The following is a 60,304-nucleotide window of genomic DNA, read 5'->3' as shown; positions in this document are numbered from 1 at the left end:
ATATTATCATTGTACACAATGATAAGATAGAATTTGTGTCTACGCAAAAATTATGACAAGAACCTCTGGGCAAATTGAAATACAAACATACATCATATGTGATGCTGCAATTATTTATCAATCAATTATAAACAATGTTCAGGTGTGCCATGACCGACAATAAATTACCGAGACGGGATACGAAGGATATCATCTGAGATGAAGAATATTTGTACATGGAAGCGCCGGTTTTGAAGAAAAAATATTTTTCAAATGGCGGGAAACCGCAGTACAACAGAGGAAGTTGCTCGAAATTATTCGTAAGCCGCTAATATAAAGAATGACTAGTATAAGTACATAGAAAGGATAAAAAGTCTTGGGTGTGACGGTCAATTGCCAAAGCAATGAAACTATTGGGACGTTTCGGTCGAAGCATAGCCAGCCATCCTCAGGTCTGTAAAACGAGAAAATATGCATATTTTATAACATGTGCTTGATATAATAATACGGCAGACTAAAAAATAAAATTATTAGAGTTCCGAGGTGTAAATTTTTAACCCATTGCACGTTGTCAGAACTTCTCAGATTATGGAGGTTAGGAAACTCCACTTGATGTTTTGACTCTAATAAACTACTAAATGACTCTAGATGATATATATTATACATGTATATATATAAAATATGATTTTCAGAATTTATCAGCAACGTTATTGGATGCTAACGATTAATAACTTACGATTGTTGACTTCTTCATAAGTACATATTGAAAAATGTCCTCACCCCTCAGCCTTTGAATTCGCTCTTTAGATCGGAGGCTCCACTAGGTACGCACAGCAGCACGTAGCAGAGCTTTCCTAAGCAGCGTAACTAATTCCTAACGGCGCCACAGCCAATATTGGGGCCTATGGGTCTCGAGTGAACCCATAATGTTTTAGAGGAAGGATGTGTAACTTGTCCCAATCACATGCAAATCTCAGCAGGTTGCTTTGAAAGCCTCAACACGTCTCTAACAAGTATAGCCAACTTCCAGCTGCTCTTCAATCGACGCGGAAGTCAGTAAAACCATTTCCTTTTGTCCCCAACATTAAAAGACGTCTAGTTAAATGAAAAATGGTTAATCATATTGTACGTGATTTGTATCAACATAGTTTAACACGCATCCCCCGTTTTTTAACGCCACATTTGAAAGAGCCAATGGCTATAAGGATTCTCACTTTGCAATGCCTCATCTGGTGGAACAAAATCAAACTAATGCAATCAGGCTGACAGCTGACCGTTGACCACGTTTTTTTGCATGTGGATGGTAGAACAGCTGTATTATTGATTACGTTTCATTCATGTATGTGACATGAGTAATTTGAAACCCAAGAATTACAATTTGCCTCCATTAAAATTAAAAACTTAGTTTATGTGATGATAAAATTGCGCCGGCAACCAGGCTATGATGTCTTCAGGACATTTTCCAATACATGGTAACAAACGTGAAAATACATGATACGCAACTTCTTTTGGTACAAAATTCAAATTTTGAATCCTTTTCCAAGTTTTTAAACGCTAATTTGCATAACTTGCTTACAAATGACACCCATCCAAATTTTTTAGCAACGTTACTTGCAGCACCTGAAAATGACTGAAAAAAATCGGTGTTTTGATCTGATTGGTGCAACAATGTGAAAAATTGAAATAACCGAATTTTCTCTCCTTTATCGACACGTGGACTTTCGGCGTAATGTCATTTCTGTTTTGCCATCTGTCTACAAAAAAAAAAAATCAAGTAGGCTGCGTATTAATTTTGAAAAGCCAGTACACCATTTCATAACGTTAAAACACTGCTGAATTAATGAAAAACGGGCTCTCCTCCCAATTCGGAAGATGCTTTAGACATAACTACTTTTTGGTTATACTTTTAAAATTTTGTTTTCTCATTAGTTATATTCACTTAAAATGGAGCGAGGCTTAAGTCCCAAATTTGAAAAGTCCCAAAAACGCTTAATTCCGAATTATTTGGTGACGACACTTAAAATAAAGAAATCAAACTTTTACAAAGCAACAAAAGCTTCGAATGGTCGGAAATCTGACGGCTCAAACTTCCGAAATGCAAGATTCTGAAAATTCAAGTTACGATACAACATAGTTCCGAAATGTACAGTTCCCGTAGAACAAAATTCCGAAAACTAAAGTTTGGATAGAGTGAAATTCCGAAAGTTAAAATATACTCACACAGCGTAGCTTAATCAAAAATTGGGTGTAAAAAATCAGAAAAACCAAAAATCAGAATTATGAGGATTCGGAAAATAAAAATATCGAAAATCCAGAACAAAGAAAGATGAAAGTGGCGAAATTTCACCACGCCAGAAATTCACAGAACTGAAAACCTTCGATTATTCGAAATTTCGATGTTTCAAATTTTTTAATCTTCACATTTTCGCACTTTTGGAACTTTGACTTGCTGAAGTTATGCCCTTTCGGAAATTTTCACTTCCACAACTTTGATCGTTGGGTTTCAGACCATCCGATACTTTGATGTTTCATCAAAGTTTGGTTTCTTTAATTTGAGAAAAATTCGGAATTCGGTGTTTTCGGAACTTTTCAAATTTGGAATTTCAACCCCGGCTACTTAGAGCAAGCCACAGTATACGTCTAACCGAGCAAATTTCGAAACACGCGTAAGCCGCATTTGAAATATTGCTACATCAGAAGCCAAGCTAATTGGAAGGGCAAAAAGGTCCAGTAAACAAATTCTAGTTGATCTTAATTATTATATTGGAATTAATTACCTAGACTTGGCTAAATAATAAATAATACCTGCCGCATGCGAATAATACCCAATAGTTGAACTGCCATTGGGATATTCACATCGGTAACGAAGCATTCCAAAATATCCTGTGGTATCGGGTCAATCTTATTGCCAATGAGAGACTTGTTAGTTTATCTGTTGACATGTCGAGATCTCACTTTCAATGAATCTTACTGAAGTTTGTAGTATTTAATGTTCTTTGCGACACCATCGTTAAGTATGAAACAGCCTGGGAATATTGATAAGAACTAGTAAAAAACGACTCGCGTCTTTTTTGAATTATTTCGACAAAGTCTAACGGATCTCGACTGGACATGTTGTCAAAAGGAATTGTTTATCTTGGCCACCTGTCCGTCTCCGGATCATTAACTAACGGATTATGCAGTTCTCTTCTCAATAAATGTAGACAATAATAAAGACTATACACATATGTGAATTTGTTTATTGTTTTTCACTGTTTCGTATCAATAATCCTAGGCTACTTCAAATAGTGATGGTGATGAATAGTGATGGATAGTGATGGGATACAATCAACATTGAATACCTAATCAGAGTGAAAGTTAGATCTCGATATGTCAACCGAAAAACTGAAAAGTCTTTCACTAGGTGTCGACCTGACATTATATGATAATTTGGAATATCTCGTTATTATTGGCAATGCCCGGAGGACATAAATATTGGGTTTATGATTCAGCTAATGCCAGGTAATAAATGTTAATGAAATAATGAGGACTATTAAATTGAATTTGTTCACCTTTTCCTTTTTTTAAATAGCTTGATGCATGTTCTACCCATATTTTATACGCGGTATACGCATGTTTTAAAATTTTCTTGGTTACACTTGCATAGTAAATTGTTTTAAGAATATGGGGCATTCCATGTCAAATTGACCAGGGTGTAAGCTTCGATCGCCTGGATTTAGACCGCGATTTTTGGACTGTTGTTCCAACTTTAAGAAGCCGTCAAATTTTGTTCAAATTTTTTGAGTAAATTTTTTATATTGCATTTTACTAATTGAAACCTTTTAATTCCCCTAAGATTTTAAAAAGTAAACAATAGCAAGTAAGTGCAAATAAAGCAATTCATGTAGCTACGGTATAACAAACGTAGCAGAACACACTGTGGTTTAAAACTTATTCTTCTATCTAAAAATTAGATATCAGTTGTCTGAAAGAGTCATCCAATCATAATTTTTCTTGTTGTAAAGCTTATTTGAAGTTTCGGTTTTGCATCCACTTAGCACATCAAAATACTATGTCATTCATTGATCCGTATTTGCAAATAAATGTGTTCTATCAGTTTTGTATGGGTCGGTCATCAATTACATTCGTTGTCTATGAAAGGATTTCCAGAGAGATAAATCATCACCTTATCGTGGATGAGTAGAAGATCACCTGATTAGAATCTGCCTTAAATATCGTGAAGCTACACGTTTCTGATGGTGGTCGAGGTGTCTTTTTACCACGCATGGACATAACCATCTTCTTCAGTCAGGTAAATGATTCGAAATACTTAGTGCGTAGAGCAATGTACCTGAAACTATTTTGTATATCGAGTATAGAAACAGTTTAAGTGGAAGTGAAACCTATACATATAATGGAGGTTTTTCTCCAGAGTATGGTGTTATATTAGAAAGTGGATAAGAGTGATGACTGTTATATTTCAGTATGCATACTAGCGCTGTAACATATTGGTTTTACTATCGAAGGATTTAGAATCGTATCAATACCATCTACGTATCTTTCTAGGCATATTAGTCCATGAAAATTTACTTTGAGCTCTTAACCCTTTGAGTCATAGTGGTATGTATTTTTACCATCTATTTTATATCCATTTTTGTATTTTGAAAACTTTTCAACATATTTCTTTGCGATTTTTTGCCATTTCTGACAATATGTTAATAGCTTTTCAATAATCGAGAGTAATTGTTGCGGTATAATGTAAGATATTATTGTTAGAAATAAACTGATTTAGAAAAATCGTGAATATTGAAGAAATAATTCATTTCCGATAAAGTCTCTCTCTGTAAATACTCACTATATAAATACATGTTTTACATAAGTCAGAAGTTTTTGGGGTCACTAATTACGAATCGGAAGTCAGATTTTGAAAATTCAAGACGATGGGTCCAATATGGTGGAAAAAAATTACAAATTCAATCCAATCCGGAGAAAACACTCTGGCCAAGGTTTTTGAGTTTACTGATAACGAATCTAAAATCAAAGTTTGAAATTTCAGTACCGCGAATCCAATCAACGACCGTAACTCCTGCGTAGAATTTTCTGACCGGGTTCGATCAAATTTGAAATTGATGGCCGCCATATGAGATCTACCATACTGAATTTTTTAAATTCGATCTCAGATCAGCAGCCCCGAAAACCATTGTCTAAAGTTTTTTCACCAGATTTGATTAGATATGAAACTTTCGTCAGCCATATTGGATCCGGCATCTTGAATTCTTGTTATTTAATTACCGCTTCGTAATCAGTGACCCGAAAAACCATTGAATATCATCTTATGATAAAAGTTGACTTAGCAAAATAAGGTGCGACTCAAAAGGTCAAGTCAAAACACGAATTACAGCAGTTTCCTGCCGTGTTCGTCGCATTTTGCCTTATTAAAATATTCATATATATTTGACATTTAAATACCACGTCTTCATCTTTCAGCCATGCAGAATTCTGGCTTTTTGATCGCGGCTGTGGTCGCAGTTGTGGTGACTCTGACGTGGTCGACCCCTTTGAAGTTCGACGAGAACTTCCCGGTAGACACCTCGATCTTAATCTACAGACTGCCGTCCACGGTTATCCCAAACCACTATGATCTTGAACTAGTACCGCTCTTCACACCTGACCAGGAGTTCACTTTCACAGGCCAACTTAACATCAGCATCTCAGTGGTTGCTTTAACAAATGTGATTATTGTACACAGCGCAAACCTGAACATCAACCAGTCAGCGACTACGTTGTACAACGTTGCTAACGAGACTTTTGTTGCCATCGCTACTCAGACTTATGATGAGAATAGAGAATTTTGGATTCTCAGTTTTACAGAAAATCTTCCACTCGGAAATTATCGTCTTTACTTCAGTTTCGGCGGGGAATTGTTAACAGATATGCGTGGACTCTACCGCAGTTCCTACCAAATCGGAAACGAAACCAGGTCAATAGTTCAATAGCTCTCACGAGAAAATTGTGTGCACAGTGCAGATACAATTTATGCATCACGGCAATATAATAGCCAAAAAGCACCTCCAGAAAAATGTTTGTACAGGTTCACATACTGAGTTACATTTATTGAATATTTGGTAACATTAGGGTTAATGTCAATAAGCCCATGGTGTATCGTGTGCAAGTTATAAAGATAACTCTATCTCACACTATGATCTAGAAAAAATTAGGTCAAAAAAGACACACATTTACATTCCAGTGAATTCCGATATTCCGTGATGCTAATTGTATTTTGATTTCAATATAATAACTGATGTTCAGGTGCAGATGAGTGAAGTATTTATTTGGACGCCACAAAAGCTACTTAAATTAATCTCGTTCAACTTCTCTTATCTACGACTCTTTACTAACTTTCATTTCAGGTGGCTTGTGGCAACGCAATTCCAGGCTACGTCGGCTCGTCGTGCTTTTCCCTGTTTTGATGAACCTGGTTTGAAAGCAACCTTCAGTGTTCGCCTCGCGCATTTCACAAACCAAACTGCCCTTTCGAACATGCCCAATATATCTACTAGCGATGCCGAGTAAGTCGCAACACCCTTATATTTTGCACATTGATGCATCTCATGCTAAACGTTGTGGTTCGCGTCTTAGCGCAACAATTGGAGGTCGTGTTTGGACGCAATTCGAGACAACGTCAGTGATGTCGACCTATCTCTTAGCCTTTGTCATTTCGGATTTCGAGAAGCTGAGTAGCGAGGACGGATTTTTCGCCATCTGGTCACGGTCAGAGGCAGTTGATACCGGGTCTTGGGCCCTCGAAACTTCGCAAGCATGTTACCAGGTGTGTTTGAATATATTGGGTGAAGATCCCTGGCCTAAAATTGACCAAGTGGCCATTCCAGACTTTTCTGCGGGTGCAATGGAGAACTGGGGATTGATCACCTACAGGTATGCTGAGTTCAAAGGTGCAGATTGCTAACTAATAACCAATGCGAACCTTTTTCGAACGTCAAGAGACGAAATCTAGCTGATGTAGCCTCTGATTTTGGCGAATAATTTTCCAGAGAGAGGTTGCTTCTTTGGCAAGATGGCGAATCTAGCACAACGGCTCGCGAGACCATCAGTTCCATCATCAGTCACGAATTTGCTCACATCTGGTTCGGAAACCTGGTTTCTCCAAAATGGTGGGATCATCTCTGGTTCAACGAAGGTTTTGCTAGTTTCTTGGAATACCGAGTACCGTCACTAACTACTTGGATATGGCGTTATGCTGAAAGGGCAATCACTGATCAACAGCTACCAGCCTTGATTACTGATTCTTTGGAAACGACACGTCCGATGACCAACCCTGTAGGTAGTCCTGATTCGATCTGGAGTAGCTTCGACAATATCGCTTATGCCAAAAGTAAGTATTATCCGTTCATCTTCACAGCACTGATTTTACATGTTCTACTTGCTGTCTGCGTCGAGATTCTCGACTTGAAACATTGAGTTCTAAGTGAAGAGGATACGGAAATCGAGATACGTTGCATTTTTTAAAATATTTTATGTCGAGTCTGAATCGCTGTAAAATATAACTAGGTAAATGAATAATTCAATCATAAAATTATTTCTCACAAATTGGTAATACGGCGTGGTTTTCATCAAACCATTCAAGTGGTATCGTAAAGAGTAAATCCGGTTTTATAAAGTACTGAATAAACTTATAAATGAATTTTGCATATAAGAATATTTTACATGACAATAATATTATTTTCGCAGCTATATCTTTATCCGTGCAGTATGGTTTTTAAATGTATCCTGAACTGCATGTTACTTATTTATCCGTTGATTTCTCAAACACTGAATTTTAACGTGTAGGTGCTTGCGTGATACGTATGCTCAACCGCGTGATGAGGGAAGACCTCTTTGAACTTGCGCTGCGAAATTACCTCAACCAAACGTAAGTTAGTTAGTTGTTAACTAACATTTAAGATCAACGAGACTAGAAATCTAGCCGATGTTAAAATTAGGTATGTTTGACGAAGTTGTTGGATTGGTTAACTTGGCCTCACCGCTATACTCATCTGATTGTACAGTGCACTAAAAACAATGATGTTAGGCTCACATCAATATTTTTATTGCTAAAATTTTCTTCTGAGCGGAACAAGAAATCTTGTTGGTTAATGAAAACCATATTGGTGCCGAGGCTAATGAGTAATGGAAAGAGACCTACACAAATATTATTGAAAAAATATAACTAAATTAGCTATTATTCAAGATCGCGAAGGTATACCGTGTTCTGATGTGTCTTGTAGCGAGTGCATTGTAAGATCTCGGAAAAACTAGTTACTAGGCTAATAACATAATTATCTTATAAAGCAGATGTGTTTTTCCGTGTGACACCATAATTGATAGTGAAAATGGCTAATTCTCCCTTACAGAGCTTTTGGAATTTTTGAACCGAGTGAACTTTGGGAACAAATGCAAATCGTGGCTGACAGTAATAGCGCACTACAAAACCATATGCCAATCGCAACAATCATGGAATCATGGACAGAACAAGCCGGTTTTCCCCTAGTCACCGTTTTGAGAAACTATTCAACTACGGTAGTGGCGTTTAGCCAAGAACGATTCTTCATGAATCGCAACTCACCGACAGCTGACCCAGAAGCTCAAAGGTGGTGGATCCCTATCACGGTTGCTCTGGGAACCAACCCTACGCGATGTAACAGTGCCTTTATACAACCCGACTGGCTTCGCGCCCAAGATAAAGCTATTATGATGAACGGATTCGCGAACGATACCTGGGTAATAGCAAATTGTCAAGGGATAGGGTTTTACAGGACCAACTACGATACTCAAAACTGGCGGATGCTCATCGACTATCTGAAAAGCACGGACTACGATCAGATCAATGCCATAAATAGAGCCATATTGGTCGATGATTCACTTAACTTGGCGCGCGCTGGATACATCGACTACTCAATCGCTTTAGACCTGCTCAGTTACATCACCAATGATCTTGACTTCATTGTGTGGCGCGCTGCCATCACTGATATCAGATACCTTAATACGATCCTTGTGAGCAGTGAAAACTACGTTTCCTGGCAGGGATTTTTGCATAGCTTGATTTCAAACGTCACAGAAACCTTGGGCTGGGTTCCCAATACCGCAGACGATCATCCTACTAGGATCCATCGAGAGCAAGTTCTCAATTTGGCTTGTCAGATTGATTACCCGGGCGCTCGTTCCGCGGCTGAATCTCTCTTCGACTTGTGGATCACTAATCCGCAGTTGAATCCGTAAGTATAAACTTGAGGTGCGAAATGCTTCAAATGTTGGTCAAAAATGGGGTCTTTAATGCCAGTTTAATCATTGTAGGGTTGACCCAGACTTGAGATCAGTTGTGTATTGTTGGGGTGTCAAAACCGTCCCTGAGACAACTTGGGATATAATGTGGAATCGGTTCCTGACAGCTAGCCTCGCCACCGAAGAGAACTTGCTCCTGCGAGGACTGGCATGCACTGAAAATCCGGAAATAATTGAGAAGTACAATCAAAACCCGCACGATCCGCTAGTATGAAAGTATTCTTCAAACATTTTCTTTCACATTAGCCAATTGTTTGTTTTCTGCGTTTTATAGATACTTGCGGCTATCCATTACACCGAATTCAGGTATCCGATCACAAGATACATACACGGTCTTCTCAGCCATTCTGAACAGTGGCCAAAATAACGTTGACATACTTCTGAACTTCATCGAAAACTACACCGCAGACATCGCTGAATTGTTAGTAATTTAAAAAGTTTTTATCAACTACCAATTAGCATTAGAAGCGGTTTCTAAACCAATCATTTAATAAATGTCTTTCTTGTAGCTACGGAGGAATGGGTGATGTGAATAACATGCTCATTAGTATTGCGGGTCGTATCACCAACCAGCAACAGCTTGAAAAGGTACGTCAAGTCATAAATTTATCACCCATGCTGTCAAATGAAAACTTTCGATCTTGGTAAACAATCCATTTTACTTGAACGCCACTTCGGAGTCTGCATGTCTATTCATCGAAATTGGGAAAAGCAACTAGAATACTATTTCGAATAAATGCATGAACATAATTCGCAGGCGTTTACCGAGCTCTCTGTACTTCAATTATGGCAGCAGTTACCGATTAATTCACTATCGATATGCGTATAGATTCCCATTGTATTCACATCTTGGACAATTTTAGTTACAAGAAGTTACCAGCTCTGAAGCATTAGGTGCGAGCTCTGCAGTCATCCAGCGTACACTTCAAACTGCTAATGTAAATCTGGAATGGATTTCGAACTATGAACCACTCATCGAGGAATGGTTGTCTGAACAGGGCTTCATTTCTGATAGCACTGCTGTCCCTGTGGTTACCACACTGCCTCCAGACGTAGAAACGACAACCCTTGAAAGCGGTGCACCAGTTCTTACATCAAGTTTATTTCTTATCTCAAGTTTTGTCGCTATGGCGATGAGTAACTACGTGATTACGTGAAACACTGATCCAACTGGATAACTCATTCAATATAGTAAACTACATCCATCCTAGTCAATCATGTTACGAGATATGCATAAACACACATATCCTTCGGATGTACAAATGCGTGTTCGTAAGATTTCATATTGTGCATGGTATACCGCAAAGCACAGACTCGTCTTACTGCATTCTTCCATGACCACGAGCAGGTGCAAAGCAGGTATTTACAATTAGAATACCACATTGAATGCTGTTGGAGGTGCAATAAATGCAATATTATATGTTGACCCCATTTCTAATTGCTTTTTAACTACACAGAAGCCGTAAACTATATTCATTTTTTTGACCGCTCCACCCTGAGCTTCCTGAGAGCAGGAAGTTATGAAACGTCCATTGTAGAATGGATTTTCGCAATTATATCAGACTTATCACTTAGTTCTTCTAACCTGATCCCTACACCGATTGGAAATCTGTCGTTCCGTAATACAATGAATCGATTTGCAAAGAGAGCAGATTTTTGCATCCAGCATTGATGTATTTATTCATAGAAATTTTCAAGCTCTATTCGTGTGTAGACATAAGCATATGAAATTTGTTATGTGGTTCCAAATAATTATACTACCAGTTGCATCAGTTTTTTAAATGCATCAAGTACAAATCCTTTCATGCATACATCTTTCCTTACATGTGATTCACTTGAAATGTTGCATTGATGGGCTTTTACGGTCGCTGATCACGAATCTGAACTTTAAATTTGAAAATTCAAAATGGTGGACCCAATATGGCGGATGTAAATTCAATAAGTTGTTTCATTAGCATAAAAACTTTATGTTACGTGTGTTATGTCCTCTAGACCTCACATTCTTTTCTCGCAGTCTTGTAGTCGTTATACACTCTGCATCCTCTCCTTATCTTTGCCGAGTTAACAGTATGCTCCCTCTACTCCTAAACTGCGACTACCCAGTCCCTTCTATCCTTCCTTCTATGTACACATTCTCAAGTCATCTTCGATTCGGCCAACATCTAAATTCACCTCTCTTCCTTTTTTCCTCGTCCACATCTTCTCACTGTACTCTCCATATCTTTGACAATAAATAAATTATACACTAAAACATTAAACTCCTCAATGCAACTTCCTCTCATTTCCTGTGATCCTTCGTACGTGCATGTAGTCGACGGGTTACGAACTCGAAACATGATGTAATAACATCACAGCTGCGCGTGGATGCGGTCATCGATAGCCGCTCCTCGTGATAACTACCATCCACCCCGTAACACATGGTTTTTAAGATCACTGACTACGAGTTTAAACTAGAATTTCAAAAATTCAATACGGTGGATCTAATATGCCGGACAAATAAGAACAAGAAGAAAATTTTTTTTTGTCTATTAAGTTTGCGCGAAAATTGGCATTCAGATTTTCATGGTAAATTGGGAGGAAATGTTTTTTTTTCCGTGGGGAAATACGATTTTTTACCATTTTTTTAGAGATGCTATTTTTGCAATAAGTAAATGAATAAATTAAAAAAATTTTTTAGATTAAAAAATATTTCTGGAACCATGTGAAATCAAAAAACTGGGCAGTTGTTACCAAAATAGTAGTTTAATAAATAAAAAGCTGCAAAAAAAAAGGTGGGACGCTGAGAGTCCCAGCGTGAATTAAAAGATTAAAATATAATAACATAATAACGTATTGGGAACACATCATCTCTGACACTGGAAAATATCCGACAAAGATGTGACAATGTTTACTTGATGCAGTGAGTACACACATATATAATAGGAAGTGATTAGGTCGGGTATTGAAGCATCACCTTATGAAAAAAACCAGACCGTTCACAAATACATGATCAAAGGGTAGCTAAAAATGATTCCACTGCTCTAGTACTTTATGGAAATGTGTTTATAATTGGAAAGATACGTGCACCTACTGATCAATTCCTCAATAACGCAGTTTCCTGCCTCTGAAGCCAGACATGCCTATAAAGAGATGGTATTGCTTGATAAGATAATACTTGTTATGTGATAACGATTCATCATTGCTAGATTATTAGAGCCTTATATTTGGAAGCCATTATTAAGCGTGGTTCTACTTCAAGCGTGATTATCGTGCCAGCGATCGTCAGAGAAGGTGAGATATTCGAACTGAAGATCAGGTTTTGTTTCAGTGGAGACTAGTGAAAACACATGTGACAAACAAGTCGTAAGTGGGAATACAATCAAAATACGGCTTAACAACGCTGCAGACATGAAGGAGAATTTTATTTTTGTAATTTTTGCATCAGCCACTCTTTTCATTCCGTCTGCAATATTCAATTGTTCTCAATAAAATACTATTCATTTGATTCATATCTTTGAAGTCTCGCATTTGCTCGCCTTCGAACCGCGAGTGCGATCTTCGTCAGTTCTGCAAATTACGTCGTCGAGGTGGAATCCATATAAGAATCTTTTTTTTTTTTTTGTCTTGTTTTTGTGATTTGGCATCTGTAAGTACTGTTATTTATATTTCCGAAGCACTTTTTTTCAATACGTCTTACATCATCATGATTATGATTTTCTAGTTCCAATTCATAATTTATATTAATCAGTAAACGTGCATTCGATGCGATTCTTATGACAGGCAAATATCATCGCATATCGCATATCGCAAAGTTCAACATATTCATACTTCTTTTGTAGAAAGCGGTAAAAATTCTAAATTGATAAGCGGTGGGTGTGTACTCTTGAGGATCAACTGTCGACTGTACTCGACGAGATGTATGAACTTGAATACTTGTGTGCAATCAGTTTCTATTGAAATCATCGTATCAATCGTTTTCTCTAATTTTCTTGAGTGTGCGATTTCGTTGAAAATACGAGGTTGCGGTTCGTAATACTGACGTGGCGAGACTTTGACAGAAAAATCATTATCTTGCAACTTCAAAATAATTAAGATAGAGGTAACGATGAGTGCAAATGTAAGTATAATGTCAATATTGTATCACGGTGTATTGAATTTCAGGCAATCTCCTAAGATTGTTAAATTACGACTTTTCCGAAAAAATCATTGAAATGTTAATATTACGAACTTTAATCTCGTTTAAAATCACAATCATTCAGTGACTATAATACATATTATACATTTAATAGCCGGAAGCACTTGAGCAAAGATTCAAAAATTTTGGGACATCTTAAACCAGTTTGGACAGTTTCAAAAATTATGATTATATTAGATTGGCTCTAGTTTTTACGTTATTGTAGTATTGTAAGGAGTCGGATGGTTTCTAATATAGTCATGATTTAATTCAAAAATTCTTCATTCGCAAGCACCAAAATTGGTGGAAAAAAATCAGAGACAAAAATTCTATTGAGCTGCGTAGTATTTTTTTTAATAAGCCTTGAATATTAAAAAAAATCAAACGTTGCATCTAAATACTGCTTTTCTGAGTCATAATATGAAAATGTCGATAAAGTGAATAACTAAGGCCAAGTTCCAAGGGTCGATGACATAAAATTTTACTAAGGCCACTGAAATATGAAGGGCAACAAAACCTCTGTTGACCAGTCTAATGAATACGTAGAAGAGAATCAGTGACTCTATATTATAGATGTTCAATAAGTACATGCAAAATTAAAACGATAGTAAGCTCTTGACAATTGCATAATTTGCTAAACTACAGATGGAGTATTCATGGCACCTCCTCGTCGGTTTGGTAGTATTGGCGATTTCTGCTGTAACGTCAGAGTCTGTGAACCGACGCTCGAGTACGTCGCGAGTTGACAACGATGCAGACTACCGACTGCCAAACAACACAATCCCGCTTCACTATGACATTCGACTTGTACCCTTCCTTGAAAATGGAAATTTCACGTTTGGCGGCGAAGTTACGATAGATGTAATGGTTGTGGAGCAAACCTCTACGATTGTCCTGCACGCATACGATATTGACATAGATAATGACACCGTGGTGGTAACATCTGACAATGTGACATATGCGATCAGCAACAAAACCTTCAATACAGATCTGCATTTTTATACACTGAACTTCGCAACGAGTCTCGAACCAGGAAACTATTCTATCTATATTGAGTATGTCGGAATTTTATCGGCTAGTATGGAAGGCTTCTATCGCAGCTACTACACTACGAGTTCTGGGGAAACAAGGTCAGTGATTAAAAGATCTAGTTACCATAGAGTTAATCCTTTGATTCATGCTGGGGCGCTCAGCGTCCCACATTTTTTTTTGCAGCTTTTTATTTGAGAACAAGGAAGGACACCGTTTTAAGTATTTATGTTCCTGGAACAGCTGGTATCGTCATAATACTGGCTAAACACTTATACCCGTTTTTTATTTTCAGGTGGCTAGCAACTACTCAATTTGAGCCGGTTTATGCCCGTCAGGCATTTCCGTGCTTTGACGAACCGGCTTTAAAAGCACGCTTCACGATTAGCATCGCTCACTGGCCGAACCAAACTGCTATTTCAAACGCAGCAGTTGCGTCCACTTCAGGAGCCGAGTAAGTATAAAAAATTAACACTCTGTAGTAATGAGAATCTTTGCAAAAGGGCGTTTAAGATTGCTGCTAACTTTAAAAACATTTATACGTGATAAAATAAACACTTACATAAATCATTCAAATTCTGCTATCGTCTCCTAATCTCGGTTCAAATCATCTCAATTATCATTCGTCTTTCGTCTTTCGCTGTTCGTCTTTTGTTGACTATCCATCCTCGACTGCAGCCTTCGAAACAAAGCCCGCCCTTACATTTGTTGTGCCTAATAAGGATGGTATCCCAGGCCGATTTCTCCGATTTTATTTATTTTTTTGTAATATGTTATGGTAGACTAAAAGCTGTATTTTTTTAAATACGTATTTGTTTTTTTTCACCGCCTTTAAATACTCTATGGTGATGAAACCACCGTCCAGGGTAAGGCATGTCAAGGGGCAATTTGGCAGTTTCATCCACAAGAACATTACGAGAAATGAAAAATGTAAATATCTGAAAAAAAAATGTCAAATCGTCCCTTGACATGCCTTAACTTTGAGGGTAGTTTCATCACCTGAAAGTGTTTCATGGCAGGTAAAATAAAATGCGCCTCGTTTAATTTTTAGTCTGCTATACCATATTACAAAAGAAATCAAATTGGAGAGATCGACCTGGAATACCTACCTTGTTTGGAAGTCAAGTGCGCACTCTCTCTCTCAAAATGCAACGCTAAACACCCTTTTGCGCGACTGGGCTTCTCCGAAGTCTGTCCATTGTTTTAAACTATAAGTCATATGCTTTTGCCGTCGCTGAAATCTCCGTGACAAAATTGATTTTCAATCCGACGAAAAATGTACTTTCCATTTCCAGTTCTACCATAGAAAATCGAGTGTGGACATATTTCGAAACGACGCCATTAATGTCCACGTACCTTGTCGCCTTTGTAGTATCTGACTTCGAATACCAATCAAATGATGACGAGTCATTCAGGGTTTGGGCTCGCTCAGACGCTCTGAATACTACGACCTACGCCGTCACCGTTGGTCAGGAGATATTGGCTGATATGAATGATTTTACCGGAATCGACTACAACCTGTCATTCTCGAAGATGGATCAGATTGCAATACCAGACTTTTCCGCGGGAGCTATGGAAAATTGGGGTCTTGTTACTTACAGGTCAGTTGTATAACACGTTGCGGTTCTCTTTCTTGTTATCGCCATAAAGTGAAGACAGAAACAAATGCTTAACCCCACCGACATATATCACCAAATGTGATCGTTTTAATTTACTGTCAGCAATGAATCATCAATAAGTGAGCTCTCTTTTTCAAGTAGTAAATATTTTCTCTCAAGTTCGCCAGTGACAATCATTACCACGATATATCGATCATTTGGCACTCACAGTAAAATCAAGTATGATAAAGCATGTTGAGGATATTATTGAAGCTCTAATAGTGATGCGAATTCCTCAAATCGATTATTCGCGTAATATATCATTGCCGTAGAAGACCGGTTGGAAAAGCTGCAATGCTTTTACTGAAAATTTAAAGGGACTCGGAAGCGAAATAGCCCGAAAATGGGATAAAATTCAAAAGGCATCTGTCAAGAACTGAAACACCATACATACATTCTGATTTTTGCAAAATTTTTATTGGAGTTTTAGCTATAAAATTCAGTGGTTAAAGTCGGGAAAGTATAAATATTTAAGGGAGATATGCACGGATAAACAAGACCACGAGTCTCATACACCGCTCCCTTATTGTCATGATTCCGAGTGTACGATTTTCAAGCCCCATTATCATCAGGGAATGTTTCTCTACAAACTAAGCCTAAGGTTTTTGAAAAAACATGAAAACTAAAAAACTGAGGGCTAAAATTTAAAAAAAAATCGAAAAATGAATGATATTAGTTGTATAACAACAATAATAAAACATTTATTTACATCAATGTAGGTTAACTTCGTATAAAAAGTTGATATCTTCATTAAAAAAAAACGAAGGCTATCTGTTATAGTGTTTTTGAGTTATTGTGGAAAAACCAATGACAAATGTTGTTTATATAAGTATGTATGTACCACACCCAAACGCAAGGTTGCTTTCAACGCTGAATATCTTGTATTATTAAAATTTGTTCACGTGTACCACTGATTGTCATCGACAAAAATATGCCGAACAACTTAGAAATAACAAAAATTTTGTACATTTTTACAGTAGTTTATAAAAGCGAATTGAATACTTAACACATTTTCAGCCCTCAAGGCCTTCCTAGTTCACCTGAGCTCAATTTTGCGAATTTTTCAGTTTTTCTTACGCTAAAGTGTTTGGTAGAGATTGTAGTAAGAGAATGAAAAAATTTTAATAATGAAAAATTTCGAAATTCTACGCTTCCTAATCCGCTTAAATATGCATTCTTTAATGAATGTCAGACAACCGTTTTGGATCGAAATAATTTGTGAGAGGATAAATTACTTCTAAACCAGTTTCTTTTGACGGGCTTTTGAGAATTGAACGGTCAACTCTTCGAAGAGCAACAAGTAGCAACAATTATGATTAAATATAATTTCAGAGAGCGGCTTCTGTTGTATAAAGATGGTGTGGCGACCACACGAAACAAACAAAACATCGCGACGGTGATTGCACACGAGTTCGCTCATCAGTGGTTCGGTAATCTGGTGAGTCCACTATGGTGGAAATATCTTTGGCTCAATGAAGGATTTGCAACATATTTCGAGTACTACTCTACAGCAACCGTTGAAACGACTTGGCGTCTAGCAGAACAATTCACGGTCGATTACTATCACCCTGCACTACTCGCCGATAGTTTAGAGACGTCTCATCCCATCAATGAAGACGTTTACAGTCCGAGCGAGATTAACGCAATTTTCGACACTATCTCTTATTCGAAAGGTACGCTTGATCGATCTATCATTAAGCTATCAGTTACAGTCAGCATTAACACAAGCGTGGCAGTAAATTGATAACAAATTTCATGCTTGTGTTATTTGTTCAAATAACCGTGACGTACTTATTAGAAAAGAAAAAATATTCCACAGAAAGAAATATTTTTATTGTAAAATAATTTCCGGGAGATATTGTGTTATATTAAAATACTCATGCTAATCGGTATAAACTACTTCACGTTATCTATTCCAAGATTTTCATAGTTCAAAATTCGTTCCCCACGGATTCATATGGAGTTACCGTCTTCATGCTTATAAAAAAAATACTTCCTGTGTGTTTCTTACCAAGCTGGTTCTGTCATCCGTATGATGCAGCATTTCCTTGGGGGGCCTGTATTCCAGGCAGGATTACAACTTTACCTGCAGAACATGTGAGTGCGACTTCTCATTCCCCGAAGAAACATATTACGACTTTGGAAAAATATTTGAATCTTGAGATATCCTACAATTTATCATTGTAGGGCATATGGTGCAGCAACACCTGATGATCTCTGGGAGGCGCTTACAACTGCAAATACCAATATGTCGAGTCCAATTCTGCATACGCACGTTGACATAAAAACTGTAATGGATACCTGGGTGAACCAAAAAGGATATCCTCTGGTTACCGTGACAAGAAACTACACAACAGCTACCCAGGAAATATCACAAGTAAGCTATAATTAAAATGTTTTATCGACCTTATCCATTAATGTAGTATAGGTTCTCAGTGTTATAGGTCTAATAAAGGCAGTCAAAATTACTTGACGTTTCGGCCATTTGAGGGAGACTTCTCAGAAACAGCATAATATATTGAAATGCAAAAAAAAAAGAAATACAAAAAAAGGGTATAATATAATACAAAGAAAACCAAACGAGTCAAAATCAATTGCAATAGAACTACTAACATCAAATACGTGATATATCGCCAAAAAACATACTAATAAGATTCCTAGATCTTAACACATCCGGACATTAACAAAATTACAGAAAGTTAAGTTGGAACAGCAAGTTCATCGATCTGTAACAATACTCAGGACTGTAACAGTACACACAGCAAGCAGGCAAATCAGTCAAACACTTACAAAAACACCACTAGGGTATGCTTGAAAGACACTTTATCGGGCTCCTTTGGTACCATGTTAGTTAAAAAGGTAATAAAACGTAGCTCTTAAGCCGTGATTAAATACGATCAACCCATGGTATAGTAACGTTCGACCTTTGGTCATGCTAAAGGCGGGAACGAGTAAGCACCTGGGTAATAAGAAAACAAAGAGTGACAACTCATAATCAATGAAAGTGTCAACCATCCAAGCGCCAACAAGTCTAACAGTTCGACTAGTTAGATCCGTTGTCATGAAAAGAGTCAGTTGCTAGACTTACTCAAAATCGAATTATGATATGCCTTACTTAAATTGTTAACATTTGGTCTAAGAATAACACAACTATCGTCACTAACCATATTACACAACTGTAAAATCAGTCTTTTCCTATAATCCCTTTCATGGCAAAGAATACTTAAATCATTAAAATAAGAATTATAATTCAGATCAATCCTGTATCTTGTCAAAGCGGTTTGTTCATCCGTATCCATAAGAATGTCCCTCTTATGCTCATTGACTCTAGTTTTCAAAAGCCTCTCCGTTCGACCAATATAACATTGGTGACAATCCTTGCGAGGTTCTTTATACACAACTTTGGACTTACTTCCAATAGGAACAGCATCTTTTGGTCAAACAATATATAATAATATAGTGAGCTCTAATCATCACCGAAGATAACGAAGAAGTCGCCGAATCCGGCTATAAATAATTGTTTTCTAAGAACCAAAGCACAGTATCAGAATTACAACGAAGTATACAGATTTTAAAATCGGATGATTTACTTCCAGGAACGTTTCCTGCTGAAGGGTCGTGGCTCATCGAATGACACAACGGAGTACAAATGGTGGATTCCAATCAACTTTGCTTCGCAAGCTAACATTGCCTTTACTGCGACGGCACCATCTGACTGGATTCGTTCACAAGATGATAGCGTGGTGATTAGTGGTTTCTCGCCTACACAATGGGTCATCTACAATGTGCAGCAAACAGGTAAAAAATCGGTATTATTTCTACTAAAATTTAAACACGGTTGTATAAAATGAACATAAGTATAAGAAACCTCTGTCGATTCAAAATACGAAGGTAAGATGAGAAAATAGCACAGATCATAACCAGACATTGTCGTTAAGAGTGTAATAGCACCATGCAATATGATAAAAGTGACCACGATTTCGTTGGAGGGTCCAAAGAATTAAAACAAAAAAAATCAATGGTACCAAGCATGCTTACACAAGTTCATGTTCCATAAAGAAGTGATGAATAGCAGGTGGTTGCAATCACAGTATTCAAACGATTAACTGTTAAAACATGCACTTCCTCAAGACTCAAAATTTTGTTCAGGATAGGTTTGGGTAGATTAAGAGAAGGGTAAAACGTCAATTCATGTAGCTAATAGAAAAATCCGATCAGGCTGGGGATTTTTTTCCGACCACTTCTTTTCACGCCGAATGCAACGCAGAAACCCGCGAAAAAATAACTCAAATATTCGGAAAATTTCTACAGGTTTTATTTCGAAGGAATTTACCGCAAATTCCATGTCCTTATTTGTGAAAAATGTTATAAAGAGCTCCAAAAAAGAAGATGGTTACTTTTTAAATCATTTCCACGACTTCTGAAACATTTCTTGAGCGTAAAAAAGTTGTTTTTGCCGAATATTTCCATAAATATAAGTTTCCTGGCGAAATGTGTATCTACCGAAATTGTAGGTCTCGTCGAGATTTGGATTTTCAGTGGTACACATTTTTTTGCTTACCTGCATAATTTTTGTTCTAATGATTGAGCACCTGATTCACAATTTTTTCTCGAAAAAAATCATTTTTACGATGATAATAATCATACAGATACAGTATTATTCATTCAACTTCCCGTATACTATACCGTATTCCGATTAAAACTTTTTGCGATGTGCTAAATAACATCGCTTATGTTATGATATAAAATGTTTATGTTCCGTCTTCTGTGCATTTGCTTCAAACTACCATCGTAAAATTGATCAATTACCTATTATAAATGCGCCATATATCGGAACCAAGGAGACATCCAATCGATGAAGAGAGAAATCATTGCAGCATTGTACCACGGAGTCTCCAATGATGTTGAGCGACAACACTTCTTCTGCCCCACAGGCGCCAGTTCTTGGTGCTTTTACCAATAAGCAGTAGCTGAAAATCTAAAACCTGGTCTGCACACGAAAAACATAAAAACACTGCTGAAACAAACGGTGTTCACTTATAGCATCCCGATCTATCAAAAGGTTTCAGATGAAGAATTGTTACGTCGTTATAAGCAGTTCTTCGGTGTACTGAAACGTTGATAAATAAATAATACTTTCTCTATGTTATTAACGTTACCGTTTAAGTGATTTTTTTTCGAAAATTTGTACTTCAGGTGTCCAACCATTTGAATAGAAATTATACTGGTAAGCGAAAAAATGTGTACAACTGGAAATACGCGTCTCCACAAGACCTACAACTTTGGTGGATACACATTTCACCAGAAAACTTATATTTATGGAGATATTCGGCAAAACCAACTTTTTTGATCTGAAGAAATCTTTCGGAAGTCGTAGAGTAAAAGTATGAATTTTTTTGGGAACTTTTTATTACGTTTTTCACAAGTAAGGCCATGGAATTTTCGGTAGATCAATTCCTTCGAAATAAAACTTGTAAAACTTGTCCGAATATCTAAGCTGTTTTTCGGTGGTTTTCCGCGTTGAATTCGACGTGAAATGAATAGTCGAAAAAAATCACCAGCCTCGTCTGACTTTTCTATCACGTACGTACATGGCGGGTGTATCCTTCCCTTAAATCACGTACTTCCTCAAGCATCAAATTCTTGTGCAGGTTTCTACCGCGTCAACTACGATGATACTAATTGGGGCATGATTTCCTCGTATCTCCAGACGTCAGCCTACATAATTATTAACGTACTAAACCGTGCGCAGCTCATTGACGATTCGTTAAACTTGGCACGTGCTGGGTACCTCAACTACAGTGTCGCTTTGCCTGTAACCCGTTACTTGACTCAAGAGACTTCTTATGCTCCATGGGCAGCTGCATTCACTGCTTTTACTTACTTGAACACAATGCTGGCGAACTCCACAGGCTACGAAGATTTCAAGGTGAGATTAAAAAATTATGGAAAATACATTGTGTTCAACATAAATGCTTCATACTACTTGAGATGACTCTATGTTTTTTATTAACCGCTGTGGTTTGACTTTCGCTGCGGGTCAAAAGTTCGACTATAAAAAACCATATTTGTAGGTACAGGTTTTGGTTTAACACATTTTGTAGCGAAGTTCAATGAATCATAGATTTTGTTTTTTGTTTTCAATTTTAACCTCCATTAATTTTTTTCCACAGACGTACGTGTTGTCACGCGTTACTCCGATCTATGAATCCCTTGGCCATGAGGAACTAAGCTCTGATGAACACATCACCAAATTACATAGGCTGAGTGTTAATTCTTGGGCTTGCCGGATGGGCTCCACAACCTGTCGGGAGAAAGCAGAGGAACTACTGCTGGACTATTACAGTAGCTCAGATCCAACCGATTCAACGTTAGTAGTTGATATTCTACATAATCACGGTATTCAGAGGTTACGTGATTTCAACCGACACCTCTTACGTTTGAACTGTCTCTTTTTCGCAGAATTTCTGCTGATTTGAAGGCTTGGGTTTACTGCGAGGGCCTACGAAACGCCAATACTTCTGTGTGGAATTTCCTATGGGAAAGGTACTTGGCTACGGATTTCTCTGGCGAACAAACTCTGATCCTATCGAGTTTAGGATGCAGCCAGGATGAGGATATATTGAATAAGTACGTCCATATTCGGTTTGTCATTTCAGTGTGACGGTGTAGGTACTTGTTAATATGGCGACTATCTTCTTTGCAGTTACCTGGCATTATCAATATCAACGAATTCTTCAATTCGTTCCCAGGATACGTCTAGTGTTTTTACATCGGTCTACACCGCTAGCCCTAGCAACGTGGACGTGGCTTTCAATTTCCTCGTCAACAATTACGAGGAAATATCCGAGTTGTGAGTATGCGTTTGGAAAGAAGCTTATCCAACCCCACTTCCAATATAATTTACTAATATTATTCACAAATCTTACACGCACTAAAATTATATGATTTACTTTCGTGTAGTTACGGTGGAATGAATCGTATTGGCAGCATGCTGCAGGGGCTAGCCTCACGGGTGGTCAGTTCTGAGCAACTTCAAAAGGTATGAGAAATTATGTGAATTGGTAATCCACTTTAGGACGAATTTTTAGTAATCTTGATTAATGCTGGGTACCCAATACGATTCTATAGCTGAAGGATTTCGTTGAAGAGAAACAAGACGTTCTGGGAGTTGCACTTACATCGGCTCAGCAAGCTATCGAACTTGCCGAGGAAAATATCTCCTGGCTAGAAAACTACGAGGCTGACATTGTGGAGTGGCTGGCTGAAGAGGTAGCAGCCATTGATGAACCTCAAGACAGTGGATCCGAACGCGTCAGCTTCGGCATTCTTCTCATGACCATATCTATAGGTGTTATAGGATTTATCTAGAACATTTCCAATGGCAGACCAATGGCAATGAGCATTTCGATTAGGAGAGTGGTTATCGTTAGATCTTTACGACTATTTTTCAATTCCCACTGATTGATGATTCCTCAAAAATATTGATATTATCTTTTAAAATCCTATACTCACGGTGGAAATTTTTTCTGACAGTTTGTCGTCAACCCGCGATATTTAACTGGATGATTTTACAACATCTGTAAGATCACCATGTTTTCAAAATTTCAAAGATCCATTGAGCATCACTTCATGTGTTCAAACCATATTTTATACGTATAATACGGAAAAAAGTAAACATGATTTCGGATCAATATAAAAAAAAACTTAATTAAAACTGAATATTTTACACGGCTTGTGAAAATCATTGCTTTTTTTAAAATGCGATTTTCATGAGTACCTTCAAAATTTTATACCCAACCTCTGTTATACAGATTTGACCCAGTGTTGAATTGATTTTTTCATGAAAATACATTTGTATATGAAATAAATACAGCATAGTGTAATAAAACTTGTTTTTCCCAGATCTCTGGCTTAACCCATTTTTCTGCAGTCCAAATCCTCTTCGCGATAAAATATTTTCCGTATTAACTTGGGATTTTTCGAGCTTCTTGTCAGATATCTTACTAACAAAACTACAAAAGAATTTTTTTTCAGTATCATTTTCATACTATAGCGAGATATCCAGCACGAATAAAAGTTCACTGTTCAGTTAAATTTTTTAATGAAGCATGTATATTTCCTCAGTACAGACAAAACATACTTTTATAATTCAAATGGCAGTTGCACTTTATCTAAGTTATCAAATGCAAGATTACAATTGACAAATCACCCGATTGGTTAATGAGAATTAGTTGATAAAATTTCCGAGCTGAAGGCTAAACTGAATCACATGTTAATTAGGACCAAAATTTACACAAGTTACAGATATTTGTGTAAGGTATTAAATACCTCTCTTAGTGATGAGACTACAGATTGGCTGACTAATTTATGAGTGCATTTTCAACGCTGATTAGATCTTCGGTCATGTAGAATATAAATATGAGACCCCCAGAAATGCAACTAGGCTGGGATTTGTGTGCTGACAATACATGATTAATCGACCGATAACGCTTAGCATCCCAGATTAACTAAGTGCCGTCTTACTCTGGTATCAGAGTTCACAGTCGTAGCCAACTTCGTACATCTCAGGGGCTTCGACGGAAATAATGGTAAGTTTATCGAAAAAGTAACAATTATATTGATTAAAGGTACACTGTAATTTTTAAGAAAACGTACACACTCTACGCAAATGAAAAGTGATGTTGATAAAAAAAGACTTTTGACCGCGCTGGTTCACTAGTGAATATTATTAAGCCACCAATTATAAATTTGACGATGAAATAATTTCAAAAAACATGATAATCTACCTTTTTATACTAAGATACGATATCGTTATATAAGTGGGATTATCAAATTATGCAATGAACTTTTACGCAGATGAAGTATCTGACGCTAATTTTTGCTGTCATTACAACTTCCGTAACCTTGGCTTATGACCCCTCGCCAAAAGATAACCAAAAAACACACAAGGTTAAAGTTGGGGCCAATGAGGACTACAGGCTTCCGAACAACACTGTTCCCATTAATTACAGCGTGTGGTTAGTTCCTTATACGGAAGAAAATTATTTTGAAGGCAAGGTGGTAATCGAAGTGACAGTCGTCGCTGAAACTTCCACTATCGTTCTCCACGCCAACCAGCTTGAAATTAGCAGCGTGGCAGTAACGTCTGATCTTAGTGTCCCTGCAATCAGTACTACAGCTTATGATCAAGATCTGCAGTTTTATACGTTTACTTTCGCGACGGCTCTTACCCTAGGTAATTACTCACTGGATATAGAGTACACTGGCCAGCTAAGGAATGATTCAGTTGGCTTCTACAAAAGTTATTACAACACCAGCTCCGGAGAGATAAAGTAAGTAAACAAACATGATCGTGAAAATTGATCGCTACGTCTGAAATAACTCATTTGGTGTCATTTGAGCGATATTGTGACGAAGTTGTGTAAGAGGTAATTCCAAGAGATAAGATGCAATAGGGAAAACCCCTGCATTACACCGAGAGAAACGCCCTTCGTCATACGAACATTTATCCACGAAGTACTTCATCAGAAAAGTTATCTCTTAAACCCACATTTTGTTCACTGCAGGTGGTATGTGAGTTCATTTTTTGCGCCTATTTATGCTCGACAAGCGTTCCCATGCTTTGACGAGCCAGCCTTCAAAGCCCATTTCACCATCAGCATTGCCCACTGGCCTGATCAGGTAGCCATCTCTAATGCACTGGATGAATACGTCTCTGAGCCCAAGTACGAATTCTTTTGGCATAATTGAACAGGTTTGTAAAACAATCAAGATATTTTTTCATGCAATAAAATGATTTTAGCTCGACGATCGGAAATCGAGTATGGACCAAGTTCTACACAACGCCTCTTATGTCTACCTATCTCGTCGCGTTCATGGTTTCCGACTTTGAATATGTTGCCAACACGGGTGGATCCTTCAGGATCTGGTCTCGCCCAGAAGCTGTGGGCACTGCAAGCTACTCGCTAGCTGGCGAATTGCTTTTGGACAATCTGAGTACATTCATTGGAATAAACTACAACGAATCGTTTCCAAAAATGGACCAGGTTGCACTACCTACCAGCGCTACAACCGCTATGGAAAATTGGGGTCTTATCACATACAAGTTCGAAATATTTTCTCATCCTAAAACTGGATATCAACAGCATTCTTATTAAAGCTCGACTGTACTTTGTAATCAAAATTATAGCGCTGAGTGAACGGTAGTTTCTTTTTAGGGAACGTTGGCTATTATGGCAGGACGGTGTATCCACCACGCGTGACAAACAGAACATCGAAACCGTTGGGGCCCATGAGTTTGCTCATCAATGGTTCGGTAATCTAGTTACACCGGAATGGTGGAGTTACGTTTGGTTGAGTGAAGGATTTGCCACGTTTTTCGAGTACTACACAGCCGCCCAAGTTAACCCCAGCTGGAGATTGATGGAACAATTCACCGTGGATATATACCATGCCGCCATGCTTGCTGATAGCTCGGACGATAGTCGTCCAATCAATGAAGACGTCTATAGTCCAGATGAAGTCAAATCAGTGTTTGATGTAATCAGTTATTACAAAGGTCTGGCACGTTTTTCTATGTACCTACATCACTAAGACATTACCTAAAAATCTCACCAACTAATTGTAAAATTGTTGGGTAACTATAGTTGGGGCAACCCTTAGACTCTTTAGATTCTGTAACTTGCAATAATCAAGTTAAGTTTTTGAAACTGTTGAATATTGGATGACTGAACAACGTTTTGTGGCTAATCCAGAAAATCGAGTATTTTACTCCTATGATACGAGAACTTGTTACACAGGTGGTTCCATAATTCGAATGTTATTAAACTTTTTGGGAGAGCCTGTATTCCAAAAAGGCTTACAAACCTACCAAGCAAATAAGTAAGTACCACTTGTGAGAGTTTTTCTGCTCATTAGCAGCTTTCTGAGATAGAAATCATGTAAGAATCTGCGGACCGGCATTTTAGTTCGTATGGTACTGGTACTCCGGAAAAACTGTGGGATGCTTTGAAGGAAGCCAATGATAACTTGGATGACAGCATTCTTACTGGACACGTTGATATTAAGACGGTTATGGATACCTGGACAAATCAGAAAGGCTATCCTCTGATCACCGTCACCAGAAACTATACTACCGAAACTCAAACAATTTCCCAGGTATCACGTCGACAATGTACACTGACTAGTACTGTTCGGTATATAGCAAAATGTCATTAGTGACAAGTGCTGCATATTTCATCTTGGATGCTTACGCTTGATAAATTACAAGCTTTGCGTTTTTAACTTGTTTATGTTCAATCAACAGTGATGCAGCAGCTGTTATTAGGGCGTAACTTATTAAATTAGTTGATGTAATATATCGCACTTGACCTAATGTATCAGACATTACAGAGTCGTCACCAAAACCACTGCCAGTCTACGTGTAAATTTATATATGATCTCAGATAGCTTACGTAAAATCAGCTTTATACTTGGTCGACTAGTTCTAACATCTTTTTTTTTTTGTGTTAAGGAACGTTTCCTGCTCAAGGGGCGTGGTTCTTCAAACGACACAACAGAATACAGGTGGTGGATACCCCTCAACGTCGCTTGGCAGTCGTCCCCGAGCTTCAATAACACGAGGGCTACCGCGTGGATTCGAGCACAAGATGAAAGTGTTTTCATGAGTAGCGGTCAGACTAGCGATTGGGTCATTTGTAATTTACAGCAAACAGGTAACTCATTCAATATCACCAATTACCATGAAACCTTGAACGAAAATGTTGCAAATGCGGTTGGAGCTTATTAAGATGTTAAAAAACGGTTGTTAAGTAAACCGAGATGAATTCTTTATCGCTTTCCAGACTTTGAAACACAATAACATTCATTCCCCAGTTTAAAAATCACTTGCAATAGCTCTTATAACGAATCTCTGAAATAGGAACCTGAGCTTTCACATCACACAAACCATCATTTTGAATACTCGAATTCTTTTACTGATCGAGTGATGATCCAATATAATAAACGCACACATTCTTGTATTCAAAACACTCAACTCACTTTGTAGCATATTTAGGAAGCCGAGTGATGCAGAAACTATTCAACTGTTTAAAACTAGAAACGCGCGAACCATAAATCTGATTTTATACAATCGTCATTTCAACAACTGTTTATTAGAAGACGAGATGCGTACAGAACCTTACGTAAAAAAGCCTAATGATTGGATATCGATTTCAGGTTTTTACCGAGTCAACTACGATGAACAAAACTGGAACCTGATTAGCGAGTACCTTCTAACTTCAAATTTCACGAATATATCCCCGATAAACCGCGCGCAACTTATTGATGATGCATTCAATCTCGCACGTGCCGGATATCTCAGCTACAATATCGCGCTATCGCTCACTCGTTACCTGAGACAAGAAACAGACCATGTTCCTTGGACTGCAGCATTTAACGCGATCGCGCACCTTGACAGAATGCTAGCTCGCTCTACTGTCTACGCGAATTTCCAGGTAAGACAATCCGCGCTTCTGAATTTATATCACTTGCTTTATGTTAGAATCAATTGGAACATTGATTGTTTATTGTAGTTTGTAACGCAAAAATTTAACACGTAATTTTACTTTTCTTCACCTTTGATGATACAAGAAAAGTATTGATTTCGATTGAAAATCACTTTTCCTAATTTGAACGACTCTTTACATTTTCGAACTTCTTGAATCCGAAAGACAGATATTTATAAAAATTTCGGTCGTTTGGTATGTCCTAAAAACTCCGGCGATTATCTCGGAAACGACTCGATGAAAAAATTCAAAACTCACAGGATTTTACAACGAAATGATAGGTATGAAAAAGTGCCATATCCCGTTCAACTTGAATTCCCGGTTCTACCGGATATAACTCGATTTTTCATGTCTTACCGACAAGCATAAACGTTTACCTCATTATTACTCTTCTTTAAATAAACAATAATGGTTTTTCTAATTTACATATTTATTTTCGACAAAATTTGTAAATTTTTTGAATTTTATCAATTTTTTCATTTGTGATTTCCTTTAAAACTTTTTCATTTGGCTGCCAAATTCTATCAGTTTCTGATATCTCACTCGGCCGTTTCCGAGATCGTAGCGCAAGTTTGTTCAAATAGAATCTTCCCTTTTAACGGTGATGAAAAGTATTGCAAAAAAATATTTCTCTGGCTTATTTTTTCTAAAACGACAGCGCCTGCGCACAATTGATCTAAATCATATTTTTTTTTCGTTGTACCTTCAGAGTTATATATTCTCTCGAGTATCTCCTATCCATAATAGTCTCGGGTACACGGTTCAGGATGGCGATGAACATGTAACAAGTTTTCTCAGGGCAAATTCGCACTCCTGGGCTTGTCGGATGGGCTGTCCTGGTTGCAATAGCCAGTCTCAACAACTTGTACAAGACTTTTATAATAGCGGAGGGAGTACCTCGTAAGAATTTGAACTTCAATTGCACCTAATAATGAGGTTCATGTTAGTAGCGTTACTTTAGCGATGCATGTTTAGATGAAATCGTTACTTGGACCCTTAAGATTTTTTGAAATTCAGCGAGTAAATAATATCATAGAAAACATGTTGATATTTCAAAAGTCACCTCCTTGAAAGTTGTTTTAAAATTGTACAATAACGATTTTTTCCATGACTTATCGTAAAGTTAACGTTACTAACTTCTACCTAATAACCAAGCTTCTGGACCACCGGTTCAAATTTCGATATCATTTCCTGTTAGCATTGCAGTTGACCTCAGAGCGTGGGCGTATTGTGAAGGGCTGCGGATTGCTGATGCCAATGTCTGGAACTTCATGTGGGAGAGGTATCTAGAGACGAATGTAGCTGGAGAGCAGGCCTTAATTCTTTCGGGTTTGGGCTGCAGCCTGGATGAGAATATTTTGCTCAGGTGAGAACCAAATATAGTTGATAACGCAACGTATTTAAGAACAACATGGATAAGTTCTCGAATAGCTGATTAATGATTAATTGTCATCATATATCAATCACCATAACTGCCGCTAGTTGTTCGTGTTGAATGAATAAAAGTTTTTCCCCAGCAATTAGTTTTCAGGTATATAAAAAAGTATAATTTTTTGCGAAAATAATATCACACAAATATTTCATAGATACCTGACATTCTCCATTACTGAAAACTCTGGCCTCCGTTCTCATGATAGACTTGCTGCTTTTACTTCAGTTTACTCGAACAGCCCATCCAATGTAGACGTTGCACTTCAATTTTTGTTTCACAACATTGCGAACATATCTCTTCAGTGAGTACCATTCACAGCAATTCTTATTTGCTACCCTACTTTTGGTTCGACAAGTTCATCTCTACACTGTCACGTGTTTCAGCTACGGAGGATTGAACGTTGTCGGAAATTTGCTGCAAAATCTTGCCACTCATTTAGTGTCAGAGAGTCAGTTGGTCAATGTATGAAGTTTTTTCCTATTATCTACACTAATGTTTTGAATATTCTGGATTACTAAAGAAAATTTGGTTCTTACAGCTCGAGACTCTTATTTCTGAGTACGGCGAAGAGCTAGGAGAGGCCGCATCCTCGGCCCAACGTGCAATAGAAATCACGAAAGAAAATATAAACTGGCTTGACACCTATGAAGGTGATATAACCCAGTGGCTCGACAACGAATTAAATTCTGCCGGAAATTTACCAACTGCCTTTGGCCCGATAATTCTGTGTTTTATATATGGGATTCTCAACCTTGCAGGTTGATTATCTTAAGGAGAAAACTGTTGTTAAATATATGCAATACGAGGTGTGAATTTTACTCAGGTTGTGAAACGTCAAATGATCGTTGTAATTTTCAAGAAATAAGTAAGTAATTCAAAAAATTCAACAAGTGTTCCATTATTTCATTTCAATTTATAAGATTGACCCTAACGTCCAATATTAATGGTTGAAGCGTATTGCAGCATAGAACAAAATGTGATACCGATTAGCCTCTGAAATTTGAAATTGCCTATCAAAATGCACGGTAGATCAGTGACATTTACTATGTCGGAATAATAGATTTAAATCGGGTGGTTTCGCGTCAATCCCGCAAACTATTACTGAACCAATTCATACCGATCATAAAGTTATAACAAGGAATAACACTCATTAGTACAAATCATACTCATAAGTAACACTTATCCGTGAACATTCTTATATAACGCTGATACATAGACAGAAATTATGATGTCTGCATCAATGCTCGATTAATTATCCAATAGCGATAAAACCCTCAGATAGTATCTGGTACATGTGTCAGAAATTTTTAAACACGTGTATTCTTCAACTGACGATGAGTCTGATTAACGCAGAATCAATATTGTGTACGTTCTCAGACAATGACTCAACATTCCTCCGAATGTAGGTGACAATTACGTCAGAGACCGTTGACTCCTACTAATCAACAAAATTGAGTTTAGCAGTGATAAGCATGATCGTAATTACGAGATGAATACGTGCGCCAGTTACTTCACCCCATCACAGAAGTTGTAGGGGAAAGTTCATCAGTTACCAAATTATTTCACTCATTATCAGAAATATTAGAAAGAAGTTCAAGTACTCGTTACTGGAATTGGAACAATCCGAGGTTGACGGACGCGTTTTAGAACAGGAAATTATGGTGGCTTAAACTTCAGCTCGGTTAATCCCGTCAGTAACTGATACGATACGTTCAGACAATCTGAAGTAGGCACAACAAAATTTGACAAGCCATAAAAGATAAAGCTGACATAGACAAATACCACATTGTGCAAGGACATCTAAGAAGTTGTACTGACAATGAGCTATGCATACGAACAATTACAACCCACTTAACAAGCGCTGATCACTTTCGAGGGTGCTCCGACAGGTTGTGTTTGATAAGCGATAAGATTGAGAGCACCGAATTTTTTTTGCGGTGAGTGGATGACAAGTGCACCATATAAAAGCAACGAACTGAAGTCGATATCTGGACTTGTTCTGCCATTTGTGAAACCATCATCAGTGAGTGCTCTTACGGTGACGTAACGTTGACCGATTCTATCCCTTTCATCACAGTGCTATGAAGTTGAATAATTTATCGCTTCACCCTTAACGTAGTTTTTACCTTTAATTGAATAGGATATTAATGAATGAATGAGTGTTGTTATTTTTTTCACCTCTTACTTATCAATATTTGAAATTTCTCTTAAATATTTTCAAGTGTTTGTATTGTAGGTCAGAAATGTATGTAATCATCATGTGTTTACGTTGTCCGTTTAGTTTAAATATCTAACCCTATATCACCTGCTGTGGAAATATTTCTGACAATTCTGTCAAATGATTACCGGTGATTTTCTTCTACAGAAAAAACAGAATGACCTTGATGAAGATCGTTCTGCAACTGGCCCTGCTGGTGGCCATCGCTTTTTCCAGCCCTGTTCCCCGTACGGAAGTAGGGCAATTCGGGATTGGAAGTCGCGTGGACGGCGATTATCGTCTTCCAAACAACACTGCTCCTCTGCAATATAACATCACGTTGGTCCCGTACATTGTCGTTGGCAATTTCACCTTTGACGGTACAGTCGACATACTCCTCCAAGTCTTGGAAGCTACGTCGACTATCACTTTACACACAAATGCATTAACCTACAACGAAAGTCTTACAAAGCTCGTGAATCAAAATGGCTCATCAATCAATGTTACTAGTCACACTTACGACACGGCTGAACAATTTTTAATTATTGGAGTTGCAAGTCAGCTCTCGATTGGAAACTACACACTCAGTTTTACATACGTTGGTGTACTCGATAGCGATATGTATGGGTTTTACAGAAGTTCATACACCAATGCATCGGGTGATACAGTGTAAGTTCTTAACTCAGTTATTTATTTACAGTTTGGATACCATGTTCATATTCGTTAAAGCTTTTTCGCTTCAGGTGATATTTGAAATCATTCCGTCATTCTCGGGTCATAAATTCAATTCATCCATTGATTGGTATCAATTCTTAGCGGAGTAATAATAATACTTGATACAGAAATGTCACATAGGAAGATCTATGTCACTGTAATTCAATTTATCAGTGACATATTCAATAAGCTCAAAACATTCGGGACAGAAATTTGATTATTTTATTTCTAAAATAGCTGATTTTGAGTTGGATATAGTGTTGCACTGAATCATTCAGATTCGATTACCTAAGTTTAACCTTTTAGCCTGAAATTTAATCATTCAATTGGAAATCATATACAGTGACGTATAATATTACTACTTCTGTATCTAATCACATATATTGTATTTTACTTCACCCTTTTCCATACACCTCAAAACTTCTTTACCGATCTTAAACCCCTTACAGATGGCTTGCTACTACACAATTTGAGCCTACAAGCGCTCGCCGAGCTTTTCCATGTTACGATGAGCCAGCGTTGAAGGCAACATTCGCCATCTCAATCAAGCACGAACCTGAGCTCCATGCACTTTCCAATATGCCTATCAATTACACCTACGAGGACTCAACCGATGGAAAAATCTGGACTGTGTTCGAAACTACTCCTATAATGCCCACTTATTTGGTTGCTTTCGTAGTCTCGGACTTTATTGCGATAAAAAGTGACGACGAAACATACAATGTTTGGACCAAACCCCCCGCTATTGATCAGGCACAATATGTTTTTGACATAGGACGTATAGAATTGGCGGAACTCGAAAATTACACAAACATATCTTACATGCTACCAAAAATGGACCAGATTTCTATACCCGATTTCTCGGCCGGTGCCATGGAAAACTGGGGTCTCGTCACGTATAGGTTAGACGAATTGTGCAAGTTCTGCAATAGATTCTATCTGATGAAGATTTTAAGTAGATTTCTAACGGAAAGTTCCATGATTTCAGAGAAAGCATGTTTCTGTACGAAGAAAACGTGAGTACACTCTCCACGAAACGAAGTATAGCAACGGTGATTTCCCACGAGTTTGGTCATCAATGGTTTGGAAATCTCGTGAGTCCTGCCTGGTGGAAGTACCTTTGGCTGAATGAAGGTTTCGCGACTTATTTCCAGTACTATACGACAGACGTAGTATGTACCCTTTCTTCGACACTAGTGGCTAATGCGCATCTATTTATGATTTAACATCTATAGACTATGTTCTAACAAGATTTTGACCACCACATTAGGCGGAAGATAACTGGCGCCTAATGGAGCAATTTGTGGTCATAGCTCAGCAAGCCACTGCATTTGTTAGCGATGCTTCAGCAACCTCTCATCCGATGAACCAAGATGTGGCGAGTCCGAGTGAAATCAGCGCCATTTTTGACAATATATCATACAGGAAAGGTTATACCGCCTATTAGTAACGTCAATCACTTTATAATTTCTTCAATGAACCCATCACTTATTTGTTTCTAAAACTGTTTTGTAGCTGCTTGCGTGATTCGTATGATGTCGCACTTTTTGACGGAGGAAGTCTTCAAAGCTGGACTTACCAAGTACTTGAATAAGATGTAAGTCTTGGGGCAAAATTTTTCAAACGGAGATCCTGGAGAAGAAGATGAGTATATGTTTTGTTTTATAGGGCGTACAGTGCAGCCACCTCGGATGATCTTTTCGAGGCACTACACGAGGCTGAGAGTGAGGCATATATACTTCCAACACTGGTCTATGTTGCGGATATCATGGAAACTTGGGTGGAGCAGATGGGATATCCAGTCGTAACGGTGACTAGAAATTACACCACAGGCACAACAGAAATCACTCAAGCACGTTTCTTGCTTGGAGATGCTGACTCGAGCGATACACACGATTATAAATGGTGGATTCCCATAAACTGGGCGGTCCAATCAAGCCCTGATTTCAGCTCCACTGTTGCCGCTGATTGGATTCGTAGCCAGGACGAAAGCATAATAATCAGCAGTTTCAATGCGAGCGGATGGGTTATCTTCAATAAACAACAGACAGGTGCAATATGCATACAATTTTGTTTCTCGTGAACGAAAATCTATAAACCAGCTTTCTTATTTCTAATCATTCTGTTTTCAACTCCAATCAGGCTACTACCGCGTAAACTACGACGACACGAATTGGGGAATGATCGCCAATTACTTAAACAGTGATGATTACTTGGCCATCCATGTCCTCAATCGGGCTGCACTCATAGATGACGCTCTCAATTTGGCCAGAGCAAACCTACTTTCTTATTCAGTTGTGTTAGATGTCACTCTTTATTTACAACGTGAGGTTGACTATGTCCCGTGGTACGCCGCATTCACTGGCCTTAGCTACCTTCACAGAGTATTCGCGAACACAGATGAATACGAATCGTTCAGGGTAATATGTCACTGTCAGCTGTGAGGCTTTTTCAGCGTTATACTGAAACCTGAGTAATCATCATTGGCAGTCTACTTTAAACAAATATTTAATTTCCAGACCTACTTTGCCTTCCTGACCAGCAATGTTTTCGAAACAGTTGGTATCGAAGAGTCTTCCGATGACGAACACATGACAACTTTGAACAGAATCAATGTCATAAACTATGCCTGCAATTTCGGTCTCCAAAGCTGCAGGTCTAGTGCTGAAGAGAAACTCATTAACTGGCTCGATAATTCAACGATCAATCCGTAAGTTCCTAACCATGTGATTATGCAATTACCGACCGTAATTACTCAGGTGTGAGCACTTGAGTCTATGGAGTGGAAGGACCCAGGTTCAAGTCCCCGGCCTATCAATGAGGCTCTGAACGGCAACTTGCAAAAATGTAAGACGGGTCACGCCGTTGAGGTGCTGAGTTGCGGGGTGGTGCCTTGAACTCAGCCCGGCTACAATCGGGAAAGGTTTTCAGCAGTCTTTCTTGTCCGTCGTGCGAATGCGGGTGTTTGTATTGAACATCTTAAGTCGACTGCAGCCGCATAATGTTGGCTACTGATACATCCCCTCCTTTGCTCTCCACAAGCCAGATAATGGCTTCCGGGGACATACCCCATCGGGTATGCCGGGTGTAGGCAGTAATAAAATATATTTGAAAAATAATGTAGAACCAACCTGTCAATTGAGTCGAAGACTCCTTCAACATCTGCATTATTATTTCAGCATTGCCCCAAATTTATTGACCAACACGATTTGCGCGGGGCTACGTGGTGCAAATTCCACAACATGGAACAGAGCTCTAAACAAATATTTGACCACCGAATCTTCTACCGAGAAAACTGCGCTGTTAGCTGGTCTTGGGTGTTCTGAGAACGAGAGTATCATTAATAACTGGATGAGTGCAATTATCAATTCCACGACTGGATTAACTACGTCAACTTCCTCATCGGCTTTCATTTACGTTTATCAAGGAAGTCCATACAACGTAGATCGAGCCTTCGACTTCCTCGTTGATAACGTGAACGATATTGTTTCATAGTGAGTCGATTATTAATTGACATTTCTGTACTTCACGTGGGTGATCTGTTCACTAAATAAGTAAAAACTAGATGATAATGTTATTGATGATATGTTTTTTTTCTAGTTTTGGCAGTAACTCGACAGTTCAAACATTCCTCACAGGCACCGCCTATCGAATGACGACCCAGACTCAGCTGGACAAGGTAACTAGCATTAGTTAGTTGGAAGAATATTTATTGAACGGGTTTTTATATAATTGATCTTCTGACTTCTGAGACTTTTTTAACATTAAATATATCCTATTGCAGCTGAACGCGTTCATCACAGCACAATCCGCCATCCTAGGTACGGCGGCCGCGACAGCTATCGAGTATGCTGAGTCGAATATCGCATGGAATACGGCTTATGAAGAGGAGGTCAGAACTTGGCTGGTTGCAACGCTGGCCGAATTAGAAGCTACTGCAACGGAAACGTACGAAACAACGACCTTTGAGGAAGATCACGATGAGAGTTCAGCTGCTACTGCATCTTTGAACTTCTGCGCAGCATTACTGATATTCGTTTGCCTCGTCCAGACAAATTAGAAGTAATCATTGTACGCTTATATCGATGAATGATTGAGAAACCTGCGAGAATTGAACCCGACGTAGTTTCGAGAAGATTGGTTAACGTTGAATAATCACTACATTAGTGAGATTTTCAATGAACGTTGGGGTTCTACTGCAGAGTCTGAATATGACTACTCATCAGGAAGTCTATATACACTATTTCAACAAAAACGTTGCACTCTTAAAACTTTCAATAGTGCAACGTTTTAATTCAAAAGCTATAACATTAAGACCATCTCTGACAATCTGCGTTATCAACTTTTGTTTGTATACACATAAAGAGCAGTATTTAGTCAATTACGTCGTGTACATTAGGGTGGCTTTTAATTTGTACTTTTTCGAATTTTAACTTGGCCGATTCCGAGATTGGTCCCAAATAAATAAATAAAAATCTACTTCAAATCACAAATCTCTGTCTTAGCCCGTAACTTTCGTGCAAGGGTTGTGAAGTTTGCCATTTGAAATATACACTTTTTTTTCTACAGTTTCAGTATATATTTCATCGCAGGACCAAGTGTTCGCAAAATAACTGTATGAAATCAGTGAGCATTGATCCCAATATTCAATAAAAATATTAGCATTGCTTACGAAGCATTCTATGTTTTTGTGAGTTGGATATTAGTGAATAATTGACACAGAATGCTCCATTAACGATATTGATATCTTTCTTAAACAGAAGCATCAATGCTGATTGGTTTCTTACACTTATAGATTTTTTTGTAAATAATTAGTCCAACGATCAAATAAATGTATACTGAAAGTTGAGAAAAATGTGTATATTTCAATTGGCAAAATCACAAATTTTGCGAGAAAGTTTAGGGTTAAGATGAGAACCTGCGCTTTTGACAAGATTTGCATTTATTTATTTTGAACCAATTTAGGGGGCATGCCGGTCAAATGTAGAAGAAATCTAAAATTGAACCTCGTGTTGTTTTATATTACCGCTGTGATAAGTTACAACCCAATTTATTCGTCCTCAATTTATAGTGCCTTTGTTAGGCTGGGCAGTGAAAACAGAGTCAAGGAGTTTAACATTGATTTTACAAGTCTAAAAAATATTGAGAAAATCCAATTATTGCGTCACTTATTAATCATTTTATTTACTTGCGTTGCTTGTTCAAACATTATAAAGTTTATTCGAAATCAGAAAATTCAATTTTTGAAGTATTCAGCCCACTTCGAAAATTTTTGTTTCATTTTTAAAACAGACTAAAGACTTGCCCAATATATTCCCCAAGTGACAAAACAGAATAATTTTTGGTTTAGTGGCTGTTAAAAAAAAAGAAAACAAACAAATTTCTAGAAAATATTTTTTAAATTAAATGTACAAAATGGGCAGGGTGCTTGAAAATAGAGATGCCACGAATATTTGGCTACTGTTCGGTATTCGGCCTATTTGACCACTTTTTTTAATATTCTGTATAAAAAAACGCATATATTAAACAAAAATATATCTATTTTAATAACAAATTATTGCTTTAATACTTAAAATCTATCAGTGGTAGGTTGTGATGAATACAAACAATTTTTTCAGCATTGGTTGGTAAGAAACGATCGCGCTTGTCCTTGTAAACAATACCTGCTTCTGAAAATAGTCTCTCACTATAACTCTACCGCCAGAAGACGATAGATAAATCTTAGCGAACTTTGACAGGCTTGGATACTGCTTCGGGTTTATTGACCACCACTCGTAAGAGTCTATCGTCCGATCTTGACACGCAGTTTTCAAATAAAAATCAATTTCGTGTGCCGTAGAACTCTTCTCTACATCCTCATCATTTTACATATTATTATAATCTGTAGCGACTTTCTCATAACAGTTCCAGAAACAGTCGTGTATTTCAATCGTTTTATAATTTTCATTGGCGTTTCTTTTCTGACGAAGTGGAGAAGAATCACCGTCAGTACTACTAGACTCATCGCAAATAATTTTTGCTTTTGCTCTTTTCGTTTGAACCTATCCCAGGAAACTAGTTTTAAAACGTAGGTCAAAAAAGTGGCAACCAGATATTTGTTATTATCATCAAATTTGAATCGTTTTTCAAGCTCAACTTTCAGTGAAGATCTCATTTTCAATAAATTTGGTGTTCTATCTGCACTCTCTTCCTTTCCCATTTATTTCAACAATGTGATATCACGTGTGACATATGGAATCACTTCAGAGATGCAGGAAATACCTGAACTGGTTATTTTAGTAATGTCTTCGAACGGTTTGAGGAGTTTCATGCATTGTTCCACTAACTCCCACTGAGAAGGTGTTAAATTGTTCAAAGATTCGTGATCTGGTATGTACAAAGAAGTAGCTCACTTTTGTTCTAATAATCGATCCATTAAATAATACGTAGAATTCCAGCGTGTGCTTACATCTTGTACTAGTTGGTGGTTTGGCAAGTTAGGTTCTTGGCGAATCGATTTCGACTTTTGTTGCGCTATACCAGAGTGGCTGAAATGGGTATCAATTCGTCTCGCAGGAGCTGCCGTCTCTGGTATTTCCGTTTGAGACGTAAAACTCAACCATAGTGGCCGCGATCTTTGTTAGTCGACAGCAGAATTAACTGGTGGTCAACGTATGAATTTTCTCGCCCAGGAGCATACATATATGCGAAATCATTTATGGTGTTTACGCTGTCCCAAATTTCTGATTTTCTTTTTTTTTTTTTTTACGGGAACATTAATGCTTTGATTGCGAAGACCGATTTAGTCGTAATGAAATATGTTTTTTTTGGTTTTAGTTTTTTTCTTTTATTTCTGTAGTGTATTCTGGAACAGAAAACTACTTCACATCTAATCAACGCATGTAACAGTACTATTAACACAAACGAATAAGTCAATAAAAAATATGTTGATCGTTCATAGGAATATTTGCTTACACAGAGAAATGTTGTTATTCGACATAATAACGTAGCCTTACAATGGTCTGCAAAAACAATAGGATTTGCTCATAGATCCATCAATATTTTGAAGTAGAATAGAAGTACGCATTTATATTTGTATCGATACAGGATACTTACCTGGCGCAGAGGATACCACGATCAACAAGGTGGTTCCTCCAGGACGAGACTCGGTCTCTATCGTAGCACTCAACTTTGAGTATGACACTTGTGTTGAATTGCACAACAGCCGCAGCGCATAGAGCGTAGTAAAAATTTCTTTCTCGGAAATGAATACGCCTTTCTCCCATGAACTTGCTGACGGTAGTATTGTAGCTTTCGACAACGTTACTGTTGTCATTTTACAGCAAATTCTCAGCATGCCAACTAAGTTTTTTAATCACTTTAAAGATCCTGTAATACAATCCTAGCTCGGTCAAAGCCGGCGCAATATCTTCTTCGGAATACTATTTCACAAATGTTGATTTGATTATTTGTATTTATTAAATTAAATTTTCTGATTAGATTTATAAACTATAACTGCAGTCATCTTAACCAGTTTTTCTTCCACTAGCTAACATATTTTACGATTCAAATTTCATTTCTGTAATATTGGAGCTTAAATATAAGTGTAAAGTTTCTCGATGTCGAAGGTCAATAATTTGACGTTTCGGCTGTAAGTGGGGGCCCTCCTCAGAAAACTAAAAGACATTAATTGAATACAGTAACATTTAAGTTATCTCTAAGTATTGTTTTTCTAAAAAAAATAATTTGACCAAAGAACACTTACTGGAAAGGTAAAAACTGAACCGCAGTAACGGTAGAATTTAAATTAGAATGCCATAGCCAAGGTATTATCCATTAACAGTAATTAGAATCCAAAGTGGTTACTCGGTCATTATTTAAATAATGACACGGTATTGTTAACCTTTGCATCATAATCCAACGTAATCAATCATTAGTTAAATTTTAAATGCTCACCAGCATCGAAGGATTTCCTTATTTATATATTTCCGATTACGATGTGTAATAACATTCTGTCTAAAGTCAGAGAAGGAAAAGTTTCAAAAGAAACAGAGTTTAAATCCAAAAACTGCAAAGAGCGACGATGGCAGAGCGAGTACGTCTGCGAAAAAATTAAAAAATCCGTAGGAATATCATACGTCAAAAACAAATAACGTTGAATACAGATTTTTCAATTTTTCCACTGTTTTTACGGTACATAATTGCAAATCTCGTTAAATATGCAAAGTGCTTTTTGGCATAACATGCGAATGTGGTCCTGGATTTAAGGTAGTAGTCTGGTAACTTAAGCCGATTTTCATGTCTTTTTTGGAAGGCGTTTTTTTGTAGAAAAATAAAAATGAATCGTTTTGGATATTTAGGATGTTTTTATTTACATATTAAAGATAAAAAGAAAAAATTTTTTGAAAAAATGTAATAGTTTATTATTACACTGGCACACAAAAAAAAAGTGGACTGTACATTTGACCAGACCCATCTAGAATGATGTATTTCGATGCGCTGAATCCAAATCTGAGCTCCGTTTGGTCCGTACACCCTCAAAATTTGAGTAAATTTCGAAAAAATACCAAAAAATCGTAAAAAATAGCCATGAAATAGCAGAAAATATCAAATAATAGAACTGTTTTCACCTACAGCAATGAACTAAACATGATTACTTCCAAGTTGTACTATAGTATTTATAGATTGTAATTAAAATGTTAAAAAAAAAGACGAGCCTCATTGATATTACATTCTTCGCTGGTATCGAACTCTTTTTTCTTCGAATGATGAAAGCAGTGGGTTCCTGTTTCGTGTTATATTTTCCTTCATTATTTCTCTCTTTGGGGTCCAGCAAAAATTGGCCATCATGTTGACGTTCCACCTTCCTTGATACCAATTCTCCATTTCACTTATGTCTTCGTGAAATCGTTCTCTTTGTTCTTCACTGAGGAAAGTAGTAGAAATGAGAGTAAAGGAAGTGCAGCTGAGGATCTCACCCAAAACTATCTTCAAATTCACACAAATTCCGAGTTTATTTGAAGAGGAAAATTTCATCGAAAAAATGGACGATAGTGGGAAAGCCGCTTGGCAAAGTTTTCAAAATGTTTCTCAGAATTTTTTGGGGAATACAAAAAGTAAGACCTACCAGAATTTGATGAGAGGAAAATTTTTTAAATTTGGCTTGCTAGATGAATCTTAAATTGCACTTCGTTCACTCTCATCTCGACTACTTTCCTCAAAACCTTGGAGACTACAGTGAAGAACAAGAACGATTTCATCAAGACATAAGTGAAATGGAGAATCAGTGTCAAGGAAGGTGAAACGTCAACATGAAGGTCGATTTTTGCTGGACCCTGAAGAGAGAAATAACGAGAGAAAATATAACACGTAAGAGGAACCGCATAGATCATTCGAAAAAAAAAAGAGTTCGATACAAGCGACGAATAGTGTAAAATCAATGAAGGTTGTTTTTTTTTTTAATTTTGATTACAATCTACGAATTCTATAGTTTAATTTGGAAGCAATCATGTTTAGTTTATTGCTGTGGGTGATAACAATACTATTTTTTCATATTATCTTCTATTTCATGGGTATTATTTACGATTTTTTTATATTTTTAGCGTTTTTTCGAAATAACTCGTATTTGGAAGATCCACGATTTCAACCAACTTCGGATTCGGTTTCAGCGCATCAAAATACATAAGAAACATACCTGATCTGGTTAAAGAAAATTTTTTCCATTCTCATAACTGCAATTTTTTAGAACTTTTAACGATTTTCAGCGCTTTTTTGCAATTTACTCAAAATTTTGAGGGTGTACGGGCCAAACGGACCTCAGACTTGGATTCAGCGCATCGAAACACATAATCCTAGATGGGTCTGGTCAAACGTACAGTCCACTTTTTTATTTTTGTGTGCCGGTGTTATTATTATTATTGATCGAAGTTGGCACCTCGAAAAAAAGTTCGTGGGTGGCCCCGGTGATTTTGGCTCTTGATGTTATCTGAAATCAAAAAATCTTGATAATTCTTGATCTATAGACATGTTATTCTGGTCGGAACTACTGAAGTTAAATTTCATGGATAAATAACAAAATGGCAGACTTTGAAAAAAAAGAGTCTTTTTATTTTAGCAAAGAAGGGATTGTAAAATAAAAACTTAGGGGTGAAAAAATTTCTCGGTAGTTCCGACGAGAATGATATGTCTGTAGATCAAGTATATTCAAGAATTTTTGATTTCAAATAACATCAAGAGCCAAAATCACCGGGGCCGCCCACGCACTTTTTTTTCGAGGTGCCAACTTCGATCAATAACAATAATAATAATAATAATAAACTATTAAATTTATCAAAAAAAAATTTTTTTTTCTATCTTTAATATGTAAATAAAAATATCCTAAATATCCAAAACGATTCATTTTTATTTTCCTACAAAAAAACGCCCTCCAAAAAAGACATGTAAATCGGCTAAAGTTAACAGACTAGTACCTTAAAATTTATGTTACGTGTGATAATTGTCTTCCGGAATACATACCATCGTGTGATTTTATCGATGGTTTATATCGATAAATCTAAAATTTGTACTAGCAATGCGTTTATTAGGCGTTGGTTTACAAAGTGCAGCAAAGTTTTGTGGTTTGACGGCCATGCCACCTTTTTCAGCTAAATCTTCGTACCTCATGATACTGAACCAAACACATCAAGAAAGTAAAAACGTGGCCGCATTTGTTATGGAAAAGGTTTGTCGAGAAGAAATTGACTTGAATTCTAAGAACAGTATCTCACGGAGACTCAAAGACCTACTCTGGCATACTAAAATTGAGATACTCCTTACGGAAAAATCGTATGTAACGAAAAAAGAATGCGTTAGTCATATTCAAAAACAAACCGGTACGCGTCTACGTGGGTGTAAAAAGAATAACGAAGGACTCTGCGGTAAAGAAAAACTTACTAACAAAATGATTGATAAATTGTCAGAGTATTTTGGTAAGGCTATTCGTGATCATTGTGATTCTTTTGAAAAAATGAAAAATGCCATTTGGACCACGTTCTATCACTATAGTTCACCCGAAGCAAACCCGCTTCATCAAAAATTTCCTGCAGGTGCTTGACTAGTGGTGTAAGTATCAGCTTGCAAAAGCAGAGAAGAACTTACGCTCTTTCAAACACGATTTCATTGCCTTGTCATCAAACGTATTAGCTGCAATAAAACCTATTTACGAAGATCTTAAAAATGCTGAATTACAGGAAAGATGTACAGGGGGATTTACGTTTCAATCATAGCGTTTGGAAGATCATACCAAAAAATATGCTAGCTTCACCATTATTAGCATAGCAATTAACATTGCTTCCTGTATCTTTAACGAAGGTAAAACACTCGAGAAGCAAAAGTACTTCAATGATGGTAGAAAATCGCTTCTGCTACTGCTGCCAAGACGGAGGAGGGTTCACTTTATGGTCACGCAATAAATAATTCAATGCAAGTCCGAAATTTTTTTTTTTTATCTACGTATACATTGCACTTAAAACTTTAAACGCGTTTTTCTCGAAACCACGTTTTCAAAGTCGGTGATAACTGTAACTCCGGAACGGCTTGACCGATTACTTTGAAATTTTGATCACTCATTCTATATATAATTGTCCCCTGGGTGGACGAAGGATTTTTTGGCTCTGGTGAATATTTTTCATCTTAAAGCCGAAAACATCAGTTTAATTTTGGTGGAAAAAAAAATTTCGACTGAACATTCGCCATTTTGTAAAAAATAAAAAATTTTATCAGCCCTTCGTCCGTCCAGGACCCAATGTGATTTACTAATGATCCCCGTTAACTTTTTTGATCTCAGATGATCCAGTAATGAGAGCAATGATCACCACAAAACGCCTTTTTTGAACCCCTTGCAGACTAGCTGTATGTCGCTTATTTGCCACTAATTTGCTATAAAAATTTTCTTGTAACTTCTTGAAATATGTATTATTTATATGTATTACATTTAACAATTTTCAAAAAGAATCTTATAAAAAGCATTTTTTTGGCGTTACAAGTAGCTCTCACCCCTTAAGCTTGTATTATACTAGCTTGACCTAAGCCTCTGAATTTTAAAGATAATAAATAAATTGTACATTGAAAAATAAGATTTATTTATATCAAGTCTATCGACAAAATAATAAATGCGAAATGGCGTACCGGGTAAAAAAATCACAAGCGCTGAATAAGTAAATACCTACTAAATAAATATGACTAAAATTGTGTTTCACTTACTTAATTCCTATTAACAATTTACTTACTTGCTTTCTTTCCATCTCCGCCTCGCAAAATTTTGTTGTTACACAGCAAACACGCGGTTAGTTCCCAATAGGCGATTTTTTATTAAATGGCGCCATTTTGTGAAGCTTTTGGCGAACGGTGACATTTTTTAGTAAAAATGACTATTAGTGAAACACAATCTAATGCAATTATAAAAGAATAATACGTGTCACATCACGATCTACTCGTATTAAATCAAATAAATTCGCCCGTTAGTCACCTCCGTACGCAGCGCAATGAGACCATGAGCGTTACCGAATATTTGGTATTCGGCCAAATCACGATCCATGACATTTCTACTTGAAAAATAAAAATACTAACTTGACAAAGCTTTTGAGTACAAGATTGATATCGTATAGGATTTGAATATGATGGTCCAAAAGCTCGTACAATTAGCTACAAGGAACACACAGGTCTAGAAGAAATTTTTTTTTTTCAGCTGCATGAATTGTTTTGGGTAAATACATTGTTTTCTAGTACGCGAAATTCAAAAATCACTTCTATTTCCCTCCATCACGCACAGTATTCTTGAAAAATACAAGGTATTTGCATAAAAAAAAGTGTAACTATAATGAAAAAATTACCATTTCATTACAATGAACTAAACAATATTTCTTATGAAATTAAACCAACAGTTTGTTCATGAAACCTTTTTTTCTTCTCTTTGAAATACCTCCAAACACGCTTCCGCTTTACTTTTTTTTTACTTTACCGAAGAAAGGATGGAAGAATTCTTTATTTATCGGGTTCCTTGGGTACCATTTTGAAGTGGATTTCTTACCCGTACTCAACGGCGAGTAGCACGGCAGACCAGGAAAAATAATGTTTGAACAAGGAGAGAGATATATAACAAGAGCAGCAACACCAATTATATACTGAAAACATGGCATCATCTATCAAACGCATCATGGCACCATCAATCTACGACCAACACAATTCTAGTTAGATCCTCTGCAAAGAAAAGGATTGTTCGGAGAAATTCATGTACGAGATGTCAGGGAATCGTCGAAATACAGACACCAGTTTTTTTTCCAACGTTTCGGCCCGTTCTGTTTTAGAATCAAATTTCATTAGTTCTCCTATGACCGATCTTGTTTTGTTTCTACAGATTTTTTGACAGATAAGTTCACCGTTGAAAATTGCGGTTATAGTTCCGGAGTACAAATAAACTCCTTTGGTTTTTTAATTTCTTTTTTCTTTTTTCTATTTTGATCATGTTTTGGTTTATTTTGAGTTCTTTGGATGTCTGGTCGCAAAGTAAGACCATTTGTATATATATGGATGTCATCTAAAATTTATATAAACAAATAAAAGTTCTACGTCCAAACTAAGGTCAGTTAAGTAATCTCTTATTGTTGATTCCTCAAGGAACAGAATTATAAGCTTGTTGCACGTTTTTGTTTAACAGTGTTGCGGACCTGAAGGACGTTAACCACGTTTGCTATATTTATAAAGAAATTAAAACTGTTTTAAGACTACCTCCACAGCAATAGCATAATATACGTCTGCCCCTAACTCTTATTGGTTAGTATATAATAAGTTGGACTGTTATTTACCTTTTTTTTAAGTTCTATACGATTGTACAAATTGTTAACAAAGCAATTATTCTTTGGTTTCTGTTTGTTTTTTTACTGTCAGCATAAAATAAAATTGTTTCCCTGAGGACGGCCCACAGAACGGGCCGAAACGTTGGAAAAAAACTGGTGTGTGTATTTTGACGTACCCTGACCTACATATCCAACAATTTCTCCGAACAATTAGATCATTGAGGTCAAGATTTTTCTCTGCGAAGAAAAGCCTGCTTAACTTATTGGCAACAAAGCCACGGTAAACATCAGTTAATTGCCAGTGTCAAATTTTAGATTCACCGAGTTGCCATCACTAACTCCGATACTGCACATCGCTAACATAAGTATTTTTCGGTAATCCTTTTCCTGGCAGAGGATACTAATATCCGGATAATTTCAGGCATGATCAGAAACAATTTTATGTTTTGTCAAGGCTGTTTGTTTATCCGTTTCAACAAAATTGTTCCTTTTGTGGGTTCATTAATTCTGGTTCTAAGGAATCTGCTGGTTTGGCCGACATAACATTTTTCACAATCGTTACACCTTATTTTACAAACCAAATTCAAAGACGTCTCTTTCGGAACTGCAATCTTCGGCGAAGCGAGCAGCCTTGACAAATTATTGGTGTTCCTGTAAACACACTCTACATTGAATCTACGTAAGACACGACCACTTGACTGACAAGGAAAGCATCCCAGGTCGATCTCTCCGATTTGATTTTTTGTGTGATGTGTTATAGTAGATTAAAAACTAAGCGACATATATTCCTTTTATCTGCCATTGATTACTTTAACGTGGTGAAACTACCCTCCAACGTAAGACATGTCAAAGAGGCATTTAGCAATTTCACCCACAAGATCATAATATCTTTCAACCAATCCAACTGGAAAAGTTTTCTCGGAACAAAAATGAAAAATATAATTTTCTAAATGAAATTATAAAAAAACTCCCAAATTGCCCTTGACGAGCCTTGATTTAGCGAGTGGTTTCACCCCTATAAAGTGTTTAATGGCAGATAAAGAAAATTACGTGTCGCTTAGTTTTTAGTCTACTATAACACATTATAAAGGAACTCAAATCGGTGAGATCAACCTGAGATATCTTCCTTGTGGGACAAACCCTCAACATAAGAGGATCTTACATGAGGCTTGAAAGGCGGTAAAACATCTTGGCTACATAAAACAATACCAGATTCAATTTTTGGCCTTTTCATCAAACACGCTACCGTAGACTCATTCGTTAATCAATTGAGGTGGATAATTATTTGATGGTAAGACTTCCTTTATGAAGCTTGTGTTCTTATCATGAAATCTTCCATTCGCCGATAGGATCCCCCTGCCCGCTAACAATAAGTTATAGATGTTCGCTGTCTTTTGTTTCATTGAATGGTGAGAATCAAAATTCATGTGTCTCCGAGATCAATTTGGTGTTTTTTTACCAATCTGCTACTATCACACCATTATGCCTTATTACAAGTACATCGAGAAAACTAATTTTCCTTTCAACTTCTAATTCCAAGGTAAACTGCAATCTGTCATGATAGCTGTTCAAGGTGGAAAGAACAACACGCAGACACAACATGCATTATCCAAGAAGTTCGAGAACCCTCCGTTACATTACTCAGTACGTACAGGTTATCTATAACTGTTTTTCATTTTGGTTATAAAAGAGTAACTAATGTCATCTTGACTATCATAAGCTTATCTGTTTGGTGTCAGTAAACTCAGTTCACTGTGTATATCTGATATAAACACATACTTATATTTATATACCTATCACTTCAATTCAACAATGAATATTGTACGTTTCCAAGACTTTTCCGTGATGCTAAAGCAATTCAAACTTGCGACAAATTGACAACGATGAAACTACAGTAATAAATCTTTCACCCAAGATTTGCAGTCTTACTGTCAGCCAAGAAACAGAACAAATTAAATCAGTTACGTACAAATTATTTCTCCTGCCTTGTAAACTGGACAATCAATTCTCAATCCGACCCCTTATTGAGACCGAACTGTTACAACTGAATTTCAATGTGCTTCTTGTTTACTTGCACAAAAATCATCGCCACAATCTGCTGAATCAGTGTTTGACTTCCGTGTAATAAGTTTTTCTTTTCATTGACCTTACACATTTATTGCAATTCATTTAATCTACAGAACGTGTCAATAGAAAGATACTATATCACATAAGCAAACGAGACTATTTGCAGAATGTAAGCAACGTCAAGCTACGTACAGATGGGACTATTCCTCGGAATTCATCAGTACCAATGAACTTTTACCAATTTTTAGTAAAATGGCCACTAATGAAAAATTAAAACTACGTCAAACGTTTGATAGTAAAGCATCTAAGGAGCTCGTACTTTTTTGGCAATGAAAGAAATCTTGTGTTGTTCGGCGATAGACTAACAAGAAAGGTATTCCAGGTCGATCTCTCGGATTTGATTTCTTTTGTAATATGTTATAGTAGACTGTAAACTAAGCGACACGTATCTGTTTGTTTTTTTTTTTTTTTTTTTTATCTGCTACTCAACACTTTAAGGGGGTAAAATCACTCTCCAAAGTAAGGTACGTCAAGACACTTTGACGAAGAAATGATAAAAAAAAAAAAAATTCACCGGGGCTTGATTACGAGACGCAAAAACTCAAAGTCATAACGCTAGCCGCTGCGCTACCGATCCGCTTGAACGTGGCGGGGGCGAGCAGATTGATGAAGTGGCGTCGAAACTTCAACCATTATTTTCTCGAAAACGGTCGAGTGTTTACTGATAAGCCGAAATACATGTTCGTTTATTCTTATTATTCTTTCATTCTGCGAAGTCTTGTCCAAATCCGTCGGTTACAGTTGGCGGCTTCTCCTCGTTAGTCTACTTATAACATGTTACAAAAGAAATCAAATCAGAGAGATCGATCTGTGATACCTTCCATGTCAGTTAGAAATTAAGTTTCTGACTTCTTGTTGTTTATTCACCCTTTCATGTATTTGAGTTCTATCTTATTTTATTTAATAAATCTACTATCATCCACTAGCTTGCTCGGGCTTTTCCCCCTACGTTGTGAAGGTTCGTAAACCTTACGCCTAAGCATGTTATTGTTTGTCGTTAGTTTCTTTTATTTAAGAAAACCCGATTGCCCATTCCTTCCCGAATTGCCCTATTTTATAGTCCAACAATTTTCACCTGTAAAGTGACGTATGTACTTTCGTCTTTGCGTCTGAATTTATGGCATATGCCACCCACACAGATTAATTAGTGAAGAGAAATCAAGGATCGCTTATTTTCAGAGATCTGAGCCAGTGTAATAGTTTATATCTAAAGATCAATGATAAGATATTATGGTATTGGTGGGACAAACAGCACGGCGATATAATATGAGCGATCCCAGTTATCGATGCTTCTTGCGACGGATGATGCAGGGCAACAGAGAGACCATCATGATTGAGTCAGGATATCGACTGTTCATTTGCATATTGTCAGGTATGTAGAAATTGTGTTGAAATTATTTAAAAATACTCCACACATCGCCCGCAATTTACTAAATGAAAGATCCTAGTGCCGAAATAAAGTTTAACAATTCCAAAGTTTCTGCCTCAGACAGCTTTCGAAAAACTGTCAAAAATCCAAAGTACTCTACATACATAAAAAGCCGGTTATTAGTTGATATGGGAAAAAACGGCAGTCACCGAAAAGCGCATAAAATCCAGTCATTGCGTATTCGTTAAATTAACTCTTGATCATATGCAGTTTTTACGCCGAATTGATTAATTGAACTTGTTTCGCAGGGTTGGTCCTGTTGGAAGCTAGTCCTTTACTTCCACCAGAGAAAGACTTAGTGCTACATACCGGTGACGGAAACATAGAACTTTCCAAAGCTGACAGCGATTACCGACTACCGAACACATCGAGGCCTCTTCATTACGTCATCAAGTTGAATCCTCATCTTGTGGAGAACAACTTCACTTTTACCGGGGAGACAACAATCACCTTGGAAGTTCTGCAAGCCACGAATACAATTACGATCCACTCTAAAGAACAGACAATATCTGAAAGCAGGACCCTCCTATCAAATTATGCCAACACTACGAACTACACCGTTACACACTCGTACGATACTGAAAGAGACTTTTTGACGTTAACCACGTCAGTCACGCTGATAGCCGGAAACTATTCGCTCTCTTTGTATTATACGGGAGATTTGAGAGATGATATGATCGGCTTCTACAAAAGTTCGTACAGTAATAGTACAGGAGACACAATGTAAGTCAATGAAACCACGGTGAAACACACCTGTAATTAGTTGAATAGAAAAGTCACACTCCATATTATAAGAGATCAAGTAGCTATATTAATTTGTGAATTGATCAAACTCACAAATTTCTAGATCGAAATTGATATAATATGTGCCACGTGCTCACTTATCAGAAGCATCATCTGGCCATGAGAATAAAAATACCAAATACTTTTGCTTTTTTTTACATGGCATGTGATTAAAGATATCTGACTGAAAAGACTGTTATTATTTATTTTCAAGATGGATAGCAACCAGCAAATTCGAACCGGGTTTCGCTCGCTACGCTTTTCCCTGTTACGACGAACCGGCTCTGAAGGCAACTGTGGACATTTGGCTGAAACGGGAATCGTCGCAGCATTGCTTGGCAAACACGCCGATACTAACCGAGTATGAGGACAGGTAAGTTTTATGCCTTATTCAAATGTCAGTGGTGTATACTTATCATAAAATTCACCTGTAACATTACGAATATTTGACGAATCAATGCATTTCTTTAGTTTTGAAAATTTATTATCAGCTTACAATACTCAGTCTTATTTATTGCGACCATTCTCTATTCACTTACAACGAAAGATTTACTTGTCTATGTTGTGTGTCAGGAGAAAAAATTGCGCCTCCTTGAATTGAAGTATCTACAAGTTAACTAACATTGTGATGAAATGCCAGGCACCAATAAATCAGCTGATAGATCTAATCGGATTAATGGCGGCTTACTGACCAACTTAGAAGTCGATTCTATCGTTTTAATCGTGTATTTATTAAGCAGAAATCTCTTTCATCATCGTATATACGCAGTCAGGCTGACTAAGGCTGATTTATTATATAGATAATGATGCGTCCAAAATTTGATTCTATATCACTCATCACCTTCAATAAGCTCTACATTTACCAAGAGTGGATTAGTCTGAAGTATGCATGAAGTATATTGACGTGGAATGCCCCATACATGTGCATATATACATGTGACAGTTTACGACGCTTAAATATGTTTTTTGTCATGACTAAAGAACCATTCTTATGAATGGGATAGAAAAAAGTAGCTTAAAATCTTTCATTTATAAACGAAAAGCCCGAGTGAATATTCAAACATGAATTTGAGCGTGCTGTAATATTGGGTAGTAAATAATCCGCAATTTTCAGCGATGACGGAAAGACGTGGACCGTTTTTGAAACTACGCCATTGATTTCCACCTATCTAGTCGCTTTCATAGCTTCTGATTTTGCGGGTATAACAACAGATGACAACACGTTCGGGGTGTGGGCGAGATCTACGGCAATTGCTACCGCGCAGTATGCCTTTGACTTCGGCATTGAATCATTAGAATCCTTGGAAAATTATACAGGTATCGCTTACTACAATTATGCGTTGGACAAAATGGATCAAATCGCCATACCAGACTTTTCTTCCGGAGCGATGGAGAACTGGGGTCTTGTTACGTACAGGTAAATCTTTTGTAACATTATTCCATGAAGCAGGAACATCTGGACCTCTGTCTCAATTTTTTTACTACACTATCTTAAGGGAGAGATATTTACTGTACGAAGACGGAGTCTCCACAACTTCCGACAAACAGAACATAGCCACGGTTATCAGTCACGAGTTCACTCACCAGTGGTTTGGAAATTTAGTCAGCCCTTACTGGTGGACATATCTCTGGTTGAACGAAGGCTTCGCAACATACTTCGAATATTTCATAACTGCCGAAATCGAAACTGATTGGCGACTCGAAGAGCAGTTCGTTGTCGCAGAAATTCACGCCGATGCTTTCGCTGCCGATGGTTTGGGAACTTCTCATGCGATGAACGCTGATGTTGAGACTATCTCAGAAATTCGAGCCATCTTTGACTCAATTTCTTACGGCAAAGGTTGGCTCCTAAGCTCCTTTCTTCCAAGCTCAGTACCATTCTTCATATTTCACTGACACAAATGATTCTGTTTCAGCTGGTAGTGTGATACGAATGATGGAGCACATGATCACGAATTCTGTTTTCAAAGCTGGCCTAACAAATTATCTTAATACCAAGTAAGCACCGTCATGTTTTTTCCACCGATGCAGGATTTTGTTAGTATCATACTCACGAATACCTTGATCATTCAAGTGCATTCGACTACGGCACTTCCGACCGACTATGGGAAGCTATACAGGAAGCTGTTGATGCGAATGGTCAGTCGTTGAACGTTAAAGAGGTGATGGACACTTGGGTGACCCAAGCTGGATTCCCCGTCGTCACAGTAACTCGCGATTACGATGAAAATACTGCGGTCTTAGGCCAAGTGAGATGATGCACAGAACGTAATATCTATTTAGACATCGCGAGAACTCTAGTTTACAACCAGGTTTCATGTCTTTCAGGAGAGATTTTTCTTGAGAGACAAAAGCTTATATGATTCTGCGGTCTATTGGTGGGTACCGATCAACTGGGCAACCGCGTCTGACCCTGATTACTCCGTCACCACACCCACCACTTGGATCCCTGGTAATGAAAGCATCACCATCCAGTCCCCATCTAGCAGTGATTGGATTCTCCTGAACAAGCAACAAACAGGTAGGCTGTACATGAAAATACTGTATTTGCATGTCAAAGTTCCAGATTAAGAACTCTGAGTTCATCATTGCACTTAGTGAACTCGGAATGACATCTCAAAATAATGCATTAACGATCAAAATCTACATTTCGTGAACTGACGCTCAGGACCGTACTAATACAGTGATGATTAATTAAACTTGAAAAGAAAATCGAATTGTACGTATCTCTACTGAGTGAAAAAAACCTCAAGTAAATTTAAGAATAACTACGACGACTAATATGAATAATAAGCTGTACGTGATTGCTCCTAATCTAACAAGTAAGGTATCCCATGTCGATCTCTCTGATTAAATTTTTTTTGTAATGTCTTATAGTAGACTGAAAACTGAGTGAGACGTTTTCTTTTATCTGCCATTAAATATTTCAAGGCGGTAAAACCACCCTGCAAAGTAAGGCATGTCAAGGGGTGATTTGGCAGTTTCGGCCACAAGAATATAATATTTTTTAACCAATCTCATTGGAAAAGTTTCCTTTTAACGACTAATGAAAAATACCATTTTCTCAATAAATAATTTAAAAAAAATAAGTAAATAAAAAAATAACACTACCAAATCGCCTCTTGACATGATTTAGTTTCGAGAGTGGTTTCACCCGTTTAAAATCCTCAATGGCAGATAAAAAAAAAACATGTGTCTCTTAGTTATTAGTCTACTATAACATATTACAGAAGCAATTAAATCGAAAAGAGCGACCTAGGATACCTTCCTCGTAAGTTTGATCAAAAGCTAGTACACATAAACATTCCAATGCAAGTTTGACGAGGTAGAAGCCGAATTTGATCTTATAACTATACATCAATAAATGCAAAATATTGAGGTTTTGAATAAACAATAGTTCTGTTTATGAATGTCCACATGTGTACAATTGAACTTGAGTAAACTGTTGTCATACAGGATTCTATCGCGTCAACTATGACACAACAAACTGGGATCTACTCAACTCATTTCTCAGCAGCGCAAACTATACGCAAATATCACCGATCAATCGAGCCCAATTAATCGATGATGCTCTTAATCTGGCAAGGGGTGGTTACTTGGACTACGCAACAGCTTTGAACGTGACGAAGTATTTGGCCCAAGAAACGGACTACATTCCTTGGTACTCCGCACTCACAGGATTCACTTACATCAACAGACTCTTGGCGCAAACTGATTCCTACGAAAATTTTAAAGTAAGCAACATTGAAAACCGCCATTTTTTCTTCATTGCAATTATTATTATTGCTTATTAATTGTTACTTTCTAGTTCGAGCGTCAATTTTTCATCAATGTCGTATCAATGGATGTGGTTTGAGTAGATATTCTGGCAGCCATATTTATTACTATAAAGTAGAGTTCTACTGGTATCAGTCAGATTAATCTGATCAATTTTGAAATTTATCATTATAAGCAATCGACAGCGTGAAATGACGTTCTTTAGGATGAATACAAAAGCTCTTTACTACACTGCCTCGTTTTATCTGAGGTGACTATCAAATATTAAAAAAACTCATAACTGTCGGTCTTATTGATTAATTTGGATTAAGTATTACTCAACTACTATCGTCGAATATCAACCTCGCGCATACTTTTATGAGTTCTTCACGAACTCATTCGTGGTATCTAGGACATTGATGAAATATAAGCTCAGTCGTAATTATCGCGTTCATCTAGTCTAGATTTGAAATATTCTCTCGCTGTTAATCTCCCGTCGCATCTAGATATCATGCAAACATTAAACAAAGTAAAAGTAATTTTCGCTCACTCCGCGACTGTTGATAACAGATGAAATTATCACATATCTTCACTTACAGACATACCTCACAAGTCTCTTGGCAAATGCCCTTGAGACGTTCGGATACGAGGAATTGGATGCTGATGAGCACGTACACAAGTTCCTCCGAAACAACGTCTTGACTTGGTCCTGTAGACTGGAATTAGAAGCTTGCGTGGAGTTTGCAAGGGAAAAACTTTTGAGCTGGCTAGTAGACAACGATGAAACAGCGTGAGTTTCAGTGCAGGCCCAAAATGTCGCAAATTGTAAAACAAAAAAGGTCACAGATATTATAAATGCCATATATTTATCTTTGATTCAGGATCACGCCCAACCTGAAAAGCGTTGTTTACTGCACAGGAATTCGTAATGCAAACTCAACGATATGGAATTTAATGTGGAACAAGTACCTAGCAACTGATCTCTCCTCTGAACAAATTCGCATACTCCGAGGACTCGGGTGTTCAGAAGATACGGATATACTTAACAAGTAATCGACGTAAAATACTCAGATAACAATATCCGTGCAAATTTTGAAGCAAAAAGACAGTTATGATGGCAAAGTATTGCTAGCAATATTAGAACAAGGTGTGTTCTCAAATTGCTGTCAAAATCTAAGCGAATCATTCCAAGTAAAAGTTGTCAGCTACATATATATCTGCTGGATGCAAATCTTGCTATACATAAGTCTAACAAAAAATTATTGCTGTAAATTTCCTGCACAAAAATTACCCCGCGAAAATTTTCGGTAAAACGCAAACGAAAAAACCGCGGCAAGCAAAGCGCACTCTTTGCACAGACACGCTTCGTTATCTGGGTATGGATTAAACGTTCATTAGAATGTGCAGATTAATTTTTTCAATTAATGCCGAAACGCTCTCTCACGTTCCGATTCCGTTACAAGCAATTTGAACGTTTCAGCTACATGGCCCTTGCGACAACATCTGGATCTGGCATCCGATCACAGGATTCGTCAACAGCCTTCCAATCGGTGTATACCTATGGTTCTGCTAACAACATTGAGCCAGCGTTGGATTACATCATCAATAATTTAGAAGCTATTATTGAATAGTCAGTGTTAATAATCGAACATCATGATCTTCGTACATCTCAAAGGAAAGTATCCCAGGTCGATCTTCCCGATTTAATTTCTTTTATAATATTTTATAGTAGACTAGAAACTAAGCGATACGCATTTTTTTATATGCCATTAAACACTTTAAGAGGGCGAAACCACCCTTCAAAGTAAGGTATGTGCAGGGGCAATTTGAGCGTTTTTTTTTCTTTATCTAGAAAATTACATTTTTAATTTTTATTTCCAGTTGGATTGGTTAAAAAATATTATGTTCTTGTGGATGAACTACCAAATCACTCGTTGATATGTCTTACCTTGGAAGGTGGCTTCACCCCCTTAAAGTGTTCAAGGGCAGATAAAAAAAAAAAAAAAAACGTGTCTTGTAGTTTTTAATCTACTTTAACGTATTACAAAAGAAATCAAATCGAAGTGATCGACCTGGGATACCGTCCTTCTTAGAATCTTCTAAGTAAGCTAAACCAATTTTTTTTATATATAGCTACGGTGGCACCTCGACGGTCACTACCTTACTCTCCGGGATTGGTCTCCGAATAACTACAAGTGCACAGCTTGAAAAGGTAATGTCTCGTCGATATTTCATCGATAAGAATTAAGGTCGTGTTTGGAAAATTGAACCCAGATATCTGGCAATGAGTAATGCCACTCGTGCATATAGTCAAAGCGTACAGAATTCACCGGGAGTTGATACATAACATGAACCGCGAAAACTAGTAGCACCAAAGCCGATAGTCTGCCAGGGAAAATCAGCAAGATTTAATGATTGGAGCGGCTTGATAGCGCTGCAGGAAATTACTTACTTATCTATTCGTAATTACAGCTGCAAAATTTTGCCACTGCCCAATCTACTCTTTTGGGAACTGCGGCGAGTACCGGAATTTCGAACGCCCAGAATAATTTAGCCTGGATCGAATCGTACGAAGCAACGATCAGCAGCTGGCTAGAAGAAGCTGTCGCTGATTCAAGTTCGTCTAATGTTGGAATTAGTAGCGCACTGTTGACACTATGCCTTGTTTGTTTATTGAATTTTTATCAGTAGTGAAAAAGGAGTTTAAAACGATATTTTTAAGTTTACCTTGTATAGTTAAATAAAAATTTAGGATTATACGTAATATCTGAACGTTGCCTATCAAGAACTTTATTAAATAGACTGACGCGGGAAGATTCGCCCCATTTATTCCCAACAACCATTGACTGGTTTAGACTCATTTTCTGAATGGCAGTCATATTATATATTATGTTTCGTTACAGTAATAACACGTAAGAAATATATTGCAAATAATTTATATCAGTAGACTAACAATGAGTAAACTTCAATGATGTGCAAAGGACCTCCCAAAACAGGGGCATTTTTTGCCCATTTTGGAGTCAAAGAGTCAAGAAAAAATCAAATTTGGAGGAGCAAACATATATTCCCATGTATTTGTCGACGCCAAACCGGAATCTGATGTCAAAAATACCCGTAATAAATACCCCTAAATAATTAAGTAAAGTCAAAAAAGGGTATTTTTGACATCAGATTTGAATTCAGCGTCAAAAAATACATGAGAATATCATGGTCGCTGTTGCCAATCTGGAATTTTTTAATTCTTACTTCAACTTTGTAAAACCGCGTTGAAATTCGCAGGAAAGTAATATTCTATTACAAAAATTATGAAAATCTACGACTTTTTATGAAAGATAACTTCATTTTTTGGACACAATCATTACTAATTTTTTTTTTTGCGAACCAAGTTGAATTTTGCAGAAGAGTACTTTCTACGGAAGATTATTAAAATCTACAATTTTCTGTGAAAACTATTTATAATTTCGGATGCCAACCATCCGCTAGATGTCGTATCTCTCTTACAAGGAAAACTTATGCAGACAACTTAAGTACGGAGCAAAATTTGGGACGTGTTCGAAGACTGATTTTCTGATCTTCTGATTACGATCTAGACGGATTTAGAAAATCTGTCGTATATTTTTGACCTCAACATTGCTCAGTTTAGATGAGTATTATGAAAAAAAAAGTAGCTAAAAATACGATGACTTACGAAAAATTAAGAACTTTCACAGAAATGATGACCATAAGATTACAGAGAAGTAAAAAAAAACTACGATAAATTACGAAAAAAGGACGAAATCGGTAGAAAATTCTATGACAGAACTACAAAAGTCTTCCAAATGATGTAGAAAATCGTAGAATATTGTCGCCAGGAAGTAGAAAAAACTGCGATAGATTACGCAAATGACGGAGAGATTAATAGTTCTATCCTTCTTTCAGACGACGACCTAGGCTTTCACACACGATATGGTGTACATAACGAAGCTTGGGGTTGTTTACATTTAAAATACATAAGTAGGTTCAGAAATTGGCCCTGAGTGGTCCGTTTACGTCAAATTAGTGAGTATACCGCTGGACTTTAATGTTTATTTTATTTTTAACGCTTATTTTGCTTGATAATTGTTGGGCCAAATGGCCAGATTCATTCATTGTTTTTTGTTATGGTTGTACTCAAATGGTTTGTGTATAACGTAAGTTGTTTTCAATAAATGTCATAGTTCTGAGCTGGGCCCCCACCAAAGGGTTGAAACGTCAACATCTATGGATAATTTGATCGTTGATATTGGATACCAAGAAAAGAATCTCTTTTATATGAATAAAGAAGGTCGATTAACTCGTCTACATAATATAATTATGAAAACCCACGTTTCGGTGGGTTATCGGCAGATGTATGTAATAAATAACTAGAGTACAGGGAATTTTTATTGTTCTTCATAATCGTTTAGTCGATCAATAGATGGAGATAAAGACGTTACTGTACCCCTGATCCAAGAACGTCAAATAAAGTGAAAGAATCAAAGGTACACAAATACTTCAGATTACCTTCTGTTTCCAATGACCGACAAAATGTATATTGACAGCGGCAGGTTCATAATAAGACCACGTTTCTCTTGGGTACACTCACGTCAGATCCTGCTCACCATTAAACGGTTCCAGTTTTGCGTTCGTATCAGGGGGGATTACAGGGGGAAGCAGCCGATTACACGGATAAAATGCACCGTAATGCCATACGTATCTCCTGCAAAACGATAACAAGACGAATCAAACTCTGGCTGATACATCGATAAGGATGTCAATGTCACGAAAGAATTCATATTGCTGTTTCTTAAATACCAAACATGACGTTGATATAATAATTAGATTGAACGACATTTCTTGATGATTAGTTTCATACGGACCACGTCCTCATATCTTTGTAATTAATGGATCTAATCAGAAATAATTCGCAATCAATCCTGTAGTAATGCACGCAATATCCTAAAAATTGAATAGCACTGAGTTCATAGGCGGTTAATTGCTTCGGCATTTCTATGGACTTTTTATTGTTATCAGAAATAGCAAACTCTTCTTATTTCACACTCCCGATGACATAACTACGATGTATAATGTTAATCATGAGAGCAAATGCATCAAATCTTGCTACCATGAGTGGAAACAAACTGGAGATAACTCGACGAAAATTCAGTATAGCGAATCCAATCAGCAACCCCGAAAAACCCTGCATAGAGTTTTTTGACCGTGTTTGATCAAATTTGAAATTTTCGTCCGCCATATTGGATCCACCATCTTCAATTTTCAATGTCTGATTTCAGATTTGTAATCAGCGATCCCAAAAATCATAGAATACTGTCTTGTGATAAAAGTTGACTCGGCACAATAATGATTAACGGC

The 60,304-nt window shown here is 37.2% G+C and overlaps 4 protein-coding genes and 1 non-coding gene across 8 annotated transcripts; all 5 read left to right on the top strand.

Annotated features, from left to right (window-relative positions):
• The first annotated feature begins 4,207 nt into the window (after positions 1-4,207).
• On the top strand, positions 4,208-24,023 carry LOC124175600. Its single transcript, XM_046556001.1, has 25 exons — positions 4,208-4,270; positions 5,446-5,938; positions 6,369-6,527; positions 6,598-6,894; positions 7,011-7,351; positions 7,807-7,888; positions 8,370-9,230; positions 9,310-9,477; positions 9,572-9,718; positions 9,807-9,885; positions 10,161-10,450; positions 12,790-12,922; positions 14,096-14,580; positions 14,775-14,933; positions 15,775-16,080; positions 17,470-17,810; positions 18,153-18,234; positions 18,325-18,514; positions 19,734-19,935; positions 21,789-22,066; positions 22,311-22,507; positions 22,600-22,767; positions 22,844-22,990; positions 23,101-23,179; positions 23,269-24,023. Exons 2-25 carry the CDS (start codon positions 5,448-5,450, stop codon positions 23,506-23,508), a joined length of 5,922 nt encoding a protein of 1,973 aa, XP_046411957.1. The 5' UTR covers positions 4,208-4,270; positions 5,446-5,447; the 3' UTR covers positions 23,509-24,023.
• A 633-nt stretch (positions 24,024-24,656) lies between these two features.
• LOC124175483 (aminopeptidase N-like) lies at positions 24,657-31,004 on the top strand. Its single transcript, XM_046555801.1, has 14 exons — positions 24,657-24,728; positions 24,997-25,472; positions 25,707-25,865; positions 25,943-26,245; positions 26,358-26,698; positions 26,940-27,021; positions 27,108-27,297; positions 27,653-27,854; positions 28,357-28,634; positions 29,395-29,585; positions 29,884-30,051; positions 30,272-30,418; positions 30,501-30,579; positions 30,656-31,004. Exons 1-14 carry the CDS (start codon positions 24,726-24,728, stop codon positions 30,878-30,880), a joined length of 2,844 nt encoding a protein of 947 aa, XP_046411757.1. The 5' UTR covers positions 24,657-24,725; the 3' UTR covers positions 30,881-31,004.
• A 1,036-nt stretch (positions 31,005-32,040) lies between these two features.
• LOC124175481 (aminopeptidase N-like) lies at positions 32,041-37,521 on the top strand. 4 transcript variants are annotated; one of them, XM_046555795.1, is made up of 12 exons: positions 32,041-32,140; positions 32,483-32,983; positions 33,478-33,930; positions 34,017-34,200; positions 34,299-34,458; positions 34,544-34,625; positions 34,697-35,079; positions 35,171-35,448; positions 35,548-35,738; positions 36,208-36,522; positions 36,629-36,707; positions 36,813-37,521. In XM_046555795.1, exons 2-12 carry the CDS (start codon positions 32,493-32,495, stop codon positions 37,086-37,088), a joined length of 2,892 nt encoding a protein of 963 aa, XP_046411751.1. In that variant the 5' UTR covers positions 32,041-32,140; positions 32,483-32,492; the 3' UTR covers positions 37,089-37,521. The 4 variants fall into 4 exon arrangements, with proteins under 4 accessions (XP_046411751.1, XP_046411753.1, XP_046411752.1 ...); XM_046555797.1 differs by having other exon boundaries at positions 32,132-32,155; XM_046555796.1 differs by lacking the exon at positions 32,041-32,140 and adding an exon at positions 32,168-32,362.
• Positions 37,522-40,115: 2,594 nt separating this feature from the next.
• LOC124177050 lies at positions 40,116-40,248 on the top strand. Its single transcript, XR_006869505.1, has one exon. It is a non-coding gene; the product is annotated as a U1 spliceosomal RNA (small nuclear RNA).
• A 10,012-nt stretch (positions 40,249-50,260) lies between these two features.
• On the top strand, positions 50,261-57,698 carry LOC124175482 (aminopeptidase N-like). The gene is made up of 14 exons (XM_046555800.1): positions 50,261-50,338; positions 50,644-51,118; positions 51,393-51,551; positions 52,293-52,595; positions 52,675-53,018; positions 53,095-53,176; positions 53,253-53,427; positions 53,507-53,699; positions 54,635-54,912; positions 55,534-55,724; positions 55,816-55,983; positions 56,415-56,564; positions 57,068-57,146; positions 57,407-57,698. Exons 1-14 carry the CDS (start codon positions 50,269-50,271, stop codon positions 57,623-57,625), a joined length of 2,886 nt encoding a protein of 961 aa, XP_046411756.1. The 5' UTR covers positions 50,261-50,268; the 3' UTR covers positions 57,626-57,698.
• The last annotated feature ends 2,606 nt before the right edge of the window (positions 57,699-60,304 follow it).

This window comes from Neodiprion fabricii, chromosome 2, assembly GCF_021155785.1.
Source record: "Neodiprion fabricii isolate iyNeoFabr1 chromosome 2, iyNeoFabr1.1, whole genome shotgun sequence".
In the NCBI taxonomy this organism is placed as follows: domain Eukaryota; kingdom Metazoa; phylum Arthropoda; class Insecta; order Hymenoptera; family Diprionidae; genus Neodiprion; species Neodiprion fabricii.
This window is presented reverse-complemented; position numbering and strand designations above follow the sequence as displayed.

Coding starts and splice junctions, on each gene's coding strand:
- LOC124175600 (XM_046556001.1), top strand. CDS start 5,448: ATGCAGAATTCTGGCTTTTTGATCGCGGCTGTGGTCGCAGTTGTGGTG. Junction 9,231..9,309: donor ACTAATCCGCAGTTGAATCC/GTAAGTATAAAC, acceptor TAATCATTGTAG/GGTTGACCCAGACTTGAGAT. Junction 9,478..9,571: donor AATCCGGAAATAATTGAGAA/GTACAATCAAAA, acceptor TGCGTTTTATAG/ATACTTGCGGCTATCCATTA.
- LOC124175482 (XM_046555800.1), top strand. CDS start 50,269: ATGATGCAGGGCAACAGAGAGACCATCATGATTGAGTCAGGATATCGA. Junction 50,339..50,643: donor GTTCATTTGCATATTGTCAG/GTATGTAGAAAT, acceptor CTTGTTTCGCAG/GGTTGGTCCTGTTGGAAGCT. Junction 53,700..54,634: donor CCTGAACAAGCAACAAACAG/GTAGGCTGTACA, acceptor GTTGTCATACAG/GATTCTATCGCGTCAACTAT.
- LOC124175483 (XM_046555801.1), top strand. Junction 29,586..29,883: donor AATAGCGGAGGGAGTACCTC/GTAAGAATTTGA, acceptor ATTTCCTGTTAG/CATTGCAGTTGACCTCAGAG. Junction 30,419..30,500: donor ATTGCGAACATATCTCTTCA/GTGAGTACCATT, acceptor CACGTGTTTCAG/CTACGGAGGATTGAACGTTG.
- LOC124175481 (XM_046555795.1), top strand. CDS start 32,493: ATGACCTTGATGAAGATCGTTCTGCAACTGGCCCTGCTGGTGGCCATC. Junction 34,201..34,298: donor AGTACTATACGACAGACGTA/GTATGTACCCTT, acceptor CCACCACATTAG/GCGGAAGATAACTGGCGCCT. Junction 35,739..36,207: donor GATAATTCAACGATCAATCC/GTAAGTTCCTAA, acceptor TTATTATTTCAG/CATTGCCCCAAATTTATTGA.